The sequence below is a fragment of the Hordeum vulgare genome, chromosome 2H, assembly GCF_904849725.1.
Source record: "Hordeum vulgare subsp. vulgare chromosome 2H, MorexV3_pseudomolecules_assembly, whole genome shotgun sequence".
NCBI lineage: Eukaryota > Viridiplantae > Streptophyta > Magnoliopsida > Poales > Poaceae > Hordeum > Hordeum vulgare.
In genome coordinates, this window is record NC_058519.1 from 617,949,435 (window position 1) to 618,021,327 (window position 71,893).

Below are 71,893 nucleotides of genomic sequence, written 5' to 3' on the forward strand. Positions count from 1 at the left end.
GCTCCGATGTGAGCATAGCATATGTGCTTATCCTTTTACAGACCATGGCGAAGCCGGAAAGCGTGGAAAAAGCGTTGGAGCAAGAGAGAGAGGAGGTGGATGGGCTAGGGTTGGGGAACACTGACGGACTTAAATAGTCGAATTAGGCTTTGAACGACAGGACGGACCGACGCCTCGTGATGTTCAAACCTCCTTATCAGAGGAGACGTTTGTTGGACTGCCGGGTTTCCGAGCGATTCCACGTGGAACCCTGACGTCAGTCCGACATGACAGACGCGCCCGGGCATTCATATCCGCACCATAATTATGTTGGATGTGAGGGATGCCGACTAGTCTCGAGACGTTTAAATCACGTTTGTGAGGGATGTCTGGATCGAATTTTTGTGATTGTTGTCGGGTCTTCCGTCCGGTTGTTTGATGCCGGTTTAGTGTGACTAGCAAAAGGGCCCGTGCGTTGCAACGGGAGAAAAAAAATCAAAATATTCAATGATCATAATCACATTTTGCTGCATCACCGAGATACACTATCATTCTCAATTCCGTGAAATCAAGAATATTTTTTAGACTCTTGAACATATTTGAAATCGTGAATAATTTTCAAATTCATGAACAATTTTACAATCTTTTGATATTTTTGAAAATCAAGAAGATTTTTGTTATTTGCAAACATCTTTTTAATTGTGAATATTTTTTTAACAATTTTCCTCCATATCACCTCTAGCGTGTCTATCTTTGGAATCATTAAGCATGGCATGTTCTTTTGCGTGTCAATTTTCTTCCGGTAATCTCCTCCATAATCATCTCACAAGTTTTCTTCCTATGGAGAGACGGATTAACTCCATACAGAATTTATGGACTGCTTATATTGATATCAAGTGATAAAGGTACATAAGTTGATGGTATTCTGTGGAAGGGAGCGTGGTGGGACAATACAATACATATATATATACTACTAATAAAGGATCAAACGAGAACTTTTCTAAATACACATAGCTATTAGACCCACAAAAAACAAACACCAATCACCACCACACAATTAGTCAACAAATTATAATCTAACGGCCTTCCACCAACCATGCACCACGACGGTGTGCAGTTACCAAATTCACCGAAGGCTGACCGTGCTCCACCTCCACCTCCTCGCCCACCCCAGCGCGCGCGGCCCGTACCCCTTCGGCGCACCAGCCCCCACACCCGCACCCACCCACCCTAAAATCACATTCCCTCCCGAGCTGACCCCCTCTCGCCGCATAGATCGAATCCGGAACCCCAATTCCCGGCCAGCCAGCCGCCATCGCCGCCACTGTCGTGATGAGCATGGTGGGGCTCGACATCGGCAACGACACGCTGGTGGCGGCGGCGGCGCGGCAGCGGGGGATCGACGTGCTGCTCAACGCCGAGTCCAACTCCAAGCGCGAGTGGCCCGCCGCCGTTGCCTTCTCCCACAACGCGCGCCTCCTCGGCGCCCACGCCGCGGGCGCTGCATCCTCCCACGCCCCTTTCTCCAGCCCCAAGCGCCTCCTCCTCCTCGCCTCCCGCCCCGCCCCCGCGACCTCCCGCGCCTCCCCTTCCACGTCGACCACCTCGGCCGCCGCATCGCGCTCTCCCCGACCCACATCCTCGCCATGCTCCTCGCCTACCTCCGCCAGCTCGGTTAGGACGACCTCGACACCCCCGTCGCCAACTGCGTGATCTCCGTGCCCTACTACCTCACGCACGCCCAGCGCCGCGCCCCCGTCGCCAACTGCAACGTCGCTCCTCCCCCACCCGCCCCACAGCCGCGCTCCCGTTCCCAGCACCGACGTAATGCCAAAAAGTAGGCTTACCAATTTCAAAGGAGCAGGTTGCGCGTGGGGCGGCCATCGCTGACGGAGGCTGCGCGCGAGCCTGTGGCGCAGCGGCGCCCGCTCCCCTATCCTCTCCGTCTGCATCAGTCTCCTCCCTAAGCACAAACTGGGCGCACACCGTCGCCTGCGAGCCCACGGCACGGCGGCGTGGAGATAAATGATGGAAGATTTATTTACCTTGCCAAATGAGAATATAGCAGGTAAATATGTACTAAATAGTTTATCATATTGACCAGAGGCTGTAGTAAAATAGTTTATCTTTTAACAAAAGTAAATAGCTTTCAATCTATAGAAAAAGGTAAGTAGGTTTAGTAACCAGCAATAATCACATTTTTGGACTCTTCTTATGAAGTGTGAGCGTGCTAAGGAGACTTAACTACTCAATCATGGGTACTTCAATCTGAGAATTTTTTGCATCCTTGTCGTTTCCTTTCTATATATCCTCTGAAATAACAATCAAGATGTACACCATGAAAATCATGCTAATCCAACTATCTGGTGTGTAGGTCATCATTGTACGACTTCCATTCTGCTCCATACAATATTCATTCTCCATGATTGAGTGGTAGTTTGTTACTGTTTCGAAGAGTCAAGGTAACTCATGTGCTCGAATCATTCTCGCTCTCACATATATGTTCATGTTATACTTTATTGATTTTTTAGGTCTATTTTACAGGTTTGGAATACAATTTCAGTTGCCTTCATTCATGGTCAAGGCTTCGGGTGAGTTATTGCACACCTCCTTTATAATATTGTAGTGATTTAGTTAATTTCAATTGCAATGCATTCAGCAACATTTATAATGGTTATTCTATGAAGTATTGAAAAATTAGACGCGATCTTTTCTTCAAGATGGTGCGGGTTAGTATTGGTGTTGCGTTTCCATCACATGGGAAAATTCATTTTAATATAATATGAACATTATATCGAGTAACCAGTATTGATGCGTAAGCCCTTAGCTGGTATTGACACAGATCGTCTGCCAATAAAAGGCATTAACATTGAACCATATCCCTATTACAACCATGTATTACATAGAGCCTAGCAGGTGTCGGATGCATTATCTGAAATTCTAAATACTTGCTTAATACTATGTGTATGACCGCTATCATCAAGATTATATTTTTCCTCTTACAGAATCCTTGTACAACACAAATATGAGAAATTTCATTTATATCTAACATGATACTTGTACTTCTGATTTTGCACACACTTTATTATATCACAGTCAACCAAGTAGTAGCATGCGAGTAAGGCTCGGGGTGGTTCCGGACAAAGAGACCTCATGTATCCTCGACCTACAGAAAGATTGGGTATGTGGCATTTTAGAAGATCCATAGTGGCGCTTATCCCCGATTTGTTGCTTTAGACTAAGGAATGGTTGTGAGTGGTTGTACAGGTAACTTTTTCGCCAATAAATGCACCACACAAGTAAGCTTTGAGATTTGGATGACACTCATTTGTTCACTTAGTTGGATGGAGCGTAGCTTTCACCTAGCTGTAGGAACTAACAAAGGCAAAGCGCAGTTATACCCTGTTGTCCTGTCACTTTTTTAATTGATTATTTCTTGATAGTCTTCGCCTTTTTTTTTGTTCTATGGAAATTCATCACCATACACATGAAAAAAATTGTATTTACACATGGAGTTATGTAGGTAACTTGAGTTATTGTACCTTTTTCCTTTAATTCTTTTTGTTTGGAATCAACATTCAGTACAAATGCTGCTGAAGTATACCAAATAGCACAACAACTTCTAAAGCATTCATCTATTTCCCGTGCTTTGTCGGATGTTCCAGCGAAACAATGACATGTAATTAATGTATATTGTTGTTCGGGAGATTGTGTATATTTGAACATTATTGTTTTCTTGCAATGAAGATTAGAAAAAAATACACGTCAAGTTTTCATCTTTGGATAACTTGTTGGACCACCGATAACATGAAATTAATAAAGATAGTGATGATCGCTTTAGTTTGTCCATGTGGTCTTGTTTTTATTTCATCCCAACAAACTTTATTATTGGTTATGAAACTTGTATAATAATAAAAAAACATGTTTAATAATTATTTGATGTCGATTAAGACGTGCGTTGCACGTGTAAATTTACTAGTGCATTTTAATTACATAACAAATAGTAAAAGCCGGAAGCCACCACAACTCATGTGTGCTGTTAAGTCTTCACCTTCTCGTAGTTTAATAATCGTATGGTAAAAAAATGATTTTAAACAGAAAACGAAAAAAGGTGGGACTCGAACTAAGGTCTTCCGGCTAGCTTAGAAAGAGAAAAACCATCATGCTACTTGCTTGTTCATGATAAAACATGCTCGTATGAGATAACATAACGCAGACGAAGAATTATGAAATCGACGGACGACAGAAGTACTTCGTGCTTTATTATTAGGGAAGATATATATCTGATCTTGCCCACACTTCAGCCACGGGCCCCGGCCACGCATCTGCGGCGCCGCTGTTGTGTGTCTGCGCCCGCTGCGGCGCTTCGAGCACATCGCCCGGGCACGCCACACACGAAGATAGCTCCTGCGGCGTCCCACTCCGCGCGGTGCCCGCCACAACTATTTTACACCGTCTCGTGCATGTCCTAGCTCCCCCCCATGTCTCGCTAGCTAGAAGCGCCCACGCGTGGCACCAACGGGCAGCAGCTCCGTAGCTCCTTTCGATCGATCGGATCGACATGACGCTGGACGCCCTGTGCGCGGCCACCGACGTCCTCGTCTACGACACCTTCAACGCGGCGGCCGCCGCGAGTGCCGCGCCGGCCGAGGACACTCTCCTCTTCGGCGACGCCGCCGGATCGGCATGGATGGCAGGGTCTGCTCCTGCTGCGGCGGCGCAGGCTGTGCCGGCGGTGCCGGTGGAGGAAGGGGAGAAGGCGCAGGGGAGGAGGAAGCGGCGGCGGCGGGCGAGGAGCTGCAAGAACCGCGAGGAGGCCGAGAGCCAGCGCATGACCCACATTGCCATTGAACGCAACCGCCGCCGCCAGATGAACGAGTACCTCGCCGTCCTCCGCTCCCTCATGCCGGAGTCCTACTCCCGCCGGGTAAGTACGCACGCACACATTGTTGCGCCTCGCCGAATCCCCGATACCTTCTCCACTCCATGCGTTGAGTTCTTGAGGTGAAGATCTTTACAGCGAGCGACATCGTGATTGGCTTCGGGAGTTCTTGTCTCTTTCATTCCGGTCCCTGACTCCCTGTCCTTGGCTACCGGAGCCAATGCGTTCCAATAATGGAAGAGCCGCATCCCTCCTCCGCGAGACATACATTCCTCGGCCACATTGCGCCATTAATGCACCTCCTCTACCTGTCATCACTTCACTCACAGTTCAAGTAAATGGCCTGCAATGTATTTTTTCCTTGGGGAAACAGAGTGTTACCGCGACCTACTACCCTGTTCTTTCAAGTTGTACTTGTTCGATCACGTGCAACAAACTTCTGTATGGATGAATGTACCTGTACTTGACTGTCGCTGGCTTTCAATTCGATCGACATGTAGGGCGACCAGGCATCCATTGTCGGCGGCGCCATCGATTTCGTGAAGGAGCTCGAGCAGCTGTTGCAGTCCCTGGAGGCGCAGAAGCGCACGCTCCTCGCCGAGCAGCAGCAGGAGCACAGGCCGTTGCCCAATCGTGACGCGATGCCATTGCCGAGCGCCACCGTCACGGCCGCGGCGACGACGAGCGGCGGCGAGGGCGAGCATGCGTCGGCGACGCGCGACACGGCGGGACCCCCGTTCGCGGGGTTCTTCACGTACCCGCAGTACGTGTGCCGCCTCCCGCCGCGGGACGACGCCGACGACCGCGCCGGGGCGGCGGACATCGAGGTGACCCTGGTGGAGACGCACGCCAGCGTCCGGGTGATGGCGCCGCGGAGGCCCGGGCAGCTTCTGAAGATGGTCGCCGGGATGGAGGCGCTCATGCTCACCGTGCTGCACCTCAACGTCACCACGCTCGGCTCGCTCGCGCTCTACTCCCTCAGCGTCAAGGTACATTTCCGTGCCGTCGCCTACAAAATATTCGTTCCTTTCTTGCCTTATTTTCTGATGAAAACTTAAGCCGTCGCCGGAATCTACATTTTCAATTTTATCCTATTTTAGCGCCAAAAAGTGAGTGCCGGAAAATGACAATACCAGTGGCCATAAAGCCTGTGAGAATGACACTGCCCCGTTTGTAAGCGAAACATCTAGAGTAATTATTATTGTTGCATGTGCCTTTTCAGAAGGACCAAAACTATGTTGGTTCTAGCACATCATCCAAAATAGCAAACCACTGTAGAAAATTCCCTACAAATTGTTTGTCCCGCTAAAACAGTAAAGCTTGAACATTTCTTGGTTGTGCCGGCTGAGATAACTTCCCCAACCCCAGACTGATCGGAATCATTTCACATTTCTTGTTGCCTGGGATGAACAAGATCATTCCACTTTCTCCGGTGTGACGCAGATCGGAATTCCGGTGGTGCTAGGCAGCCAGTATTCCTGCATTATATCAGCTCTGCTGCAGAAGGTTGGCGTGCATTGCTTGCGCTAGCTACTAGCCAGTGCCGCATCGTGGTACGTAGTACATCCGCCGCTGGCCATGGCCAGGAAGATCAGAAAGCTGGCTGGCTCTAGCCATTGGTGATTCGCCTTTTGACCAGAGAGAGATTCCGGAATCGATCCAGAGCCTTTTGCTCTGCTCTGCACTCCATAGCTGTAGCAGCTCTCTGCTCTCTGGAGCCTGGACTTGACCTGCGCCCGAATGGCTGCTGCCTGCACTATATCGAGCCATGACAGTTCAAGCTCAAAAGCACAAGCAGGGCCGCACAAATGATATTTTTTTCCCTGTTTCTCCTCCTGCTAAAGTAGGCTCGGGATGGCGCCATGGAGAATCTTTCTGGCTTCTGCCGAGCTGGGCCGTAGATCAGATCGATCGACATGGCGAGCTGAGCAGAGAGAAGAGAAAAGAGGGGGGAAAGGGAGGCTACAGAGCTCGTGTGTGGTGCCTTTCCTTGGAGCTAGCTGTTCATCATGGCAGGCAGCGGCGTCGATCGGCCAGGCCCCATCGGAGAATCTACCTTTTTTCACTTCCGACGACGGTGCAGCTGCGGCAGTGAAGTGATCGATGGTGTAGCACGCTGCTGCCGATCCCCTGTTCACCCGGCCTCCCTGTACGCTAGCTGGACTGGAACCGCCGCTTTGCCTCGCGTGCATTGGCCTGATGCCATTTAATTATGCACAGTACTGCAGTGAACTTCGCTCTCCTGATGAGTGCGATTGCTGACAAAGCTCAGGCTTCATGTTTCTGATTCATGTGTGCGCGCGTGTGTGTGGCTTGCAGGTGGAGGAAGGGTGCGGGCTGACGACGGCGGACGACATCGCGGCGGCGGTGCACCACGTGCTCTGCCTCATCGACGCCGAGGCGACGTCGCAGCGGCTGATCGCCGGCGGGCAGCCGGAGATTTTAAGTTAGCTAGGTGCACCGGACCGGGGCATGCCGGCGTGAAGTAGGAGTAATTTGTAAAGTGTAGTGGACCTCTAGGAGGCTTTAGCGAGCCGTTGGTTTGTGGTCGACGAGGCAGAGCAAAACACGGTGCCTGTACTAGTACTTGTACAATACAATAACATGCGGTACGGGTTTCACGAAATCATTAATCGGCGAATACCTCTTTCAAAGATGGGAAAATCTAAGTAGCTTAGGATGCACAGCCGCCCTTCCGTGCGGCGGCTCGGACGAGATTCCTTTCATAGACAATGCGCGCATGCGTGGACGTAAGTTGTTGTTGCATTTTTCTACAGTACGCAGTGAGGTGCTTTTCTCACATACGGACTATAGCTGGCAGTCTACAGCTGGTACAATGCTTTTTTTTTTCATCTAGCATTTGCTATGCAAAGTGTTGTAGTACTATGTATCTTTAAAACCAAAACTGCTGGATAGAATTGGTGGTGTCAGGAGGGAGCAGTGACGTAGAGAGGCAGCTGTTGTCGTGCTACTCTACTAGTAGTACTCATTTGTTTTAAAATATTTTTTTTTATTTTCAATCTCCTACAGTACACAAAATAATCGGTTGCTGGGTAGAATTTAAATGGCAAGGGCTATAAAATAATGTGACAATTAAATTTTACAACAAGTGACAAGCTTATATGAAACAACTTAGTAAAATTAAATTGACAAATACAACAAAACATCATAACAACTACATTTTAGAACAATCGACAAGCTTTTCATGAGACAACATGATAACTAGGTAGAATTAAGACTCGTATGTACAACAAAACACCACGACAATTAATTTTTATAATAACTGACAAGCATTGTGAGACAATATGACAACCAGGTAGAATAAAAATGACAAGCACGACAAAATATTTGGGGCAACTGGATTATATAACCACTGACAAGTTTTATGAGACAACATTACAACTAGGTAGAATAAAAATGACAAGCACGACAAAATATTTGGGGCAACTAGATTATATAACCACTCACAAGTTTTATGAGACAACATGACAACTAGGCAGAATTAAAAATGACAAGTACATCAAAACATTATGACAACTAGAATTATAAGCACCAACAAACTTAGTACAGGAACAACATAAAATAAAATGGCAATTAAGCTTTTTTTGTCAGACAAGTACGTGGTTGATAATATGGCAAGTAAATTTAAAAAATATGGCAAGTACGAACCGAAAAAAAAATGTTGAAACATATCAACATGGGATCTAGTTCGAAGATCTCGCTACGACAAAGTCAATGATGAAAACAGATCATCAATCGAATTAACGGTTTTGAAGATAAAACTTTTTGAATTTCAAACATTAAAAAAACTTGATGATGTCATTCCAAGCATGCATGGTGATGAGAGAAAGAATCTGTGGTAGCATATCAGTACTTAGCTAGTACTAGTGGGAAATATTACTCAAAGCACGTACATACATGCAGTCTGTATTTTTTTACCGTGCATGTGCAGGCCTATAACAGCCGCTGCATCGGAACACCATGGTGCGGCGCCGCTACCTAGTCATCCCCTTCAAAGATTACTTTAATCCAGAAGTCGCGACACTGTGCCTTTAATCCATACTTCTTTTTTCGTATATTTTTTTTTTAAACATTTTATCTTCTACACCGTGTGTCCAAATCTACTTTTTTTTAATTTCTCATGTTAAGATCTTCAAAAGTAGATCTCATGTTAAGAGATTTTGACGAACTTTTTTTCAAAAAAAAAAACAAAAAAACGCGCCTCCCGTAATAGAAAAAAAAACATATTTTTTCGCTGTTTTTTTCCTTTCCGAAAGGCACGGCCATATCTCTTATGAAGGCCAAATCATGGTGCTCACGGAAGCAAAAAACATGCCTTTCACGGAAAAAAACATAATTTTTTCCTTTCCGAGACCTATGGGCGTGCCTCCCGCGGAAGCAAAACCATGCCTCTCATGAAAAAAAAACGCGTTTTTTCCCTTTCTGAGATGCACGGCCGTGCTTCTCGCGAAGGTAAAACCATGCCTTTCCCGGAAGCAAAACCATGCTTGCCACGGAAACAAAATCGTGCCTCTCACAATAAAAAAACAGGAAACGTGTTTTTTCCAGTTTCCGAGAGGCACAACTGTGCCTCTCGCTGAGGCAAAATCATGCCTCACGCAAAAGCGAAACCATGCCGCTCGAGAGAAAACTAACAGAAAACACGTTTTTTTCGTGAAACAAATTTAAAAAAATCGGTCAAAAAGCTAAGAAAGACCGATGAAAACCGAAACACCAAAAAAAACTTAAAAGGCGAAAACGCGTGCGAAAAAATAAGAAATAAAATCCCAAAAAAGCACTCAGAATGCGATACGTGGCGACGCCTGAAAACACATCAAGTGACGACGCACGGGAGTGCTCGTTGGAAGGCTCCGGAACGAGCGCTCGTTAACTAATAACTCCGGTGGTTTCATCTCCACCTAGTCCATCCCTAAAGGAAACAACCGAAAACTTTTGTTTACCAATAGGCATGGCAATGGGGAGCGCCTATTCATGAAATTCTCTATTTCTCGCATTCTACAGCACGGAGTCCCGCTTTCGTGTAGGGGATCGAGCAATAGGGTCAGACTGTTTAACATTGCAACGCTCTCGGTTTTGACAACCTTCTAGAGGTTTTCAGTCATTTTTTCTGGTTATAGAAAACTTCTAGAACGTTCCCTAAATTGCTTTTTTATATTTGTTCTATTTCTCCTATTTCTTTCTTTATTATTTTTCTTTTCTCTCATTTTTTCCATTATATTTTTTTACATTTGTTTTTACTTCCTTTTTTATTAATTTAAAATTTGTGTATAAATCGAAAAATATTCACATTTTTTATATTTGTTCATGAATTTCAAATTTATTGATGTTTCAATATTTGTTCATATTTCAAAAAAGTTTGCCGTTTAATAAAAAATGTTCACAAGTTCATAAATTGGTCATGAATTTGAAATTTGTTCATGTTTCCAAATTTGTTCACAACTCAAAAAATGTTCTCGGTTTTGAAATTTGTTTGCAGAATCAAAAATTGTTTATAATGCTATAATTCTGTTCACAATGCAAAATTGGTCTACGTTTCAAAATCTGTTCGCAGATTTGAAATTTCTTCACAATTTTACATTTTTTATGAATTTGAAATTGATTCATTTTTCAAAATTTGTTCACACTTCAGAAAATGTTTGTGGTTTCAACACTTGCTCACAACTTGAAAAACGTTTGTTGTTTCAAAATTTGTTCGTAGATTCAAAAAATGTTCACAACTTTATAATTCTGTTTACTAATTTGAAACTTATTCATGTTTTAAAAATTTATTCACAATTCGAAAAATGTTTACGGTTTCAAAAAAAATTACAATTCAAAAAATGTTCATAATTTTATAATTTTGATCATGAATTTAACATTTATTCATGTTTTCAAATTTGTTCATGTTCTGAGAAATGTTGGCGGTTTAATGAAATATGTTAGCAATTTTATAATTTTGTTCATGAATTTGAAATTTCATCATGTTTAATAAAAATCACAATTCGAAAAATGTTCTCAGTTTCAAAATTTGTTCACAGATTCGAAAAATGTTCATAATTTTATAATTTTGTTCACAATTGGAAAAATATTCTCAGTTTCACAATTCGTGTGAAGATTCAGAAAATATATACAATTTTACAATTTTGTTTACGAATTAGAAATTAACTCATGTTTCAAAATTTGTGCACAATTCGAAAAATGTTTATGATTTCAAAAATAGATTCACAATTTTAAAAATGTTTGCTATTTAAAAAATTGAAGATTCAAAAAATGTTCGCAATTATATTTTTTTAATGTTTTATAGTTTATTTATATTTTCAAAATTTATTCACAATTTGGAAAATGTTTATGGTTTCAAAATTTGTTCACAATTCAGAAAAGTTTTCACAATTTTGTAATTTTGTTCACGAATTTGAAACATATTCTGGATTCTTCAAAAATGTTTTGTTTTTTAGAAAAATGTTTTGTTTTTTAGAAAAATGTTCTTGTTTTAAAAAAAATCAACTCACACTTTCAAAAAATGTTAAATTTTTCATAAAAATGTTCACAGATTCAAAAAGTGTTTGCTTTTTGAAATTTGTTCACGGATTCACCATTGCCTACAATTTTTAAGAAATGTTTTCAAAATCTCCACGGTACTGAGTGTTCAGTAGCTGTTGTGCGGCGGAGTGCTGAGTGGCTCGTGGTTTAATCATGAGGTTGCGGTTTCGATTCCGAGGTCTGCCATTTTCTAGAATTTTTGTTTCGCCCGACAGGAAACGAAACTTTCATCAGGTTGATGGGCCGACCCAGCATGGCGTCGCGCCTGTGCGTGCCACCGGCAAGTAGGAGGTCCTTCTATTTGGCGCCTTCAACGCCGCCGAAGGCAACTGTTAGCCTGGCGGGTTCGATTATGAGGTCTGCTGTTTTCCATATTTTTTTGTTTCGCCCGACAGGAAACGAAACTATCAGCGGGTTGATGGGTCGACCCATCATCGTGATGCCCCTGTGTGTGCGAGTGGTAACCTGCCGCAGAGAGCGGCAGATAGAAGCTCCCTCTATTCGGTACCTTCAATGCCGCCGAAGGCAGCTGGCACCTGCAACAGAGCCTAGAGGGTTCGATTGCGAGGTCTGTTGTTTTCCATAATTTTTTGTTTCGCCCGACAGGAAACAAAACTATCAGCGGGTTGATGGGCCGGCCCAGCATGGCGTCACCCCTGTGCGTGCGAGCGACTACCTGCCACAGAGAGCGGCAGGTAGGAGCTCCCTCTATTCGGCGCCTTCAACAGAGCCTGGCGGGTTTCAATTCCGAGGTTTGCTATTTTCCCGATTTTTTTTGTTTCGCCTGATAGGAAACAAAACTATCAACAGGGTGATGAGCCGGCTCAGCTTGGCGTTGCCCCTGTGCGTGCAAGCGACAACCTGCCGCAGTGAGCGGCAGGTAGGAGCTCCCCCTATACGGCGCCATCAACGCCGCCGAAGGCAGCTAGCATATGCAGCAGAGCCTGGCGGGCCGGCCCATGAACCAAAAAATTGTAGTGTTGCGTGCAAAAGTGGCTTTATGTGAAGCGAACTCACAACCTCACACTTGTATTCAAGTTTGGTCAACCGGTACACTTGCTGGCTGCTGGTGATTCATTTGAGCGTGAATTGATATAGGAACAAGGATAGCAGCGCTAAATATTGTGGAATCGCTCACTAAGATTTTTAAATTATTTAAAAACATTAATGACAAACATGAATGTACAGAAAAATGTCAACAATTTTCGAAAGTTGAGTTGCATAAAAAAGTTGGTCAGTATAAAAAAGTTTCATCTACTCAAACAAGTTCAAGAATTTAAAAACTAAAGTTCATGCCATGGGAAAAAAGTGTGCTATTTTTTATAAAAAATTCCATGACAATGAAAAATGACCATGAGTTTTAAAAAGTTCACGGATTTGAAAAAAGATCATCGGAACTGAATTGTTTTCACTGGATTTGGAAAAAGTTCATCGAAATTAAAAAAAGTTCATCGGATTAGAAACAACTTCATCGAATTTGAAAAAAAACTCCATCGAAATTCAAATATCTTCATCAAATTTTTAAGCTACTTTGTCAATTTTGAGAAAAGTTCATCCAATTTGAAAAAGAGTTCATCGAATTTTGGAAAAAGTTAATCAAATTTAAAAAGAGTTCATCTAATTTGAAAATAATTTTATGAATTTATAAAAAAATTCACGAATTTTAGAAACGCATATTAATGAAAACAAAAAGAAGAAACAAAAAAGGATAGGAAAAAACAAAACAAAAACAAACTAACAGAAAAACGAACTAACAGTCAAACAAAAAGAACCAACCCCTTGCCATCAAGTTGGTGTGGGTTTGAAACCCTGTTAACGCATGTTTTTTGGCTTGTAAGACTATTGATATGGACCGGCCCTGAGCAGGGTGCTGCAGACGCCCATTTGTAGATAGACATTAACGGGCGTCTCGAGCGTCAAATAGAATTCACCCATGGCAATCCCTAAAAAAAACAATAGGCATACCACCGCACAAGAGCTATTTCTCTCCTTAGGGCTTGTTCGGTTGATGTGAATTTGAAGGGGATTGAAGAGGATTAAATCTTTTACAAACTAAAATACCTACAAACCCCCTCCAATCCCTTCAGGGAAGGGATTAACCGAACTAGGCCTTAGTGGGTCGAAACTTCCATACCTTTTTCTTTTCCTGTTTTATGTATTTTTTCCTTTTTCTATGTATTCTCTCTTACTGGTTTTTGCTGTTGTGTATTTTCATTGTTGCTTATCCTTTTCCTTTGGTATTTTCAGTATGTTTTCCATTTTGTCAACACACGTCTATTTTTCTCAGTACGCATTGTACATACTTCTTATACAAGTCAAGAAGTGTAGCATTTCTCTGAAACATATTGAATATAATTTTCAATATGTGATGTCAAATTATATGAGTGGTACAAAACTAACCAAACATTTTTTTACAGTGTACAAGCATTTTTAGAATATCACAATGTATTTTGTGAAATGCGCGGATTGTTTTTTAACAGGACACCTACATTTTTTTTTGAATGGTACCACTGTTGGGAATAATGCTAAAATATGTTTTGCATTGTATAAAAAAATTTAAAACTGTTAAGAACATTGTTTTTTTTTCAAAACTCAGGAACATTTTCTTTGTATGTGAAATCCAAGTTTTTGAATGGTAATATTTTCTTTAATTACACGAAGATTTAATTTCACATTGCATAAACATTATAGAAAATATTACGGACAATTTGTTGAATTACATGAACATTCTTTTAGAATGTATAAACTTTGTTTGAACATGGGGTGAGCATAAGGAAAATACCTTCTCCATTTTAGAAATAGAATAAAAAGTACCCACTTTGTAAACTTATATAAAATATTTTGGATTACTAAAGAGAATGTTGGGTAGAGCGAGTAATAAACAAATAATAAAAAACGTGAGTTGGAGAACAACACTCCTCTTGCACCGGTCCCATCCATTTAGGCCTTGTTAGGTTCCTTCCGAATTGAAGGGGTTTGGAGGGGATTGAGAGGGATTAAATCCCCTGCAAGTCAAATTCCACCCCAATCCCCTCCAATCCTCTCCAATCCCCTCCTTGCTGGGATTAACCGAACAAGCCCTTAGGGGGTTCCCGAGCCCTCCTTTAGGGTCACTATAAGCAACACGTGGCCGGGCCCATACTGGTGAGCTCCCCCCCCCCCCCCGAACTAACTAATTTGTATAAAGTTGTGGGCCTTTGTGAGGCTTGTAGTGAAGTCGGTGGTTAGTGATCCATGAGATAGAGGAAAGGGGTGTGCTAGTACAACAGAATACAATAACTTAAGGTAGAGGACTTTATTCTTCTCGTAGGAAGTGTGGAACTTTTTTTCATATTTGCATTTTTTTCCTTTTGGGCAAGCGGGTACGATGATTTCATCGTGACTTGGTCCAAGCATTTCTGATAATTCCTGAATCAAAAACTTTGATTTGCTGCCAGACATGCCAGCGCGCGAAATTTTTTGTTGTGCGTACTGAGGCATAACTAGGTCTCACCTCCGTCAAAGGCACACCCGCCTTAGTGGGTTGGCCCACCTAAACGGCTTTTGCAAGTTTCTATAGACCGACCTGGTCCGGTTTTAGAATCTTCCATGCTTTAGGGCCCATGCGTTGCAACGGGGAAAAATACCACATACTTTTAATTTACAAATGGTGATCTATAATTTGAGTATTTGTAGCTACCACCCAAACAAAGATGATCTTAGCCTACAAAATCGTAGTTCAAGATTTCACATGTCTTCTATTATAATACGGCTTGTATGTAGATTTAATACGTACAAAGAAACGGTCAAGTGATCTTCAGTTACATCCCTAATTGTGATTTTGCTGCGATGTTTATCCACAATCCAAATTAGTACCGGTATGAAAGAAAGGCGGGTAATGCATTATTGATTAAGATTGCATCCTAGATAATATTTTTAAAATTGTTAACAGGTAAAATAACGTCATATTTAGATTTTACATATTTTTCTACTCAAAATCCATATATAACATGTTAAATTTGGAGTTACGGTTTAGAAGATATGAGTATTTTAAAAAACATTTAATATATACTGCGGGTTTAATCTCAAAAACATCAAGGGTTTTTTCGTAAAATAACATGACGGACTAAGAATATCTATTTTCTTTATTAATAGATATAGATTTCTTTGATACCTTTTCAGCACTTTTACTTTTTTCTATGTGTTTTTCTTACCTGTTTCCTTCTGTTTATCGTTCTCTTTTCTCCTTCCTGTCCTTTTTAACACACGTCTACATTTTCTAAAATAAATTGTGCAGATTTCTTATATATGTGTAACTCTTTTTTGATATATTTTAAATGTTATGCAAATAAATAATGTAAATTTTCTGATTAAATGTTTTTGAATGTTACATGTTGAACATTCTTTTATTGCACGTAACATTTTTGTAAATTAAATGCACATTTGTTTTTGATATGTCACTTACATTTTTCTGAACATTGCATATTTTCTAATCATATGAACATTTTTTACATCGTATAATCGTCATATAAAAATGCTCTAAATATATTTTTAAACGCGTGAATATTTCTAAAATGTCATGATCATTACTATTACTATTAATATTTTATTTAATGGCATGACTTATTTTTAATTTTGTAAACCTTTTTGAACATGCTATGATGTTATTTTCATTGAAGGAAATATTTTACAATTTTATCAAATATAAGTAATAGTAGTAAAGAAACAAAGAAAGAAACGTGTACTGGAGTGTAGTGCTTGTCAGTTGCCATGTATTTTTGAGTGTTGCGTGAAGGCAGCGCTGTGGCAAGCCAGGTCGTGCGGCGACCGGCCCAGCCACCGAACGTGTGGGTTGCGGATTGAGACGCCCGAACGTACGCGTGCAGACGGGCCTGGATGGATGCCACACAGGAAGTGCGGCAGGTACCTCCCACGTGCCACACGATATGGGGACCCTTGATGAAAAGGGTTCACGCACACTCCACCAAGCGGTCAAATTGAGCAGCATGGGGAAGAATGGAGCACATCATCGCAGAGCCGGTTGATGTTGAGATTCATGATCAGTTTGCTAGTAACCAACTAATTGCGCCAACGGAATGTATCCAAAATTGCTGGCCACCACAAAAAAAAATCAAATGGCAAATAATGACAAACTTATTTGTACCTTTCCAACGTTGTTTCCAAGGAGAGATAAGCACCGTGTAGTATCTATGTGCAGGTTGGGTGCCAATGTCATCAATTTTAAAAGAGGTTGGCCGGTTTCATTGTATTCATAAGATTAGAACCATGGTTAATTCCAAAGAAAGAGGTGAACCAGAACAACAAATATTCCAGAATTCCATTGGTACTCAGTCAAACGTCACATTAACGTTTGCCATATAAGTACCATACAAGTGCGACGTATGCTCTCGTGACTCCAAAGCCCATACAATAAGTCTCACTCCCATATTCATGCCACATACAGAGCTCTGCACAAGCGATTTACCTCATGATCTGCCATCACACCACTCTAGCATCACCGATAACGGTGCACCCACTGGATGATAAATACCTTCTAGGGGAGATCCTCCTTCGCCTACCTCCGCAACCCTCCTCTCTTCCGCGTGCCTCCCTTGTTTGCACACGCTGGCGCAACATTATCTTAGATCCTGACTTCCTCCGATGCTTCCGCAAACACCATCAGAAACCTCCTCTACTTGGCTTCTTTGCAGGGTATTACGCCTCAAGTGCAGTTTTCATCCCTACTCTGGATGCACCTGACCGCATCCCTTTCACACGCTTCCCGTTGCAGCAGAACCGCCGATACGATGAGCTCTATGTTTATGGCTCACACCACGGCCTTGTCATCCTCCTCAGCCTGTATAAGCGAGAGGCCATGGTATGGGATCCCCTCAGTGGCCATGACCATCATGTGCCCTTTCCACCTGGGTTCCGTAGTCATACCATTGGTTTTGTCAAGAATGCAGCTGTGTGGTGTGCTGCCAATGAAGATGGACATGTGCACGGTGATTGCAGTCTAAGCCCATTTAAGGTGGCTTTTGTGGGCAATGATTTTGATAACAAGCATGCAATGTGTAGTCTGTATGAGTCACAGTCCGGTGTATGTGGAAATATTTTTTCGGTGGCAGCTCCGGGTGAGATCTGTGATGATTCTGGCGTTGTAGTTGGGAATTCAGTTTATTGGCTGCTTGATGAGGGTGGCATCCTTGAGTTAGATTTGGAAAGACAAAGCCTTGGTGTGATTGAGAAGCCAACTAATGTCCATTTTACAGGCCAATCCTATTTTCAGATTATATGGACAAAGGATAGTTGCCTCGGTCTTGCAATTTTGTCAAAGTCCAAAATGCGCATGCAATTATGGGAGAGGAAATGGAAGAATGATGGTGTTGTTAGGTGGGTACTGCAGAAAACAATTCAACTAGACCAGCTCCATCCGCCGGTATCACCGAAGGATAAGAAAAGGATGTGTATAATGGGGTATGATAGCAGCAGTAACACCATCGTTTTATGGACAACTATGGGTGCCTCAGTTATACAACTTGAGACGTTGGAGCTCAGAAATATTCCTAAAAGAGAGGGTGGAAGATATTATCCCTACACAAACTTCTATACCGCAGGTAATACATTTCCTAGACATCACGTCAATAATACTTCTGTTCTGCTTACTTGTTTTCAGAATCAATCCGTTGCAATATTGTCCTTTGTACGCGTGTGTGCTTAAAAGCTTTAATATTCAAGACTAGAGAATGTAGTTTGTTCCTCTTTTTTCTTTTTTTTTTTGAACCGGGCAACCCCTTTCCATTACTCACATAACGGAAATACAATGTCCAAAGTCAAAAGGAAAACCAAAAAAGGGGTGCGAGTTCAGAGCATTCTTGAGAAACCTACACATAGGCACTCGTCATCGAGCAGCCTACCGCAGGGCGAAAACACAAGAACACCCATACCACGCACTAACCATCCAAAGAGTTTTTAGGAAACTTCAGTAAGCAAACCACACAGGTCAACGCCTGAAACCACTCCACGCAGGGAGGCCACCAAAAGCAACTGAGCATCATCAATTTACGTCCATCAGCAATCCTCCTCCGGAACCGCACAGATCCTCAGCAGATTCGATGCATTCCTCTTCAGCATCTTCGTCCCCCGCTCCAGCGCCAGTTTGTTCCTCTGCAGGCCATTATGCCACATTTTGATATATTAGTACTACTGATCGAAAATTATTCTGTCCAGTCACAAGTTAATGCATAAAACATGCTCTAGTGTTCTGCTTCGCATCCAACAGTTACATAATATTTAGGAAGGGTAAATCTAAATGATTGCTAATTTGCTGAATTCATTAGACACTAGAGACCCGATTGACTGAATTCACTACACACTAGAGGGTAAGATATGATTTTATTTTTCTTCAGGGCTACAGGAGGCATCGCGCAGCCAGAAGGGGGAGCTTTGCTTGCGGAAAGGGTGCGACCGCCATGATCCTGAACTCTATTTTGAATAACTCGTAGCTCTCCTTTTGCACACGGTTCAAATTTCGAAGAAAAAAAGATCGGGTGCGTTACCCAGGCTAGAAATGGCGTTGGAATTAAAACATACCAGATAGACGAATGAAGTCAGTATGCAAAGACGCCCAAGAAGATGAACTGCCAATGGTGTTAGCGTTGAAGACACTCGACAGGATCACATGTTGTTGGTTGCGGTCACGGGGCGAAGAGCTAGTGCTTCGGATATGTCGGCGATGCTCTCAATGGAAGATTGATTGTGTCTCTTTTTTTCTTCTCTCGTCTAGTAGTTGTAACAGATTTCCTCTTGATTCGAATGTATTCCCTCCGTTTTTATTTACTCCGCATATTAAGTTTGTTTAAAGTCAAACTTTATATATTTTCAATAAGCTTGTAAAAAAAAATCAACGTATACATCACCAAATTTATACCATTGAATTCATTATCGCATATATTTGCATATCATGTATTTTTTTTTACTGTAAATGTTCATATTATTTTCTATAAATTTGGTCAATTTGACTTCAGTCAAAACTAATATACAGAATAAATAAAAACGGAGGGAGTTTGAAGAGCAACTGCTATGTTTCCCTTGAAAAAGGAGAAAAGACAGGCGGGGCAAGTTTTGGGCACCAGCCACTAAATAAAGCTGATTAAAATACATGTAATCGTGTCATGCCGAAGAAGAGAATGGTGATCGACAATTCGAGTCAGTTTAGCTCAGTTTAGCTACCGATTACATTCATCAGGAGAGTTGGTCCACATGCATAGGGTTCTTTGATGCGTACCGCTCAGGTCTCTCCTAGTCGCCACCACCCCCGCCCCATCTCCTTCTGCCCATGTCGCAGCTGCCGAAGAAAGCCGGTAGGATCACCCAGTCAGGTAATCAGGTTGATGACGGTGGCGGGCCTGTCTCCTAGCTATGGGGAGCCCTCAGCCTGGTCGGGCCGCGTTTTCTTGGGTTGCCGGTTCTGTTCAGGAGACGCTGCTGGTGGGAGGGATCTAGCTCGGACGAAATCCCTGGCTGGTCATGGTCGGCCGCGTCGACGACAACGTCTGAGGGCACCGTTTTTCTTCATGGAGGCGTCGGTATGGACTGATCCCCTCACTTTCCCTTCTCCTAGGTCTCCCGAGCGAAAGCCTTAACTTTGTTGGGCGGCGGCGGCGCTCACGGCGTCGTTCCCTTCTTGAAGGCGTCGCTTTGGGAACCTTGGGGCTGGGTGACGCTTGTGGGTGGTGGGCGACGGCGGCGTTGCGGCCCTATCCTAGCATGGATCTACGTCTGTTGCTTGGAGATGGACTCGTGTAGGTGGGGGTCGTCGTTTGGCGTCATGGTGGCGTCGATGGCGGAGGCACCTGCCAAGGCTAGCACCTCAATCTGTTCTGAAGATGGACCAGCGGAAGATGGCGGCGGCGACACATGTGCGTGCGTCGGACCGGTTTGTGCCCCGGACCCGGTATGTGGCTCGGTCAGGGTCTCCGGCTTTAGATGTTAGGCTTAGGTGAGAGGTCTTGGTATTTGGCCCAGCTTGCACCCCTTCATCATATGGATAGATGTAGCTGCAGATGTTGCCAAGATGATGAATTCAGACATTTTGTTGTACTACTTTGTAAGGTCCTCGAGAATAATCAATAAAATGACCGCATGCATCTTCCAGATGCATAGGCCGGAGGTCATCCTCCTTCTCTAAAAAAAGCTATGGGGAGCCCTCCGGTTGGGGAGCGGCATCGACCCTAGATGGTGCGTGATATTTGTTGTGTATCCCTTGCAACGGCGCCAGGTATACTTCTTCTACCTCAAAAAGATCTCCGGCAACGGCGCCGAAAATTGTTGTGTCGACGGCACCAGGAATCCTTCAGCTACGGCTACGCCTTAAGGGACTTCCTAGGCAAGTATGCAAAGGATTTCCCCCGTGGCCTTGGAGCTTTGCGTTGGTGTTCCCTCGAAGCAGAAAGGGTGATGTAGCACAGCGACGGTAAGTATTTCCCTCAGTTTGAGAACCAAGGTATCAATCCGGCGGAAGAGTATCTCAAGATCCTGCACAAACACAAAAGCTTGCACCCAACGCTATGAAGGGGTTGTCAATCCCTTATAGATTGTTTGTCAAGTGAGAAGTGAAAGCAACAAAGTAACAAAGCAAAGTAAAAGCGGAGTTGTAAACGATGGATGTGAATAGACCCGGGGGCCGTAGTTTTACTGGTGGCTTCTCTCATAAAAGCAAGTAGACGGTGGGTGAACAAATTACTGTCGAGCAATTGATAGAACTGTGCAGAGTCGTGACGATATCTATGCAATGATTATTTCTATAGGCATCACGTCCGAAACAAGTAGACCGATACTGTCTGCATCTACTACTATTACTCCACACGTCGACCGCTATCCAGCATGCATCTAGTGTATTAAGTCCATAAGAACATAGTAACGTCTTAAGCAAGATGAGATGATGTAGAGGGGTAATCTCAAACCAATGATAAAAACCCCATCTTTTTACCCTTGATGGCAACTGCTTGGTGTGTGCCTTGCTGCCCCTACTGTCACTGGGAAAGGTCACCACATGGCAGAACCCAAAACCAAGCACTTCTCCCATTGCAAGAATCATAGATCTAGTTGACCAAACAAAACCCAAGACTCGGAGAGACTTACAAGGATATCAAATCATGCATATAATAAATCAGCAAAGACTCAAATATATATCATAGATAATCTGATCACAATTCCACAATTCATCGGATCTCGACAAACACACCGCCAAAGAAAATTACATCGGATAGATCTCCATGAAGATCATGGAGAACTTTGTATTGAAGATCCAAGAGAGAGAAGAAGCCATCTAGCTACTAACTACGGACCCGTAGGTCTGAAGTGAACTACTCACAAGTCATTGAAGGGGCGATGATGATGATGAAGAAGCCCTCCACCTCCAAAGTCCCCTCCGGCAGGGCGCCGAGAAGGGTCTCCAGATGAGATCTTGCGGAAACGGAAGCTTGCGGCGGCGGAAAAGTATTTTCGAGGCTCCCCTGATTTTTTGCGGAATATTTGGAAATATATAGGCGCAAGTCCTAGGTCAGGAGGCGGCCAGGGAAGCCACAAGCTTGCCCACCGCCGCCTCCCCCCTGGTGGCGGGGTGGGAGCTTGTGGGCTCCCTGGGGCCCACCTGGCCTGGCCCAAAGGCTCCCTGGACTTCTTCCGTTCGGGAAAAAATTATTTCGGGGTTTTTCTTCCGTTTGGACTCCGTTCCAAAATCAGATCTGGAAAGAGTCAAAAACACGGAAAAGAGTCAAAAGCACTGAATCAATAAGTTAGTCCCAAAAAAGATATAAAAAGGTACATAAAACATACAAAGAAGACAAGATAACAGCGTGAAACCATCAAAAATTATAGATACGTTTGAGACGTATCAAGCATCCCCAAGCTTAACTCCTGCTCGTCCTCGAATAGGGAAGTGATAAGAATGAATTTTTGATGCTTTCATGCTACCTAGCATAGGTGTCCTTTGTAATTCCTCTTATGTGACGTGAATGTTCAGATCCATTAGATTCAAAACAATAGTTTTCTATTGACGTGGAAACAATAATAATTCAAGCAAACTAGGAAAATAATCATGAACTTTCAAAATAACAAGGCCAAAAGAAAGTTATCCCTACAAAAGCATATAGTCTGGCTATGCTCTATCATCATTGCACAACGAATTTAAATCATGCACAACCCCGGTATTGGCCAAGTAATTGTTTCACACCTTTACTTTCTGAAACCTTTTCAACTCTCACGCAATACATGAGCGTGAGCCATGGTTATAGCACTATAGATGGTGTGGAATGTGATGGAGTTTGCAAGACAAAAAGGAGAAGAAAGTCACATTAACTAGGCATATTGATGAGCTGTGGAGATGCTCATTAATAGATATCAATGTGAATGAGTAGGGATTGCCATACAAATGATGCACTAGAGCTACAAGTATGTGCAAGCTCTTAAAGAAAACTAGTGGGTGTGCATCCAACTTGCTTGCTCACGAAGACCTAAGGCAATTTTGAGGAAGCCTATCATTGGAATATACAAGCCAAGTTATATAATGAGAATTTCCCACTAGCTATATGATGGTGACAGAACAAGAGACTCTCAATCATGAAGATCATGGTGCTCAAAATGCACAAGTGTGGAAAACGTGGTAGCATTGTCCCTTCTCTCTTTTTCTTTCATTTTTTTATATTTGGTGGGCTCTTTGGCCTCTTTTTTATGGGCTTATTTGGCCTCTTTTATTTCCTCACATGGGACAATGCTCCAATAATGATGATCATCACACTTTCAACTCAAAACTTAGAGCAATTATGACTCTATATGGAATGCCTTCGGTAGTGTACCGTGGCAACGATCTAGCATGGCATAGACATCAATGGAAACATCATGCTAGCTATCTTACAATCATGCAAAGGCAATGTAGACGTGGTGACACATATCATGGTGGTAGTTGCATGGCAATATATCTCGGAATGACTTTGAAAACACCATAGTAGGTAGGTATGGTGGCTGTTTTGAGGGAGGCTAATGGTGGGTTTTGTGCACCGGCGAAAGTTGCACGGCACTAAGAAGATAGTGATGGTGGAAGGTGAAAGTGCATCTAAACCATGGACTCAACATTAGTCATGAAGAACTCATACACTTGTTGCAAAAGTTTTATTAGTAATCGAAACAAAGCATTCAACGCGTACTCCTAGGGGGGAAGGGTTGGTAGGTATAAACCATCGCGCAATCCCGACCGCCACGCAAAGGATGACAATCAATAGACTAATCATGCTCAGATTTCATCACACAGCGGTTCACCATACGTGCATGCTACGGGAATCACTAACTTCAACACAAGTATTTCTAGATCCACAACACCTTACTAGCATGATTTCAATATTACCATAACCCCAACTCAAAACTAATTGAGATGAATCAAACTTCTCTAACTATTCAATGCACATGAAGGTGGAAGTTTTCATATCCCTTTGGATAACTACCCCTTTTGAGACTACTTTCAAAGCATAGATCAACTACCAAGCCACGCACCGATGTGCTCTAAAAGATATAAGTGAAGCACACAGAGCAAAAAGTATCTAGCTCAAAAGATATAAGTGAAGCACATGTGAGCTGAATTGTCTATCAAAAGATATAAGTGAAGCTCGACAAAATCACGGTGTGTGCATGTCTCTCTATCTAGGTGTGCAGCAAGGATGATTGTGACACAACAAAAAAAATAAAAGACTCCTACGATACAAGACGCTCCAAGCAAAAACACATAACATGTGGTGAATAAAAATATAGCCCCAAGTAACGTTACCGATGGATTGAAGACGAGAGAGGGGATGCCTTCCCGGGGCATCCCCAAGCTTAGGCTTTTACGACATCCTTGAATATCTTGGGGTGCCTTGGGCATCCCCAAGCTTGAACTCTTGCCACTCTTTATCTTTTCGTCCATAAGAACTTCACCCAAAACTTGAAAACTTCACAACACGAAACTTAAACAGAAACTCGTGATAACATTAGTACAAGAAAGCAAACCACTACTTCCTTAGGTACTGTAGCAAACTTAAATTCTACTTGTGCTGATGTTGGGTTAGTGTACTTTCAATCTTCCATGGCTAATACCCCCGATAATATCCATAGTTTCATCAAAATAAGCAACCAACACAACAAAAACAGAATCTGTTAACAGCAGACCAGTCTGTAGCAATCTGTATGTTTCGTATACCTCTGGTACTTCACAAATTCTGAAAAATTACGACAGTCTGAAAAATTTGCGTAGCAATCAGCAGCAAAAAGAATCAACTCCAAAGCTCTTACAGAAAAAAATGAAAATTCTTTTCGTGAGCAGAAAGTTTCTGTCTTTCCCAGCATGACCAAACGATCATCCTCAAGACTAATCATAACGGTTTTGCTTGGCACGAACGCAAAAAGAAACAAAAAACACAATCATAACAGAATTATGAAAGTGTGGAAAACACAAAACAGAAAGAAAAAGGATAAATTCGTTGGGTTGCCTCCCAACAAGCGCTTTTGTTTAACGCCCTTAGCTAGGCATTCAATGATGCTCTCACAAAAGACAAGAATTGAAGCACAACGAGAGCATCCTAAAGCATGTGAAAACCACATCTAAGTCTAACATACTTCCTATGCATAGGTATTTTATAGGAAAACAGATTGTCAAGACAACCAATAGTTGCCATATGCAAGGAAGAAGAAAGAGACAAGAGCAATCTTAACATCACGAGAGGTAATTTGGTAACATGAAAGTTTCTATCGAAATATTTTCCTCTCTCATAGCAATTACATGTGGGATCATATTCAAATTCAACAATATAGCTATCTCATAGGATCTTCTTTTCATGATCCACATGCATACAAAGTTGACGCTCTTCAAAAATAGTGGGATCCACATGCATACAAACTTGCAAGTAACGTATGGCTATGGATGTATGTCTTAAAAAAAAGAAACAAAAAGTTGGACCACAAAATCTGAATTTTTGGCGGAGCGACACATTGCGAAGCTATCTTTTGGTTTGTGTTTTTTAGATAGTAGCTGAATTTTACGAAGCAAGATAGTGTCAAACAAGTCTTAAAAAGGGTGAGCGTTCCGCTTAATCGAATACTTACTTCCCAGGGTGGTACGAGAGCAAACCAATCATCTCACACGGAAAACTGCACAAAGCATTATCCCACGCGAAAGAATCGCGTGGCATTCGGGAGCCCGGTCCCTCTCCTGTTTGTGTATCCATCCACATGCTAAAGGTAAAAGACAGAGAAAAGGAAGGCGAGATGTCGACTTGCTTCTTCTTCCGCCGAATCCCCGCCGGGAGTTCGAAACAAAGCCGGAAACGAAGCGCAAGCAGCGATGGTCGCCCGCCGCTCCACCACCTTTAAGCCGCATCTTCACATGTAGATTACTTTATTCCTTAGAGTTACAAGAAACACATGGAGCAATGCTCTCGGCTTCTCTATGACCGGAGGAGCAAGTACAAGTCAGGCTGCAGGTGGAAGTGGGTTTAAGTGGGACTACCTTAGCCCATCCACTTATATTGCTTTAGTGGGATCCCATTGGACATAGACAAAATTAATCGGGCTATCCCACTTAATCCATTGGGAGCCCACCTAGCCCTATTAAGCTAACCAACAGCACTAGACGAGTTGCACAACACGCACATACACTGTCGTGGGTTCGGCTGCGTGCTTGTCTTCTCCGTCGCCCGCGACGCGCTGCTCGAGCTCGGCGTACCCCCGGCGAAGCCTTCGCCGGCTCTCCGGTCACTGCCGTGCTCGCGTACCTCTCCCCGCTCCGCGCTGACTGCCTGCTCTTCGCGGGCAACGCCGACGGCACCATCGACCCTTCCGAGCGCTTCAAGGTGCAATGGTGCGTGCAGGGAGAAGCTCAATTCCATGGACCTGTTGCAGTACATGGCGCCGGTGGCCGTGGTGCTGCTGGTGCCGGCGACACTGATGATGGAGCCGGACGCGCTTGGCGCGGCGGTGGAGCTCGCCCGGGAGGACCCCAGCTTCGTGTGGATGCTGATCGGCAACTCCTCGCTGGCCTACCTGGTGAACCTGACCAACTTCCTCGTCACCAAGCACACCAGCCCTCTCACCCTCCAGGTTCGTCCTGCCAACCATGGTGCTCTGTGTGCTCATTGACACAACTCTTCAGATGAACACACACACAAGTTGATGCTCACGCGCCTTGTGCTTGGTCGGTCGTTGCAGGTCCTCAGGAACGCGTAAGGGGCGGTCGCCGTCGTAGTCTCCATCCTGATATTCAAGAACTCGGTGACCGTCATGGGGATGCTGGGCTATGGGGTGACCATCCCCCGCGTGGTCCTGTACCGCGAGGCCAAGAAGAGGAGCAAGTGAACTGCGCCGGCGTGGGGAACAAGACCTCAGAAGATATGCTGACTGTCACAATGATCTTTCGCTGAAGCTCTGGCAGAATCCTGATGGTGGGACGATGAAGACGACCAACTCATTTGTATATTTATTATTGTTCATTCATGCTCCTACTCCTTCGATCCTTCCGAGCGCTTCAAGGTCTATGGCTTCACCGACGGCGACGATCTCTTGCACTCTGTAGAACACTTCTTATGTGGGATCCCACTTGAACCCACTTAATCCATCTAATTTCTGGTGGGCTGTCCCTTAATGCCCATCAAGCAGCGGTGGGACTTAGTGGGATTGTGGTGGGAGTCCCATCTCCAGTCACACCTGCAGCCTGAAGTACAAGGCAGTATGTCTCGACGCCGACAAAACCAAGCTTTTCGTTGTCTCAACCCACTGCCCCAAAGATAAACAGCCTATGTGTATTACGATGGAGCACAAAAGTAAGTCGTATTGGTTGCACACATTCGGTTAACCTCTTTCCATTATCTAGACTAGAAGATGGACTGGAGATCGCCTAAAGAGCGCGGCTACCGAGAGGGCGGGAGCTGGTGAACGACTGATGATCGATGAGAATGGGTGTGATGCCAACTGCCTGCCAACAGGCACTACCTGATACGTATCCAGGATATCAGGTCCGTGTGCTGACTGGTGAAGCTATTTATAATAGCAAATCAACTTGTGGTTGGGACAATGGTATTTTCAGCTCATCAGTATTTAAGTTCTGATGTTTACATTATTTATGAATTTATTTCAGCATTTTTGACGATACGTTTTTCGTGGAAGGAGATGTTTCCGTCAACGACGACGCGTCTACGATGACTTCGTAATTTCAAGATGATATGCATGCTTGGTCTTTCGAATGTGCTCGTAAGGGTACGATGGGCGTATGTGCATTTATAAAAATGAATGTATACACGTATATCTATACTGCTACATAGTGTACGAGTTTTGAATTGTAACTAGAGCATCAATCCTAGCTATTGGTCTCCATTATCTAACGGTTGAGGCTTGAAGGATTCGCAGTGAACAGTAGCATGCAGCTACTTCTGCTGGGTTCTTGAACCATCGCTTCACAACTCTATCATTTTGCATTTTCAGAGTGAGACCTAAATACCAGAGTCCACATATGCATGGTCTGGTCTAGGAGGAGGAAGGAACAAACATAAGTAAACAATTTATGGGGTCCATCACATACATCTGTCTTTTTTTCTGGAAATTTCTGAATGTCACTAGGCCCGGGGAGTTGCATCATATACCAAGTTTCTAGAGGTAATAACACTAGTAGTGCCTAAACTTGCCATCGATGATCACTTTGGTGCCTGAACTTGAAAAACACATCAAATTGGTTCTATAACTTGGCTGTATGGTTCAAATACGGTTCAAATCATGTCCAGATACGTATGTATTGTTAACTAGGCATGCCAGCATGACGCAGGGCCATTTGTAGTGACGGACAAACAAACATCAAAATTGTACGACTCAATGACGACCAGGTCTCACCTGTGAGTGAACAACTGAAATTAATAAAAAATAAAGATATCTTGGTATTCGAACAAATGACATGTATGCTATCAATGACCCGCCCTAACCACATAACCAAGGTAATTTTGTTGTATACTACATACCACTCGTGTTTATTTAACTAACCCCGCGGCAGAGTTAAATGGGTTGCCATGAGTGTCACCCATTTTTCACATCTTAGTTATTTTTCTTCCTTAAAAATTACAAAAGTATTCAAACTATAATTACAATATTAACAAAATATTAAATTTAATTTAAAAATAATGAATTTAAATAATAATAAACAATTAATAAAACGTTGTCGGAATTTTTAGAAGGATTTTGATATATAATAAAATAATTTTACAATTTCCAAAAGTTCTTACATTTTGAAATGTTCATCTAATTTTCAAAATCTTCATCGTTAAAAGATATATCCACGTGATCTCTATTTGGAACTTCAGTTTTTTCCTTTTTATGTGACCCTTCCACATGTGACTTTTTTTCGTTTTTAGAAATTTTAAAACATATGTAAAATATTGTAATAGTAATCAAGATAATTCTAGAATCTTATTGTCTTAAAATATTTTTTAACTAGAAAAATGTATGCATATTTTAAAATGTGTTAATTTAAATATAAGAATATATAAAATCCTTGGGGCACACTAGGCTCTTATATATTTTTACACATATTTTAAAATTTATTTTCATTCAAAAATATATATATTGACAAACACATTTACTTTATTAAAATACATTGACACTTTTACAACTAGAAATACATTTCCTAAAAGCATGAACACTTTATATACTACATGTATATCTTGTAATTTCCAAAATAAAAAAACAACTAACATATATAAAATGGGCTGCATTAACTTTACCCCATTTAATTCCACGGTCTTGTCAGGTAGATAAATTGTGCTAGTGATGATGAATAGACAATAATTTTACCTTTTGAAAGTGGTTACGCATGTCGTTCGTGGAACACAGTCCACTGGTTTGAATCCTAGCCTAACCAATTTTTGTTTATTATAGTTGTATACTAACAGGTGGGACCCAATGGTCAATGAGACATACTCTTTGTGTCAATCTATCCGGCACTGCAAGTGGGCCCTGCGCCAAGCTGGCATGTCTAGTCAGCAATACATATGTACCTAGACATGATTTAAACTGTATTTGAACCATATTGCCAAGTTTTAAAACCAATTCGGTGTATTTTTCAAGTTCAGGCATCAAAGTGAACATCCATGACAAGTTTGGGCATCATTGGTGTTATTACCTCAAGTTTCTAGTACATAACTTATGCATGCGTACATTTCATTGTAAAGTGTTGTATATCCTTTTTTTCTTTTACAAAAATTATAAATATAATATTGTTAAGACATGCATTGCACGTGCATACATACTAAGTATATGAACGTCTGCGTCTGTACCGTGTAAAATAACCATTTATAATACTGTATCTGTATCTGCAACCTCCCGGCTCTACGCTTCTTCGCGGGAGCAGAGCACCAAATAAACCATCGACGCAGAGCTCCCATAGACAGGGCACTAAACAATTTGGCTCTGCCACATGAACCAAACCATAAGCACAGATCTGGAATACCAGAACCACCACGTGGTACAAAGGCCTGCCTAACCACGGGATTCCCGCTGCAGAAACTTCCACGCCACTATTGTCCGTAAACCCGCATTCAGCTTAGGAACAAAGGGAGACGCTGGCCGATATAAAAACGCCATTCCTTTTGCTGCAAAGCGGGTGGAGGGGATCAGGTTCCGCTTGATCTATCTCAAACCCAGATCTGACCAAGCACCGTGCTGCAAGCAACTCATCATGAGCCTCTAATAGAAAATCGTGCACTGTCGGTCTACAACTTTGTTAGGAGCAGCCTAATTGTTCATGACTGTGATCGACCACGACAAGCGTCAGCGACAGAACACACTGCAAATATACGTACTTATCTAGGCCTGTCGCCGCGATTTTCTGTACTATCAATAATAATTCAACATATAAGTAGATAGTGTCCCTGAATTTGAACTGCTGTATGCAAGAGAACAATTCCAAGCTCCTAGTAGTACTAACATTTCAGCCAAGATCTGATCCTTCGGATTCCACACACTCGCGTCTCTTTTTACAACTAATTTGCAAAGGCATAAACACACACAAAAGTTGAAGAGAAAAAGACCATTCAGGGCGGTGAAAACTTGAGCCTGTTACTGCAGTAACTGCACCCACAGCAAAACATGTCCACTGGACTGTGTGGTGGGGGAGACGAACCTACTATGTCATGAGTTGGAACTTGGAAGTGCAAAAAAACGAAAAGATCCAACGCCTGCTGAACTATCATCGCAGGAGATGTTACCCAAGCATGGATTTGGCAGTAGCATCACATGCTGCAACCAAACCAAGGGAAATCAGCGTTATCACAGGACGACGACACCTCTGAATTATGATGATGAATGATATGGTCCTCATTGGCGTCCCATCATGCGCAGAAACGGGACGGAAGCTTGTCCAGGATCGTCACGGCTGGCCACCTCGCACTGGATTGTCCGAATCGACGACTCCCCTGCCGCTCTTGCTGCTGAAGCACGACCTGCCGCCGGGCGGCAACCTCTTCATCGGCGGCACCGTGTCGTCCTGCAATGCGCGCCGGTTGCGGCCCCGTCCGCTGCTGCTGTTCTCCCCGCGGCACCGCCTCGACGTGCCGGCGCCGCCGGCAAGGAGCCCGCTCTCCCTGGCCGCGATCAGCTCGTCCTCCATGGTGGACTGCAGCACGTCGGCGATGGACATGCGGCTGTCACGGTGCAGGTTGGACCCCGTCTTCGGTTGTGGCACGCCTTCTTCTCTGATCTCCGCCGTGCCATTGCCATCCTCCTCCTCTGTTCCTTCTCTGCTGTCCTCAGCCTCCTGATCATCGCGGTCAGCTCTGACGCTGACGCCACCACTGCTCACTGCATGCTGCTGCTCTTCACACATGTTCTCCAATTCATCCATCTCAACAACCACCTGATGCTGATGAGTGCTCCGGTCGTCGTCGCCTGGAGCACAGCCCTCCGGATCCTGCGGCGCCACCTCGACGGCGACGAAGGTGATGTTGGAGCGGCAGAGTGGGCAATTGGAGTGCGACTTGAGCCAAGTGTCGATGCATTGCTGATGGAACGCATGGCTGCATTTCGGGAGGAGACGGAGGCTCTCCCCGTCGTGGAACTCGCCGAGGCAGACCGAGCAGTCGGTGGTGTGGAGGACGGGCCCCTCGCCGCGCCGGTACTTGCACACCGCGATCTTGTTGATCAGCGTCTCGTCCAGCCCGCTCGCCGGCGACACGTTCCACGACTCCTGGCTCCTGGACTGCCCGTGGCCGCCCCCACCACCGCTGCCGCCGCCCCCACCGCCGCGGGAGCCGCCGCCGGAGCCGGAGCCGGGGCCAAAGAACCTCCTCCTGAGGGAGGCGAAGGTGCCGCAGTACTTGGAGATGAAGGTGTAGTAGCTGACGAGGAGGAAGGCGGTGGCCAGCACCCCGATGATGGCGATGACGAGCGGGGAGAAGACGTGGCCGGAGGAGTCGTCCGGGCCGGGGCTGGCGAGGTCGAAAGGCGGCGGCGGGGGGAAGATGAAGTAGCACCACTGGGGGCAGTAGAGGCTGCACAGCCCCTGGGAGCAGTCCCTGGTTGGCTCGTAGGGCACCCAGGTGGGCTCCGTCCCGACGATTGCCGGCGGCGAAGACGCCATTGCCTCCTCCTCCTCCCAGCACCAAATCTTGGCACCGGCTTCAACACAGCAGGGGAGAAAGAAAAAGGCGAAGGAAGAAACGAAGACGACTGAGCTGTCAGGTGCTAGCAGAGGATCTCTGGGAGTCGCTGGGCCAAATCATTGTGGTGAGACGAGGGGAGAATGCGGGGGAGCGTCTGTGTGTGTAGGCGCTCGATCCATGGCGCTTTGTCGAGGTTGGGACTGTGATGGGGAATGGGGAGGAAGAGATCAGATGATGGGGATCTTTCGGAGGGACTGGAGAAAGAGAGATTGTCTGCAAAGCAAAGTGACGGAGAGGGGGGTGGTGGTGGACTGGACTGGACCGGTGGTTGTTGGCATCTTCTCATCAAGCTTTTGTTGTCTTTGCTGCCGCAGCTCTTCTTTTTCTTTGCCCTGCTGCCGTCCCTTTCCTCTTTCCTCCGCCACACACGCCACAAGACCAAGAGAATGTGTCCACCGGATATATGATTGTTAGATCAACAGCAAACATGAACATAATAATCTGCACCAGTGTAGGCGTAGCCCACCAACACAATCTTCTACTGATAGTTTCAAATGTGTTTTCGTTGATACTTGTGTGTGAAAGCAAAAGTCTGCCCTAATTCCAAAGCGATCTGACCAAAGAGGTTTGTTAAGGGTGGCATTCAGAGCTTTGCTAACTGTCAAAGAAGTAGCTTTCGTCAAAGCCAGGCCGCTAATCCTTCACTGTCCTTCGAGCCTCTCTCTCCCTAAACAATCCAAGCTTCTCTCTTTAAGCAACGGAGGACGATGATGACCAGCACCGGTCTGTTTGAATTTGACAGCTTTCTTCACACTTACTGCTCCCCTACAGTACAGACACCAAATCTTGTGGTTGTGTCAACTTAATCCTTTAATAGCTTGCATTCGTACGAAAGAAAATGGCTGCTTCCGTTTCTCCAAGTGGAAGGATCGTTTCAGCTAAGTCCAGATGGAAATGTGGGATGGATGTTTAAACTTCTTTCTTCAGGTAAAAGATTTCATGTGATATTTAGATCGCAAGGTCATCCTGACAAGAGATAGTCTGAAAAATGAAAATTGGCAAGGATGTACTGGACTGGTAAGGATGGATGGACGGACTGATAAGGATGATCCAGATCTCTCTACTAAAGATGGGTCAACGGTTCAATGATGATGACGACGTCTAAATCGTGGAGTAAATTGTCAAAAACTACCATATTTCGCGCAACCGTGTCCAGGAGCTACCACTTTACGATTTTGTGTGAAAAACTACCAAAATTTTCCTAATCCATTGCTAAAAACTACCAAGTGTGAAAACTGCTCTATTAACCTCTTCTAAACACCTTTCTGACATGCTGGGCCCACAAGTCAGGTTGGCCATTAACTTTGACCGTTATTACAGACAAGACCCACACGTCAGACCTTTCTTCCACCTCTCTCCACCCTCACCCTCATGTGCATTACATCGAACAGGTTACGTGCATCTCGTCGCAGAGCACAGATAGCTCGAAGGCCGCCTCGCGGCCGCGCCGCCGGGCTCGGCCGTGCTGCTGAGCAACGACCCGGTGCCTCAGGCGTCCGTCCTCCGCCGGCGAGGAGAACCTTGGAGAGCAGCACCTGGACACCGGCGTACTTGTTGTCCCAGGCACGGCGCGGGCGGGCGGGACCACGGCCTCGCGCGGGGCGCGGCGCGAGCGACGGCCACAGGGCGAGCGGGCGCTGCGCACGGCCGGCATGGTGCGCGGCCAGCCACGGGCGAGGGCGAGGGCGCGGCGCGCGGCGCGGGCGACGGCCACAGGGCGAGCGGGCGCTGCGCACGGCCGGCATGGTGCGCGGCCAGCCACGGGCGAGGGCGAGGGCGCGGCGCGCGGCGCGGGCGACGGCCACAGGGCGAGCGGGCCCGACATCCCGGGCCGCACCGCCTCCGACAACTACCCGTCCATCGTCGCCGCCGACCCCACCGGCCTCCTCCTCCTCCACGTCGACCAGGGCCGCGCCACGGGCCCGACAGTCATCCACACAACCCGCCATAAGGAGTTCGCCTGGCGCTCGTTCGTCGCGGGCTACTTCGTGCTCCACGCCACCACCGCCTCCGCGCTTCCGCTCCCCAAGCCCGAGCTCATCATGCACCCGGGCCACCTCGGCCTCATCTCCTCCCCGGGGGGTGGTGACCACTACATGGTCGTCGAGCTCCAGCCCATCCTCGGCCGTCGGGGGGGCACGCTCCTGCGCTTCTCGTCCGACGTTGGAGAGTGGGTCGGCAAGGGCATCCACATCCCGCTGCCTTTCCGGATGCTGGCCCCCAACGGCGTCGTCTCCTACTATGGGAGGCTCTGGTGGGTCGACCTCTCCTAGTGCCTCCTCACCTGCGACCCCTTCCAGGACGCGTCGGTGCTGAGGGCCGTCCCGCTACCGCCGGGCAAGGTGCTCAAGTGCAGGGAGGGCTGGGGATTCCTCGACAAGTACCACAGGGCGAGCGGGCGCTGCGCACGGCCGGCACGGGCGACGGCCAGCCACGGGCGAGGGCGCGGCGCGGGCGACGGCCAGCCACGGGCGAGGGCGCCGCACGGGCGACGGCCAGCCACGGGCGAGGGCGCGGGGCGCGGCGCGGGCGACGACCACAGGGCGAGCGGGCGTTGCGCACGGCCGGCACGGGTGACGGCCACAGGGCAAGCGGGCGCTGCGCAGAAGGTGAGGACCACCGCCAGCATCAGGACCTAGATTACCGGGCACCTGACATGTGGGCCCGCCTTGCCCGGAAAACGGTTAAACGAGCTAAAACGGGCAGTTAAAACTTTGGGTAGTTTTTTACTACGGATTAGGAAAATTTTGGTAGTTTTTGGGACAAAATCGTATTGTGGTAGCTCCTGGACACGGTTGCGCGAAATGTGGTAGTTTTTGGCAATTTACTTCTAAATCGTGTGCATGTGGTATACGATTTAGGTCTGCTGCATCGGTTATGGGTTCCGATACGTTATGCGGATGAATCGGCGACGAGTGAGAGCACTCCACATTATCGAGTTTTATAGATGTGAGTGATGACTTCACGTAACTTGATGCAAGTTCTTATTAGACCTATGTTAAATAACAAATAAAGATGCCCGTATGCATCGATTGATGCAAAGACAGGGGTTTAACCTTCTTTTCAAAAAAAAAAAACTACACTGTACCGTGCATAAGCAGAAAGAACAGTGAAGCTCAATATTCTTGTTGACTTCCGATGAGTTTCAATTCATTAACTAGCGTTCACATTTCCTTTTGTTGAACTTCACTTCTAATGCAAAGACCAGAGAAGAGAATCAATACCCCCTCCATTGTTATATACAAGCCCACTTCATTTTTCATGTCAAGCTTTGACTTGTAATTTTGGTCAACAAAATAAGGGATATAACTCATAAAAAATAGATTATTGAAAAGTTCTTGCAAATGTGCATCCAATGGCATACTTTTTTATGATATATAACTCACATTTTGTTGGTAAAATTAATGGTCAAAGCTAGACATAAAAATATGAAGTGGCCTTGTATTAGTAGATGGAGGGAGTATTATGATGATGGCCGCAACACGTAGGGAGACCTACGGCGGATATTACATCAAAATGATAGAGACATAGTAGGTTTGTAACAAAGTAAGTGAAACTAAAAGAAAAATATTAAGTTGCAGTTTGAGAATCATTCCCCAAAGCTGATCAGCAAGCTAAGAAATATTACCGTAAATTGAATCCAAAATTAGGAAACTACCTCATGGCCTAGCATATTTCTTTCTTTTTTTCATTGGTTTCGTGTCTGAAAGCTAAAGTCTGCTCTAATTCCAAAGTTATCTGGTCAAAGAGATTTCAGGGAACATTTAAAGCTTTGCTAACTGTCAAAGAGGTAACTTTCATCAAAGCCAAGCTGCTAAACCTTCACTATCCCTGAAGTCTCTCCCTAAACAATCCAAGCTTCTCTTTTAAGCAATGGAAGACAATGATTACCAGCACCACTATTTGACAGCTTTCTTCATACTTACTGCTACCCTACGGACACCAAATCTTCTTGTGGTTGTGTCAATTTAAGCCTTTAATAGCTTGCATTGGTACGAAAGAAACTGCCATCTTCTATTTCTTCTAACGAAAGGGCACTGCCAACTAAGTTCAGATGGAAATTTGGAGCATACAACTACTGTTGACGGCCTCACCCTATAAGCAGGCAGCCCAAGCCTAAATGCCCGCATGAATCGGAGGACAGTAATTATGTTCTAATAGACAGGAAAATCATAACAGCAGACAAGGTTTTACAGTAGCAAATTTAAGTTCTACTCAAGCGGTACCAACTTGCCTAATATCCGCTAAAATCTTTCGTCCTTCTCTTCAACATAGCTAATCTCAGCTAAAATCTTTCAGTCTTCTCTTCAACACATCCAATGACTTCTTTCGGGCACTCTGCACCACGTTTCTACTTGAAAGGCTCCCAAACAAGCTGCTGTCAGGAGCATCCCGAAACTTGTCACAGATGATGGCCACCTTCTTGTGGTCCAAGGACGCATAACTCTTCTCCCTGATTACAGCATTCATGAAGCTCTCGGCGTGGTTGCTCAGCAATAGATTAGTCAGCTGCCTAATCTCAACCAGGCAATCTTTGAAACTTGTTTCCTTTTTAAGGACCGACAACCCAGTGGTGTGAAATCTGTCTTCAGCAAACTCTTCCAACATTTTCAGGTCAATGTCGATACCAACAACCGCATTGACACTCAACCTTTTCACCCTGTCGCTGAGAAGAACTGTTATTATGGAGTCTGAGATGTGGCTGAGTGAACCAGAAATGACCTTGAAGAGGGCCTCTCTCGGCAGAATCGGCTGTGCAGTCGATACCACCATGTCAAGGTAGATGAGAACTTCATTCATGTAATCATTTGCATGTTCTGGGGTTTCCTCTGTTGTCCAATCGATGCTGGTCAACAGCAGCATAAATTCATCAATTCTGGAATTGGCCAATGTTATTAATCCATTAAACGCTGCATTTTGGGAGGCTTTGAGCACAGCTCTAGCGGTCAAACCAGAATGGGGTTTCCCAAGCAGCCGTTTAGGAAGTCCACAAAGTTGGGTAGCATGCAAGAGGAACATGTCACATGACCGCTCAAGAAAGGCAATATTTCCTGCAATCTGTACCAGCTGCGCAATTTCCAAACTACCATTATGTATCAAGGTAAGAAGACCATCATTTAGTACCTCAATCAAAAGCTTGTCTAGGTATCTTTTCACCACATCATAGGAGTTGGCCACTACACCATATGACAAGTAGCTTACCAAATCCTCAATGAAGGAACGGATAATACGGCAAGCACCAGGAACTGATGAGGAAAATGGCGCAACATATGGCAAATCTGGCACTGTGTGAATGGGCTCAAGTTGACATGCTGCGACATTCATGTTGTAGTCATTTTCCTTCTCTATAACCATCCTTTCATACGAGTCCTTAACAAAGATGCCTTGTATCTGCTTCCGACAATCCGAGACAAGCAGCTCATGATATCTGTCCCTGTTTTTGTCAAGAACTTCAAGCAAAGATGTGATTTGATATCCATACTTCTTCATAGTTGCAGCCAGAAGAGAGACATAATCTTTCACAAGGAGGTGGTGATTAGCAGCATCCATGTGTGCGAACTGTTCCTCTAGAAAAGAGGTGACCTTAGAAATAGATGCTTCCCACATTGTGTCAACCTGGCTCTCAGATAGAAGTCCCTCTGCAGTTCGAAGAACACGGTTTTCAACAATGAAAAATCCAGCAACCTGAGCAAGGAAGTGCTGGTGGGACTCGAGGAAGGGTTGTGCTGTAGAAATTTGCATGTCCAAGTTAAGCTGCATGAGCCTGTTACTGTAGTAATATTCTCGAAACTTTTCCCCAAGGCCAAGGGACACATGAATATTGTATGCTCGGTATACTGGTGTCAGATCATATTCTAGTGCTGATTCTTCATCTATGTACTCCAGATCCAAGGCATAAGCATGCTCATCAAACCCAACACGACTACATTCTTCTGCTTCCCTCTGCCAGGCACGCATTCGCTCATCTTTCTGACGATCCAAAGAGGCCTGGCGTATCGAGGACTGTCCAATCTCCATTGCAAACTTTCTGATATACACGAGCCACTCATTAAACTCACCGGAAACTTTCTTCTCAATGTACAGCTTCATCATTGGTATCTTTTTCTGAACAACCTTTCTAAGAAGATTCAGAGGGATATTTTGCAGGTAGTCCTTCTCAATCAGCTCCAGAGTCTTCAACACAGTGTGGAACTTGCCTTGGGCAATGTCCCTGTTGCACGCCTGACACAGGCTGGTGACCTGCAGACAGATCTTTAATGTTGCAAGCGCTTCCCCAACATTCTTATTCGCCGCATACAACTCGAGAAGCTCATCAAGCTTCAGAAGCAGGGCACTAGCAACCTCCTGTAAGCGCAGATTCTCACCCGACAGCGCGCCCTTGAGCTCATCAGCATCAACCAACACCCCGCGTAGCTCATCGACCGCGAGGATGAATTCCTCATAGTGAAGCCTACAGAGCTCCTCGATCTCAACCTCCTTCCTCTTGGCGATACTCCTAAGGTTGTGGAATAGAGCCTCAGGCCTTCCGGACTCGAAAGCATGCCGCACAATGGGGCCCAAATCCTCGTTATTGGAGACGAAGCCAACCAGGGCCTTACCGATACCAGCATCCCCATTCTCCACTGGGTTCCTCTTCTTGGTCTGCGCGGTCATGGTTCAACTGCAAAACAAAATGGAAAACGGTCATTTCTCATCCAGATTTTTGTGAAGATTTGACGCTACAAATGCCGGGCATGTGAACGACGGAGAAGTAGACAAAAAATAGAAATCCATAAAATGATTTCCTTGGAGAAGCCAAAAATAACAACACTTCTTTTAAATTTCCTGAAAACAAATGGCTATTAACAAGGCACCGAAATACATGGTGGATGCCTTGACGCCTCAGGATGCAGGCAGACGCAGATGTAAATGATTAAAATATATCTGTTATCTGCTAACCATAAATGTATTCCAGATTGAGTTGAGGAGAAAATGATGAGAATGTGCTGTAGATTTATTGTGACCGTCTGGTTTGTCATTTCTGGGATGTATTTTCAAGAGCAACTGAAATATGGTTGAAAAATATTAATAGCAACCTGGGCACACCGCGCTGAGGCCTACCAGTTGTTGAATGTAATTCCCTATTTACTATGTTTATACGAGCGATTGGATATGATACAATTCACGTGAGGCTGGGCTTCTGTGTTTAGAATAATTATTCACAGCGAAATCTGAAGGCGTATAGCAGCTAGCGTACACATCAGAATGCGAAGCTACCGGCGCTGCTAATCCTGAGATTAGCGCTGTCCTGATTGACGGCCCGAACGGGGACCGGGGTCGGCGGGGAAAGGCCTCGAGGAAGAGGGATCTGGTCGGATTCGATTGAATCGCGGCCAAGAAAAGCGGGCTAGAGAGAAAAGTAAAGGCAGTAACCCGAACAAAGCAGAGCAAAGCTAGGGCTTCCTTACCCAAGGAGAAGAAGCCGCGCCTCGCCTGGGCGTCGGTCCGGCGGAGGGGGACGCCTGAGGCCCGCCGGCTGCTGCTTGGAGGGTCGCTCCGGTGGTGGGAGGAGGGAGGAATGGAGCTGGGCGGCTTGGGCGATGCGGGATTCGGCGGCGACGGGTTTAGGAGTAGGACGGACGAAGCAAAGGGAGGGAGGGGGCCGGCGGCAGACGGCAGTGGAGGACAGGCACGGGTGACAGCCAGTTTTTTTTTTTTTCTCTCCCTCTTCAAAAACCCCAAAAATCGGCAGCTTCGCTAAATCCGCGGCGCCGGCCTCCGTCTCCGTTGGACGCCGCTCGGCTGGCTGGCAGCCCAGTTTTTTTTTTTTTTTTTTTAATCTTGAGAGCGCCAGAACTTTATCACTTTCCTTCTATCTGAATTGTCCCAGAAAATAAAATAAAAACTTCCTTCTATCTGAGTTAATTGACAAATGGCGTCGCGGATGATCCGGGGATCGACAAATGGCGGTCAATTTGGAAGTTCTAACGAACTTTTACTTGTACAACGGGCATCTTCATTAGCTTCCCTTCCTTCTGCTTGGATATCAGTTGCTCGTCACCGCTCATTTTAGAGACAACCTCTTAAATGATCATTGGCTTTCGATCCAAGGCTCAATTGGTTAGTATTTCAGATAAACGACTTTGTGTTCTGAAGGGGTCATCGTAGAATTGATATCATGAGCAAGGCAAAGGGCCTTCCTCCATGATATTTTCACATGTAACGAGCCGGTTATGCCCTCCACCGCTAGGGTTGCGCGTGCCTAAGAAATTAGGCTTATCCGGTCATTATGTAATTGTTGTTGCACTTCTTAAATTCGCATCCGATGTTGTTGTGTCAACATTGACCTCAAGCTCGTGAATGAAGTTTGATGTGAACCGGAAGACAGTTCAGGTGCGTTCAGATTCTCTAACATAAGTCAAAGGATCTACACCCAGCCTAGGTGGGAGCAAGCCTGGACCGTTCATGTGGGTACTAATCGGTAATGGGGACAAGGACTTCGAAAGGGATGCTCGTCTGGGTCAATGGCGGAGTGCAACAGAATCAGCGGCTGAAATACTAGATGGAGAGGGCATTGGGTGGCGGAAGCAAGATGCATGAGGAATGGGACGGGGATGAGATGGATGGCACTGCGGTGGATGGGAAGCAAGGGTGTGGCGGTTGTATAGGATTTGCTCGAGTTTATGTCTACTTAGCATGGGAAGTTTTTGTTGGGGAACGTCGCATGGGAAACAAAAAATTTCCTACGCGCACGAAGACCTATCATGGTGATGTTCATCTACGAGAGGGGATGAGCGATCTACGTACCCTTGTAGATCGTACAGCAGAAGCGATTAGAGATCGCGGTTGATGTAGTGGAACGTCCTCACGTCCCTCGATCCGCCCCGCGAACAATCCCGCGATCAGTCCCACGATCTAGTACCGAACGGACGGCACCTCCGCGTTCAGCACACGTACAGCTCGACGATGATCTCGGCCTTCTTGATCCAGCAAGAGAGACGGAGAGGTAGAAGAGTTCTCCGGCAGCGTGACGGCGCTCCGGAGGTTGGTGATGATCTTGTCTCAGCAGGGCTCCGCCCGAGCTCCGCAGAAACGCGATCTAGAGGAAAAACTATGGAGGTATGTGGTCGGGCAGCCGTGAGAAAGTCGTCTCAAATCAGCCCTAAAACCTCCGTATATATAGGTGGGAGGGAGGGGAGGAGGCAGCCTCAAAACCTAAAGGTTTGGCCGAAATTGGAGGTGGAGGAGTCCTACTCCAATCCTACTTGGAGTAGGATTCCACCTTCCCACTTGGAAACTCTTTCCACCTTGTGTTTTTTCCTTCTCAAACCTTATGGGCCTTAGTGGGAACTTATTCCAGCCCACTAGGGGCTGGTTTATCTCTTCCCATAGCCCATGAGACCCCTTGGGGCGTGACACCCCTCCCGATGGTCCCCGGCACCCCTCCCGGCACTCCCGGTACACTACCGATGAGCCCGAAACTTTTCCGGTAATGCACGAAAACCTTCCGGTAACCAAATGAGGTCATCCTATATATCAATCTTCGTTTCCGGACCATTCCGGAAACCCTCGTGACGTCCGTGATCTCATCCGGGACTCCGAACAACATTCGGTAACCAACCATATAACTCAAATACGCATAAAACAACGTCGAACCTTAAGTGTGCAGACCCTGCGGGTTCGAGAACTATGTAGACATGACCCGAGAGACTCCTCGGTCAATATCCAATAGCGGGACCTGGATGCCCATATTGGATCCTACATATTCTACGAAGATCTTATCGTTTGAACCTCAGTGCCAAGGATTCGTATAATCCCGTATGTCATTCCCTTTGTCCTTCGGTATGTTACTTGCCTGAGATTCGATCGTCAGTATCCGTATACCTATTTCAACCTCGTTTACCGGCAAGTCTCTTTACTCGTTCCGTAATACAAGATCCCGCAACTTACACTAAGTTACATTGCTTGCAAGGCTTATGTGTGATGTTGTATTACCGAGTGGGCCCCGAGATACCTCTCCGTCACACGGAGTGACAAATCCCAGTCTTGATCCATACTAACTCAACTAACACCTTCGGAGATACCTGTAGAGCATCTTTATAGTCACCCAGTTACGTTGCGACGTTTGATACACACAAAGCATTCCTCCGGTGTCAGTGAGTTATATGATCTCATGGTCATAGGAATAAATACTTGACACGCAGAAAACAGTAGCAACAAAATGACACGATCAACATGCTACGTCTATTAGTTTGGGTCTAGTCCATCACATGATTCTCCTAATGATGTGATCCCGTTATCAAGTGACAACACTTGCCTATGGCCAGGAAACTTTGACCATCTTTGATCAACGAGCTAGTCAACTAGAGGCTTACTAGGGACAGTGTTTTGTCTATGTATCCACACAAGTATTGTGTTTCCAATCAATACAATTATAGCATGGATAATAAACGATTATCATGAACTAAGAAATATAATAATAACTAATTTATTATTGCCTCTAGGGCATATTTCCAACAGTCTCCCACTTGCACTAGAGTCAATAATCTAGTTCACATCACCATGTGATTCCAACGAATCCAACACCCATATAGTTATGGGGTCTGATCACGTCTTGCTCGTGAGAGAGGTTTTAGTCAACGGTTCTGAAACTTTCAGATCCGTGCGTTCTTTACAAATCTTTATGTCATCTTATAGATGCTGCTACTACGTGCTATTCGGAAATACTCCAAATATCTACTCTACTATACGAATCCGTTTCACTACTCATAGTTATACGGATTAGTGTCAAAGCTTGCATCGACGTAACCCTTTACGACGAACTCTTTAACCACCTCCATAATCGAGAAAAATTCCTTAGTCCATTAGTTACTAAGGATAAATTTCGACCGCTGCTAGTGATTCAATCATGGATCACTCTCTGTACCTCTCAACATACTTTGAGTCAAGGCACACTTCAGGTGCGGTACACAGGATGGCATACTTTAGATTCTACGGCTAAGGCATAGAAGACGACCTTCGTCTATTCTCTTTATTCTGCCGTGGTCGGGTTTTGAGTCTTACTCAAATTCACACCTCACAACGCAACCAAGAACTCCTTCTTTGCTGGTCTATTTTGAACTCTTTCAAAAACTTGTCAAGGCATGCATCTTGTTGAAACTTCTATTAAGCGCTTTCGATCTATCTCCATAGATCTTTGATGCTCAACGTTCAAGTAGCGTAATCCAGGTACTCCTTTGAAAACTTCTTTCAAACAACCTTGTATGCTTTACAGAAATTCTACATTACTTCTGATCCACAATATGTCAACCACATATACCTATCAGAAATTCTATAGTGCTCCCACTCACTTCTTTGGAAATACAAGTTTCTCATAAACCTTGTACAAACCCAAAATCTTTGATCATCTCATCAAAGTGTATATTCCAACTCCGAGATGCTTGCACCAGTCCATTGAAGGATCACTGGAGCTTGCATACTTGTTAGTATCTTTAGGATCGTCAAAACCTTCTGGTTGTATCACATACAATGTTTGCTCAAGGAAACCGTCGAGAAAACAATGTTTTGACATCCTACGTGCAATATTTCATAAATAATGCATCAACAACTAACATAATTCCAACAGACCTTTAGCATCGCTACGAGTGAGAAAGTCTCATCATAGTCAACTGTTTGATCTTGTCGAAAACATCTTTGCGACAAGTCGAGCTTTTCTTAATAGTGACTTATCACCATCATCGTCTGTCTTCTTTTAAAGATCCATCTTTACTCAATAGTCTTATGACCATCAAGTAGTTCTTTCAAAGTCTACACTTTGTTTTATACATGGATCCTCTCTCGGATTTCATGGCTTCCAGCCATTTGTCAGAATCTGGGCCCACCATCGCTTTCTCCATAACTCGTAGGTTCACTGTTGCTCAACAACATGACCTCCAAGACAGGGTTACCGTACCACTCTGTAGTAGTATGCGACCTTGTCAACCTACGAGGCTTGTAGTAACTTGATCCGATGCTTGATGATCACCATCATCTGCTTCCACTTCAATTGGTGTAGGTGCCACAGGAAAAACTTCCCGCGCCCTGCTACACACTGGTTGAAGTGATGGTTCAATAACCTCATCAAGTTCTACTACCCTCCCACTCAATTCTTTCGAGAGAAACCTTTCCTCGAGAAAGGATCCGTTTCTAGAAACAAACACTTTGCTTTCGGATCTGAGATAGGAGATGTACCCAACTGTTTTGGATATCCTATGAAGATGCATTTATCCGCTTTGGGTTCGAGCTTATCAGACTGAAACTTTTTCACATAAGTGTCGAAGCCCCAAACTTTCAAGAAACGACAGTTTAGATTTCTCTAAACCTTAGTCTATACTGTGTCATCTCAACGGAAATACGCGGTGCCCTATTTAAAGTGAGTGCGGTTGTCTCTAATGCATAACCCATAAACGATAGTGGTAATTCGATAAGAGACATCATAGTATGCACCATACCAAATAGTGCGTGGCTATGACGTTCAGACACATCATCACACTATGATGTTCCAGGTGGCATGAACTGCGAAACAATTTCCACATTGTCTTAACTGCGTACCAAAACTCATAACTCAGATATTCATTTCCATGATCATATCGTAGACAGTTTATCCTCTTGTTACGACGAACTTCACTCTGAAACGGAATTGAACTTTTCAACATTTCAGACTTGTGATTCATTAAGTAAATACTCCTGTATCTACTCAAATCGTCAGTGAAGTAAGAACATAATGATATCCACTACGTGCCTCAGCACCCATTGGACTGCATACATCAAAATGTATCACTTTCAACAAGTTACTATCTTATTTCATCTCAATGAAAACAAGGCCTTGCTCATGTGGTATGATTTGCATGTCACTAGTGATTCGAAATCAGGTGAGTACAAAGATCCATCAGCATGGAGCCTCTTCATGCAATTTATACTAACATGACTTAAGCGGCAGTGCCACAAGTAAGTGGTACTATCATCATCAAATCGTATCTTTTGGCACCAATATCATGAACATGTGTAACACTACGATCGAGATTCAATAAACCATTGAAGGTGATTATTCAAGAAAATAGAGTAACCATTATTCTCTTTAAATGAATAATCGTATTGCAATAAACACGATCCAATCATGTTCATGTTTAACGCAAGCACGAAATAACAATTATTTAGGTTTAACACCAATCCCGATGATAGAGGGAGCGTGCGACGTTTGATCATATCAATCTTGGAAACACTTCCAACACGTATCGTCACCTCACCTTTAGCTAGTCTCCGTTTATGCCGTAGCTTTCATTTCGCGTCACTAATCACTTAGCAACTGAACCGGTATCCAATACCCTCGTGCTACTAGGAGTACTAGTAAAGTACACATCAACATCATGTATATCAAATACACTTCTTTCGACTTTTGCCAGCCATCTTATCTACCAAGTATCTTGAGTTGCTCCGCTTCAGTGATTGTTCCCCTCATTACGGAAGCACTTAGTCTCGGGTTTGGGTTTAATATTGGGTCTCTTCATTAGTGCAGCAACTGTTTTGCCGTTTCACGAAGTATCCCTTCTAGCCCTTGCCTTTCTTGAAACTTAGTGGTTTTACAAACCATCAACTATTGACGCTCCTTCTTGATTTCTACTTTCGCAGTGTCAAACATCACGAATCGCTCAAGGATCATTGTATCTATCCTCAATATGTTATAGTTCATCACGAAGCTCTCACAGCTTGGTGGCAGTGTCTTTTGGAGAACCATCACCATCTCATCTGGAAGATTAACTCCCACTTGATTCAAGTGATTGTCGTACTCAAACAATCTGAGCACACGCTCATCGATTGAGCTTTTCTCTTTTACTTTGTGGACAAAGAATCTTGTTGGAGGTCTCGTACCTCTTAACAAGGGCACAAGCATGAAATCACAATTTCATCTCTTTAGAACATCACTTATGTTCCGTGACGTTTTACAACGTTTTCGGCGCCTTGCTTCTAAGCCATTAAGTATCTTGCACTGAACTATTGTGTAGTAATCAGAAACGTGTATGTCGGATGTTCACAGCATCCACAGACGACGCTCGAGGTGCAGCACACCGAGTGGTGCATTAAGGACATAAGCCTTCTGTGCAGCAACGAGGACAATCCTCGGTTTTACAGACTCAGTCTGCAAAGTTTGCTACTATCAACTTTCAACTAAATTTTCTCTAGGAACATATAAAAACAGTAGAGCTATAGCGCAAGCTACATCGTAATTCGCAAATACCATTAGACTATGTTCATGACAATTAGTTCAATTAATCATATTACTTAAGAACTCCCACTCAAAAAGTACATCTCTCTAGTCATTTGAGTGGTACATGATCCAAATCCACTATCTCAAGTCCGATCATCACGTGAGTCGAGAATAGTTTCAGTGGTAAGCATCTCTATGCTAATCATATCAACTATACAATTCATGCTCGACCTTTCGGTCTCATGTGTTCCGAGGCCATGTCTGCACATGCTAGGCTCGTCAAGCTTAACCCGAGTGTTCCGCGTGCGCAACTGTTTTGCACCCGTTGTATGTGAACGTTGAGTCTATCACACCCGATCATCACGTGGTGTCTCGAAACGAAGAACTGTAGCAACGGTGCACAGTCGGGGAGAACACAATTTCGTCTTGAAATTTTAGTGAGAGATCACCTCATAATGCTACCGTCGTTCTAAGCAAAATAAGGTGCATAAAAGGATTAACATCACATGCAATTCATAAGTGACATGATATGGCCATCATCACGTGCTTCTTGATCTCCATCACCAAAACACCGGCACGATCTTCTTGTCACCGGCGTCACACCATGATTTCCATCATCATGATCTCCATCAACGTGTCGCCATCGGGGTTGTCGTGCTACTCATGCTATTACTACTAAAGCTACGTCCTAGCAAAATAGTAAACGCATCTGCAAGCACAAACGTTAGTTATAAAGACAACCCTATGGCTCCTGCCGGTTGCCGTACCATCGACGTGCAAGTCGATATTTCTATTACAACATGATCATCTCATACATCCAATATATCACATCACATCGTTGGCCATATCACATCACAAGCATACCCTGCAAAAACAAGTTAGACGTCCTCTAATTTTGTTGTTGCAAGTTTTACGTGGTGACCGGGGTATCTAGTAGGATCGCATCTTACTTACGCAAACACCACAACGGAGATATATGAGTTGCTATTTAACCTCATCCAAGGACCTCCGTGGTCAAATCCGATTCAACTAAAGTTGGAGAAACCGTCACTTGCCAGTCATCTTTGAGCAAAGGGGGTTACTCGTAACGATGAAACCAGTCTCTCGTAAGCGTACGAGTAATGTCGGTCCAAGCCGCTTCAATCCAACAATACCGCGGAATCAAGAAAAGACTAAGGAGGGCAGCAAAACGCACATCACCACCCACAAAACCTTTTGTGTTCTACTCGAGAAGACATCTACGCATGAACCTAGCTCATGATGCCACTGTTGGGGAACGTCGTATGGGAAACAAAAAATTTCCTACGCGCACGAAGACCTATCATGGTGATGTTCATCTACGAGAGGGGATGAGCGATCTACGTACCCTTGTAGATCGTACAGCGGAAGCGATTAGAGATCGCGGTTGATGTAGTGGAACGTCCTCACGTCCCTCGATCCGCCCCGCGAACAATCCCGCGATCAGTCCCACGATCTAGTACCGAACGGACGGCACCTCCGCGTTCAGCACACGTACAGCTCGACGATGATCTCGGCCTTCTTGATCCAGCAAGAGAGACGGAGAGGTAGAAGAGTTCTCCGGCAGCGTGACGGCGCTCCGGAGGTTGGTGATGATCTTGTCTCAGCAGGGCTCCGCCCGAGCTCCGCAGAAACGCGATCTAGAGGAAAAACTATGGAGGTATGTGGTCGGGCAGCCGTGAGAAAGTCGTCTCAAATCAGCCCTAAAACCTCCGTATATATAGGTGGGAGGGAGGGGAGGAGGCAGCCTCAAAACCTAAAGGTTTGGCCGAAATTGGAGGTGGAGGAGTCCTACTCCAATCCTACTTGGAGTAGGATTCCACCTTCCCACTTGGAAACTCTTTCCACCTTGTGTTTTTTCCTTCTCAAACCTTATGGGCCTTAGTGGGAACTTATTCCAGCCCACTAGGGGCTGGTTTATCTCTTCCCATAGCCCATGAGACCCCTTGGGGCGTGACACCCCTCCCGATGGTCCCCGGCACCCCTCCCGGCACTCCCGGTACACTACCGATGAGCCCGAAACTTTTCCGGTAATGCACGAAAACCTTCCGGTAACCAAATGAGGTCATCCTATATATCAATCTTCGTTTCCGGACCATTCCGGAAACCCTCGTGACGTCCGTGATCTCATCCGGGACTCCGAACAACATTCGGTAACCAACCATATAACTCAAATACGCATAAAACAACGTCGAACCTTAAGTGTGCAGACCCTGCGGGTTCGAGAACTATGTAGACATGACCCGAGAGACTCCTCGGTCAATATCCAATAGCGGGACCTGGATGCCCATATTGGATCCTACATATTCTACGAAGATCTTATCGTTTGAACCTCAGTGCCAAGGATTCGTATAATCCCGTATGTCATTCCCTTTGTCCTTCGGTATGTTACTTGCCCGAGATTCGATCGTCAGTATCCGTATACCTATTTCAACCTCGTTTACCGGCAAGTCTCTTTACTCGTTCCGTAATACAAGATCCCGCAACTTACACTAAGTTACATTGCTTGCAAGGCTTATGTGTGATGTTGTATTACCGAGTGGGCCCCGAGATACCTCTCCGTCACACGGAGTGACAAATCCCAGTCTTGATCCATACTAACTCAACTAACACCTTCGGAGATACCTGTAGAGCATCTTTATAGTCATCCAGTTACGTTGCGACGTTTGATACACACAAAGCATTCCTCCGGTGTCAGTGAGTTATATGATCTCATGGTCATAGGAATAAATACTTGACACGCAGAAAACAGTAGCAACAAAATGACACGATCAACATGCTACGTCTATTAGTTTGGGTCTAGTCCATCACATGATTCTCCTAATGATGTGATCCCGTTATCAAGTGACAACACTTGCCTATGGCCAGGAAACTTTGACCATCTTTGATCAACGAGCTAGTCAACTAGAGGCTTACTAGGGACAGTGTTTTGTCTATGTATCCACACAAGTATTGTGTTTCCAATCAATACAATTATTGCATGGATAATAAACGATTATCATGAACTAAGAAATATAATAATAACTAATTTATTATTGCCTCTAGGGCATATTTCCAACAGTCTCCCACTTGCACTAGAGTCAATAATCTAGTTCACATCACCATGTGATTCCAACGAATCCAACACCCATATAGTTATGGGGTCTGATCACGTCTTGCTCGTGAGAGAGGTTTTAGTCAACGGTTCTGAAACTTTCAGATCCGTGCGTTCTTTACAAATCTTTATGTCATCTTATAGATGCTGCTACTACGTGCTATTCGGAAATACTCCAAATATCTACTCTACTATACGAATCCGTTTCACTACTCATAGTTATACGGATTAGTGTCAAAGCTTGCATCGACGTAACCCTTTACGACGAACTCTTTAACCACCTCCATAATCGAGAAAAATTCCTTAGTCCATTAGTTACTAAGGATAAATTTCGACCGCTGCTAGTGATTCAATCATGGATCACTCTCTGTACCTCTCAACATACTTTGAGTCAAGGCACACTTCAGGTGCGGTACACAGGATGGCATACTTTAGATTCTACGGCTAAGGCATAGAAGACGACCTTCGTCTATTCTCTTTATTCTGCCGTGGTCGGGTTTTGAGTCTTACTCAAATTCACACCTCACAACGCAACCAAGAACTCCTTCTTTGCTGGTCTATTTTGAACTCTTTCAAAAACTTGTCAAGGCATGCATCTTGTTGAAACTTCTATTAAGCGCTTTCGATCTATCTCCATAGATCTTTGATGCTCAACGTTCAAGTAGCGTAATCCAGGTACTCCTTTGAAAACTTCTTTCAAACAACCTTGTATGCTTTACAGAAATTCTACATTACTTCTGATCCACAATATGTCAACCACATATACCTATCAGAAATTCTATAGTGCTCCCACTCACTTCTTTGGAAATACAAGTTTCTCATAAACCTTGTACAAACCCAAAATCTTTGATCATCTCATCAAAGTGTATATTCCAACTCCGAGATGCTTGCACCAGTCCATTGAAGGATCACTGGAGCTTGCATACTTGTTAGTATCTTTAGGATCGTCAAAACCTTCTGGTTGTATCACATACAATGTTTGCTCAAGGAAACCGTCGAGAAAACAATGTTTTGACATCCTACGTGCAATATTTCATAAATAATGCATCAACAACTAACATAATTCCAACAGACCTTTAGCATCGCTACGAGTGAGAAAGTCTCATCATAGTCAACTGTTTGATCTTGTCGAAAACATCTTTGCGACAAGTCGAGCTTTTCTTAATAGTGACTTATCACCATCATCGTCTGTCTTCTTTTAAAGATCCATCTTTACTCAATAGTCTTATGACCATCAAGTAGTTCTTTCAAAGTCTACACTTTGTTTTATACATGGATCCTCTCTCGGATTTCATGGCTTCCAGCCATTTGTCAGAATCTGGGCCCACCATCGCTTTCTCCATAACTCGTAGGTTCACTGTTGCTCAACAACATGACCTCCAAGACAGGGTTACCGTACCACTCTGTAGTAGTATGCGACCTTGTCAACCTACGAGGCTTGTAGTAACTTGATCCGATGCTTGATGATCACCATCATCTGCTTCCACTTCAATTGGTGTAGGTGCCACAGGAAAAACTTCCCGCGCCCTGCTACACACTGGTTGAAGTGATGGTTCAATAACCTCATCAAGTTCTACTACCCTCCCACTCAATTCTTTCGAGAGAAACCTTTCCTCGAGAAAGGATCCGTTTCTAGAAACAAACACTTTGCTTTCGGATCTGAGATAGGAGATGTACCCAACTGTTTTGGATATCCTATGAAGATGCATTTATCCGCTTTGGGTTCGAGCTTATCAGACTGAAACTTTTTCACATAAGTGTCGAAGCCCCAAACTTTCAAGAAACGACAGTTTAGATTTCTCTAAACCTTAGTCTATACTGTGTCATCTCAACGGAAATACGCGGTGCCCTATTTAAAGTGAGTGCGGTTGTCTCTAATGCATAACCCATAAACGATAGTGGTAATTCGATAAGAGACATCATAGTATGCACCATACCAAATAGTGCGTGGCTATGACGTTCAGACACATCATCACACTATGATGTTCCAGGTGGCATGAACTGCGAAACAATTTCCACATTGTCTTAACTGCGTACCAAAACTCATAACTCAGATATTCATTTCCATGATCATATCGTAGACAGTTTATCCTCTTGTTACGACGAACTTCACTCTGAAACGGAATTGAACTTTTCAACATTTCAGACTTGTGATTCATTAAGTAAATACTCCTGTATCTACTCAAATCGTCAGTGAAGTAAGAACATAATGATATCCACTACGTGCCTCAGCACCCATTGGACTGCATACATCAAAATGTATCACTTTCAACAAGTTACTATCTTATTTCATCTCAATGAAAACAAGGCCTTGCTCATGTGGTATGATTTGCATGTCACTAGTGATTCGAAATCAGGTGAGTACAAAGATCCATCAGCATGGAGCCTCTTCATGCAATTTATACTAACATGACTTAAGCGGCAGTGCCACAAGTAAGTGGTACTATCATCATCAAATCGTATCTTTTGGCACCAATATCATGAACATGTGTAACACTACGATCGAGATTCAATAAACCATTGAAGGTGATTATTCAAGAAAATAGAGTAACCATTATTCTCTTTAAATGAATAATCGTATTGCAATAAACACGATCCAATCATGTTCATGTTTAACGCAAGCACGAAATAACAATTATTTAGGTTTAACACCAATCCCGATGATAGAGGGAGCGTGCGACGTTTGATCATATCAATCTTGGAAACACTTCCAACACGTATCGTCACCTCACCTTTAGCTAGTCTCCGTTTATGCCGTAGCTTTCATTTCGCGTCACTAATCACTTAGCAACTGAACCGGTATCCAATACCCTCGTGCTACTAGGAGTACTAGTAAAGTACACATCAACATCATGTATATCAAATACACTTCTTTCGACTTTTGCCAGCCATCTTATCTACCAAGTATCTTGAGTTGCTCCGCTTCAGTGATTGTTCCCCTCATTACGGAAGCACTTAGTCTCGGGTTTGGGTTTAATATTGGGTCTCTTCATTAGTGCAGCAACTGTTTTGCCGTTTCACGAAGTATCCCTTCTAGCCCTTGCCTTTCTTGAAACTTAGTGGTTTTACAAACCATCAACTATTGACGCTCCTTCTTGATTTCTACTTTCGCAGTGTCAAACATCACGAATCGCTCAAGGATCATTGTATCTATCCTCAATATGTTATAGTTCATCACGAAGCTCTCACAGCTTGGTGGCAGTGTCTTTTGGAGAACCATCACCATCTCATCTGGAAGATTAACTCCCACTTGATTCAAGTGATTGTCGTACTCAAACAATCTGAGCACACGCTCATCGATTGAGCTTTTCTCTTTTACTTTGTGGACAAAGAATCTTGTTGGAGGTCTCGTACCTCTTAACAAGGGCACAAGCATGAAATCACAATTTCATCTCTTTAGAACATCACTTATGTTCCGTGACGTTTTACAACGTTTTCGGCGCCTTGCTTCTAAGCCATTAAGTATCTTGCACTGAACTATTGTGTAGTAATCAGAAACGTGTATGTCGGATGTTCACAGCATCCACAGACGACGCTCGAGGTGCAGCACACCGAGTGGTGCATTAAGGACATAAGCCTTCTGTGCAGCAACGAGGACAATCCTCGGTTTTACAGACTCAGTCTGCAAAGTTTGCTACTATCAACTTTCAACTAAATTTTCTCTAGGAACATATAAAAACAGTAGAGCTATAGCGCAAGCTACATCGTAATTCGCAAATACCATTAGACTATGTTCATGACAATTAGTTCAATTAATCATATTACTTAAGAACTCCCACTCAAAAAGTACATCTCTCTAGTCATTTGAGTGGTACATGATCCAAATCCACTATCTCAAGTCCGATCATCACGTGAGTCGAGAATAGTTTCAGTGGTAAGCATCTCTATGCTAATCATATCAACTATACAATTCATGCTCGACCTTTCGGTCTCATGTGTTCCGAGGCCATGTCTGCACATGCTAGGCTCGTCAAGCTTAACCCGAGTGTTCCGCGTGCGCAACTGTTTTGCACCCGTTGTATGTGAACGTTGAGTCTATCACACCCGATCATCACGTGGTGTCTCGAAACGAAGAACTGTAGCAACGGTGCACAGTCGGGGAGAACACAATTTCGTCTTGAAATTTTAGTGAGAGATCACCTCATAATGCTACCGTCGTTCTAAGCAAAATAAGGTGCATAAAAGGATTAACATCACATGCAATTCATAAGTGACATGATATGGCCATCATCACGTGCTTCTTGATCTCCATCACCAAAACACCGGCACGATCTTCTTGTCACCGGCGTCACACCATGATTTCCATCATCATGATCTCCATCAACGTGTCGCCATCGGGGTTGTCGTGCTACTCATGCTATTACTACTAAAGCTACGTCCTAGCAAAATAGTAAACGCATCTGCAAGCACAAACGTTAGTTATAAAGACAACCCTATGGCTCCTGCCGGTTGCCGTACCATCGACGTGCAAGTCGATATTTCTATTACAACATGATCATCTCATACATCCAATATATCACATCACATCGTTGGCCATATCACATCACAAGCATACCCTGCAAAAACAAGTTAGACGTCCTCTAATTTTGTTGTTGCAAGTTTTACGTGGTGACCGGGGTATCTAGTAGGATCGCATCTTACTTACGCAAACACCACAACGGAGATATATGAGTTGCTATTTAACCTCATCCAAGGACCTCCGTGGTCAAATCTGTTTTTAGTCTCATTTTTTATTTTCATTTTTTTGTTCCATTTTTTAGTTTAAATAATTTAGAACTTTGAAAAACTTTTGCAATTTACAAAACTGGGAATTTTGAAATAAAAGTTTGAAGAAAATATAAAATGTTTGTGAATTCAAATAATGCTCAAGGTTTTTATAAAAATATTCGCATATTCAGAAAAATGTTCATAATTTGAGAACAATGTTGGTGAAAACAATAAGAGTCCATGATTTTGAAAAAAAGTTTGTGTGTTATTTTTTTAGTGCAATTGAAAAAAATGTTTGCTAATTCAAAAAATGTTCATGCATTTCAAGAAATGTCCTAAAAATTTAAAGACATAATATGATCAGCATTATTGGAGACTATAATTGTTTTCTCCCGTTGCAACGCACATGTCCTTTTGCTATAATAATAAAGCGCGGAGTGCTTATGTCGTCCGTCGCTGGCGTTTTTCAAAAAAAAACCTCTATTTCTTCGAAATCAACCAGCAGTCCTATAATAAGTGAAAAAAAGTTTCATCATCTGGGTCGTGGCGTCCTTCCTCGCTCCTCCACCTCCCCCGCCAGCCGGAGCCCCGCCGCCGGGAGTCGCCGGATCCCGCGCCTCTCGCGCCCAGCCGAGCTTCCGAGCTCGCCGTCGTGCCGCGCCGCCATCGGCCGGATTCCGTCGGCAGATCGACCGCCCCGAGCTGCCCCGAGCTCGCCTCCCGTGGGGCCCCGTCGGCCCCATCGCGAGCTGGATCTCGCCGGGTCCGGGTCGGAGGACCCCATCCGCGCCTCCTCAGCCGGTCGTGCCCGCCTCGTTGTCAGCCACCGGAGCCGCGCCGGGCGCCGACGCTTCCCCACTCGCCGCGCATCGCCCTGGCTCCCGTCGTCCCGAGCGCGACCGCTTCAGATCGGGATCCTACCCGTTGACCGCAAGGTGGGCCGGCCCAGTGGAGCTACTCCCTTCGCCAGCCAGCACGCAGCCCCGGCCTGCCAGGCCGCCGCACCGGCCCGTGAGTAGGTTGAGAGGGAAAGTAGGATTAGATTGCGGTACTGTGTACTCTAGAAAGGAAAAAGATTGGCTGGTGGTCTTTTTTCAAAAAACAAAACATTATTATCACTCAATAAATTTGATAATTATTACTAAAAAAGTAATCCAATTTTTATGTAAGCATTACATTATATTTTAAAACTTTAAAAGAAACTCCTTCCGTCCAAAAATAGATGTCTTACATTTAACATTATAATTGACTTTTATTAAAATTAATGCCGCATAATGGTAAAACAAGTAGGTTTTGCACTTTTTTCTAGCCTGGTGCAACGCACGGGCATTTGTACAAGTATAGATTCACTCATTTTGCTTTGTATGTAGCCTCCTAGTAGAATCTCTAAAAGGTCTTATAGTTTGAAACGGAGGGAGTACAATGTAGGGACCTCCTATATAGTAACATACACGCTGGGAAGGAAGACATCGTGCAGCCCCTCACGCCCTCAGCCGCGACTCTGGTCTGGCCCAGCTGTGAGCCTTTTTTCGTTTTTTCTGTTTTTAATTTTATATTCTTTTGCTTCTTTAGAAAATTTCGAAATTTCAAAACAAGTTTAGAATTACAATAAATGTTCACTAATGCACAACAATTGTTCATGAATTCATAAAAATGTTCGTAATTCTTAAAAATTAACAGTTTTAGAATTTTGCTTGAATGTTTTAAAATTTGATAAAAAATATTTTTGACGTATGAATTTGAATTTTTATAAACATTTGTTTACATGAAAAACAAAAAATATATCCAATGAACAATTTTCTTAAGTTTATTAAAAATAATTAGTTCGTGAAGATTTTAATAATTTTATCAACACTTTTTCACTGATTAAATTTTTTTAACTCCATACACATTTTGAATATAATGAAGATTTTTTGATTTTTGATGAACAAATTTTGAGTTTGAGGAGATTTTTGGACCTCAATGATTTTTCTTGAATACGATGAATATATTGGAAAAATCATTATTTTTTAATATAACGAATGTTTTGTTATTCCGATGAACAAATTTTGAATTTTTAACATATATTCACCAATTTTAAAAAATGTTTGAATTTCTGAAAATGCTCGTGAATTTGAAGAAAAAAGGAAAAGGAAATGAAATTAGAAAAAGAAAAAAACGAAAATTAAAAGAGAAAGGAGAAACACGAAAAAGAAGAAAAAAGGAAACCCTTTCCAAAACCAGAAATGGAAGGTGCCCAAATGTTTCATAGCGGGGAGCGGGGGTGTGCGCACAGTCGCTACCCAGCGACCCGCGCGCCAAATAGGATACGCCTACAATGAAACCCGAAAAAACACCTAAAATGACTCCCTTGGTGATGGCTACAATACTTATCCAAACCACTAGCCTCACGACTAAGGCAAGGACTTTTCTTAGCAAAGAATGGCTTTCCCCTTCCGATTTCTATTAATAAAAATCAAGTTCAACTTACAACCAACGAACTACTACTACCAAAAACTAACTACTACTTCTTCCGTTTCTAAATATAAGTCTTTTTTAAAGATTTCATTAAAAAACTATATACGAAACAAAATGACTGAATTTACATTTTAAAATATATATATATACATTTTTATGTAATTCCCTAGAGAAATATTTAAAAAGACTTATATTTAAGAATGAAGGGAGTACAAACAAAAGACAAAAACCAGCGAGGATATTGAACCAACTGGCATCTGTCTAATATTCATCCCCTCACCTGACGCAGCAGGAGGTAAGGAGTGAGCCTGCCAATCATCGTCATCCATCTACAACGTAAGTCTTAAGAACAAGAAAATAGCCAAGGTTTTAACATCACTAGGAACAAGAGAAACTGAGGCAAGGACTAGACGCTCATTGCGTCTAACAGCACGCTGTTTACTATAGCAGCAAGATTACTGTAGCAATAAACAGAAATAGTATTTTTTGGAATTTCAAAAATAAATTGAAAAAACCAAACAATTTTAAAGTTCCAAACATTTTTTTGAAATTCCTTGGTAAAGAAATGTCCATAGTACTCAAAACAATTGTTCACTCGGATGGTGCCATCTGCCATGTTCGTACCATGATGTTCACACGGATAGCACGACTGGTTAGTGTAATTCTTCACTAGACGACTTAGTCGAAGGGGTATTCATGGTTTAGGTATGCCATGCACTGAATGGATCATTGGAATCACTAGAAGAATCAGATGTAAGGAACTACAGAAATATTAAGGCAAGATGTTATGAGATATGCGGCCCTATTGTTCAAATACTTTAAAGTCGATGCCAAACAGAAATTGAGGGGGGGTAATGGAGATTTTGCTAGTCAACAAGTGAAATTCCCCGTAGGTCCTAATTCTCCTGGACATATAGTAGCCAAGGCTTCGTTACCGTCCGCAACCCAATTGATAATTTAACAGTAAGATTAACACACTTCGTATCAACGTATCCTTATTGCAACCTTCTTACATCATTTCAACACGTAGACTCCAAGAATGAAACACTTTCTATTCACATGTCACAATCAAATGGTGGCTTAAATATACCATACCTGCATGAAGCTCACTCATTACTACATATCCGAATAGCACTAACCAGCCAACTCATCGTGTTAATGATGTGTGAGTGGCTCATCCATGCCTTGGGGTCAGTGATGAAAGTTCTTTCATAGACATGCCAAATTGACCAGTCAGTGATATTCGTCACCGCAGCTGAGCATGTCGGTTAGTGTTAACTATCCTACTAGTCACAACATGTAGCCTAACAATGACTAGCTCTAGACATGTGGCCGGTCAATGACGTATATATTGCAATTGGCAGTTTGGGGCTGCACCGGTGGACTGCTAGCAGGGCAGCCCCGAGCTGCACATCATTACAAACCACATTATCAAACACAAATGATTAAAATATTCCATTACCTATATAATTTTTTACAATTAATTTGATGGCACACACATACATTGCATTCGTTATCCTCAGATACAAACATTTGCATATAATAATCTTCGCATTGGTACAACATTGTGTATTCTTTGTTGACTTTGACGTTCTTGTTGTTGCACTATTGAGTACATCCTTGTTTTTTTATATAAATGGTAGTTGTTCCACTTTAATATATGGACAAAACAAAAAATACAACATGTTGCATTTCACAGCCAGGCCCGTCGATGAAGGCGGCCAAAGTGGTCGACCGCACAGGGCCCCCAAAATCATGGGGCCCCGATCAGGGAAAAAAAATCAGAGAAGGACCTCATATGTTTAACCGCCCAAGTCCCTCTGCGTACGAGTCTGACGTCCTGAATCTGTGCACAAGCCTCCTACAGCCTTGAGCCCTAGGGATGCACCCCTCCCCTAGTTTTCCCCGCCTCCGCCCCAACCCCATCCATGAGCAATGCACAATCGCGTCGCCCCTACCCTCCCATCCCGTCCGACAAGTCAAAGACTCATGGTATGCTGCACTCGGTCGTCCGTCGTTGCTCTTCCCAATCCAGCCGGCATGCTAGATGTTCATCAGCGCTAGGCACTAGCCCCATGCCCCACCTCGCCATCCCTGCAAGGACTCCCTTGCTTATGTTGGATAGCCCTAGCTGTTGCTGAGCGCTCCCTTATGCCCATGACTGGATTCGTATAGGAAGCCAAGAAACACCAACACTGATGGAAAATTTGTTGGTAATTTCTTGAACAGAGACAGGCCTGTCAATGAAGGCGGCCAAAGTGGCCGACCGCACAGGGCCCCCAAAATTGCGGGGTCCTGATCAAGGAAAAAAAATCAGAGAAGGACCTCATCCGTTCAACCGCGCAAGTCCCTCTGCGTAAGAGTCTGATGCCCTGAATCTCTGCACAAGTCTCCTACAACCTTGAGCCCTAGGGCCGCACCCCTCCCCTAGTTTTCCCCGCCTCCGCCCTAACCCATCCATGAGCAACGCACAATCGCGCTGACCTTACCCTCCCACCCCGTCCGACAAGTCAAAGACTCAATGGTATGCAACACTAGGTCGTCCGTTGTTGCTCTTCCCAATCCAGCCGGCATGCTAGATGTTCAGCAGCGCTAGGCACTAGCCCCACGCCCCAACCTCGCCATTCTTGCAAGGACTCCCTTGCCTATGCCGGATAGGCCCAGCTGTTGTACTGCTGCTGCCGAGCACTCCCTTATGCCCATGACTGGATTAGTCTAGGAAGCCAAGAAACACCAACACTGCTGGAAAATTTGTTGGTAATTTCTTGGACAGAGACAAGGCCCGTCGATGAAGGCGGCCAAAGTGGCCGACCGCACAGGGCCCCCAAAATCGTGGGGGCCCCAATGAGGGGGGGGGGAAAATCAAAGAAGGGCCTCATCCGTTCAACCGTGCAAGTCCCTCTGCGTACGAGTCTGACGCACTGAATCTCTGCACAAGCCTCCTACAACCTTGAGCCCTAGGGCCGCACCCTCCCCTAGTTTTCCCTACCTCCGCCCAACCCCATCCATGAGCAATGCACAATCGCGCCGCCCCTACCCTCCCATCCCGTTCGGCAAGTCGAAGATTCAATGATATGTTGCACTCGGTCGTCCGTCGTTTCTCTTCCCAATCCAGCCGGCATGCTAGACGTTCAACAACGCTAGGCACTAGCCCCATGCCCCCACCTCACCGTTCCTACAAGGACTCCCTTGCGTATGCCGGATAGGCCCAGCTGATGTACTGCTGCTGCCGGGTGCTCCCTTATGCCCATGACTGGATTCGTCTAGGAAGCCAAGAAACACCAACACTGCTGCAAAATTTGTTGGTAATTTCTTGGACAAAGACGGACAAATAATAGCAGCAGATGCAGTTGAACTGATATAAGTTATGTGTGTTTATTTCTAAATTGATGTTGTGCATGTAAATTTCTAAATTGTTGGTTTTGAACATTGAACAAAAATTAAATTGAAAAAGAATCATTTATTGATTGAACTCAGATTACCGCATTTTTTTCATTTTCATTTCATGTTATAGAAAAACAAGATGAAGATATATTTTCTATCGAGGCCGCAACAGGAGTGTCTTCACATATAGGAGTCACGGACAAAGCAACCTATTCATCTGGTGCTTTTTCGTATCGCCATATTAGTATTTTTCATACGTTATCTATTTTGTTCGATCTTTTAACATTGAGTTTTAGTTCTATTTATATTGTGTTATTCAAGTAAATATATTTTGTATGCTTTTACATAGTGTATTTCTTTGGTAGGCATGAAGTTTTCATGTAATAGCTCTTTACTTATATGATTCCAAAAAAACAGGGTTGCATTTTATATTTTGCCCTGGGCCCTCAAATTCCCAGAGACGGCCCTGTTCACAGCTAGATATCTTCTCAACTGTAAAGCAACATGGAGAATTTATTTAAAATAATAATAAACAATACTTAGATATATCAGTTGATGAGAGTTTGTAATAACTATACAATATCCCGTTTACCCCATTCTTATGCGATTTCGAGTCAATGGTTGGTGCGGTTGTATTAACTAATGACATGAAGACTTCATATTTTTGTACATTGTAGCGAAAATGGAGAAATGTCACTTCTTTCACACTATACAAGACACTTTTGTACACAAGGAGTGATTTGTATAGTATAAGAAATATCACAATAGCGATGAGGTAAATATCGTCCTCCTCTATCCAAGAAAGAGCAAAATATACTCAGCTAAACAAAATAAAATACAAGACTCAACAATCGATCAACTAGTCTATCAAAGCAACCCACCCAACACTATTAAATACTTGTAAGTGTAATACGATGTATAGCATTATTCATATTGCAAACAATATATCCACATTCATACGAAAAACATTTGAATATGTGTCAGAATGACATAGCAATTGAAACATTCTTCCTTTTTTAACTCTTAGTACAATGAAATAATGACATAGCAATTGGAACAATGTTATTTTTTAAATTATTAGCACAATGACATTATCATATATCAATTGCAATACAATCTTTTGTATAACTCTTAACACAATGACAAATTAACATGTAGATATGAATATAGTAATGTTACATAAATATATTTAGGCATTGTAGTACGATCCATAGGACATTTCTTATTGCAAATAATATTTGTCATTCATAAAAAAACTAGTTTATACATTAACACAAAACGTACAAATGTACTTGAACTCACCGTCGTGGTTGTTGGCGTAAAATTTAGCCCCTCGGCCCGGAATTACTTGCCAAAGAAATGTATGCATCTAGACAAATTTTAATTCTCGATATATTCACTTTTATTCATTTCTATGACAAGTAATTTCGAACGAGTGGTGGAGGGGGGTAGGTTGTTGGTGTTTTTATTTCTAGGTGAAGATAAAGAACATCTTCGAGGGGAATAAGAACGCAGAGGGTTCCCATATCCCAAAGCACTTGAGGAGCGATGGAGCTGCTCTGACGCAAAGCAGAATGAGAGCTACCACAAGCAAACCGCTTGTGACATGCATCCCACGAAGTGTAGGTGAGAAGCATTCATGAACTATCATCGGCTTATCACCGACTTCGAGTGGATGCCGAACAACACCGGCACGGGTTTTTTTGATTTCGTCCATACCCCCACGTACAAGGAGATCACCCATGAGTTCCTCGCCAGCTTCCTTCGGTTTTTTATTCTGTTTGTTTGTTACTTCAATTTCTGTTTTGTTTGTTTGTTTCTTCTGGTTCGTTGTTCTTCCTTATTATCTTCTTTTGAGTATTGGAAGGAACTTATTCATTTTGTGTTTTTCTTATGTATATATGTATTTTAAAATATTCTACAAATATATAATTTGAAAATATTTTTACTTTATTTATATGGTAATAATGTTCATCAGGTACTTTAAAAAAGTTTGTTATCTGAATTCATGTTGTATTCTAACAAAAATCACCGTGTATTAAAAATGATCATCGTGTACTAAAAATTATTCAGAACCTGACGAAAGATGGGCACAACAGGACTACTTCATATGAAGCTACCCAAGCAAGATCAGAAGTGCAACCTGCTCGACCCAGCTAGTCAGAGAGGCTCCACGCGTCGTCCAAACGATATGCCGAGAAGGAGTGGGTCCAATACTAAGATGGGGCCAACGTGTAAGCAAACCATGATTTAGATGGATCCTTTGAATTGTACTTCCATTAGTGATCTAAAAGATTTTATATTAGTTTGTAGAGGGGGGGCCCTTGCGACCTGTCAGGGCTGTGGAGGGCCCGGATACCAACAAAAGTCAAGATCTTCATATGGCAGGTGGCTAGACAGTGGATCCCCAGTGGGGACCAGGTTCTTAAACGCCATGGACCGGGTGATGGCAAGTGTGTCTGGTGCCAGGATCCCGAAGACTGTGATCATATTATCTTTTGATGTTTGATGTCCCATTTCGTCTGGACCGTTATCCGCAAGGTGACTAGGTCCACTTGGAATCCAAGTGGGTTTTCCTCATTATATAGATTGGCCTCGGCCACGACTGGGAGGGATCGGCGGCTGGCCTGGGTAGGCTTCAGCGCTCTGGCCTGGCCCCTGTGGACCACTCGAAACAAAGCATTGATTGAGAGATCCTTTATTCGACATTCGGCTGATCTTCTATACAAAATGGTATCTCTATTGCAGATGTGGAAGCCGTTGGCTCGAGACGGAGATCGAGGGCTCGTGGAGGGTCTCGTCTCAAGACTTCGGGCAAAATGTGTTGAGGTGGATGGGTCCACTTGGAATCCAAGTGGGTTTTCCTCATTATATAGATTGGCCTCGGCCACGACTGGGAGGGATCGGCGGCTGGCCCGAGTAGGCTTCGGCGCTCTGGCGTGAGCCCTGTGGACCACTCGAAACAAAGCACTGATTGAGGGATCCTTTACTCGACATCCGACTGATCTTGTATACAAAATGGTATCTCTATTGCAAATGTGGAAGCTGTTGGCTCGGGCCGGAGATCGAGGGCTCGTGGAGGGTCTCGTCTCAAGACTTCAGGCAAAATGTGTTGAGCTTCGCAAAGCTCTCTGTGACGTCCGGCTGGCCGTCGGTGCATTCTCTTGGCCTTTCAGTGTTGCGCTCCTGCGTTACTGCCTACGGTCTTGTACCCCTTCTTTTTTTAGCTTTGTTGAACTGTTGTTTATTGTTCTTGTAAGGGCCTCGGTCTAAGGCCGGGCAAGATCCTCTTTTCTAGAAAAAAGTTTATAGAGGGAGTAGAACCCAAAAATGGCGAACCACTGACGTTTCCAAGTTGTAATTCCATATCTGAGAGGTTAGTTTGAGCTAGAAAGCTAGATAGTTCATGTTGTTATTACGACGCATTAGGAGGTTTGTAACATCACCCTTTTAGGATCGTGCAGTACACAATAATCATACATGGTTCATTCATGACGGATTGTCCCTAGTATTCCAGGCGACAACCACATGAGTCGCGGGTGCGTTCATGCGCATATAAAAAACTACACACACATGCACGCCATCGTCATTTTGATCCGGCGCAACCACTATGTAGCCGGTACATATGGTGCATCATCGTTATCGATGGGCATCACCTTGGGCACATGGACTGGAAGAACGTCGATGTCCTGTGCCCAGGGGCTGCCCTCCTCCACGACAACGACGCCGTCGACCGTCCTCAGCGCCTTTCACACCATGTTGTTGCATTTGAACCCACAACCAAACAGCAACCTGCCACACCATGTTGTTGGACTTTTTATAGGGTGTGTTTGGTTCCTTGCATAGCCTCACGCTGCATCGTATCCATCATCCTGGTTGAGTCTAGCCTGGCTAAGCTGCTGCAAAAAAGAGGTAAGATGTATGTACGGTTGTGTGCATGTTGTGGGACCGGTCAGTGTGAGATGTTGTTTGCTAGGTTGTATGAGAAATCAACCTTGTACTTCCTTAAAGCACGACGACGACTGAATTCTTTCAAAGCAAGCCGATAGTGAGCTCCTGCACCACCAGCACAGCATGACGCCGCCGCGGCGGTCGTGACAAGCCGGCACATGAGCGCCTCCCCATCTGCAGTACCCCCTGTGTCGGCGAGCGGAGGAGCACGAACGTCCGACGACGGGGTCACAACAGACGATGGAGGTCGGACCGGTGGAGAAAGAGGGAGCTCGGATGGCGGGGTTGAGGTGGACGAGGGAGCTCCCGACGGGTGCGACAATTGATTGTGTTTGATCCAACCTGACGCGTGAGGAGAGGAAAGAGAGATAAGGGAAGTTACAGTGGCACTTTCAAAGTAATTCTGCAAAACATTAGGGCCAATCTCGCGTACCGTTTTGTTTTAAGTCAACACGCGAGTGCAGGTGTGGGGCCGCATCAGCAAAACGGTCGATACTTGCGTTCCTCTCAGCCTGGCTGAGAGGCCTTGTTTTGCATCAGCCGGGCCAGGCTGAGGAGGCCGCACATGACACCAAACAGGCCGAATGTTGCATGCCGCATGCGAGACAGGTGCGAACCAGGCATCCAAACATGCCCATAGCATACAAACGACAATCACATAGTGTAAATTTCACACATATTGCATAGTATTTGCGCGCATACATTTACACTCACCAAACGTTCCAAAAGTACCTACAAAATAAAAAATAACAAGGAAAAACAAAAAATAAATGGACAAACACATACAAACAGAAGAACAAAGAAAAAGGAGTGAGGGGAATGATTGGGCGGTAATGGGCTTTAGCCCAGTAGCAAATCAACTAACCCAAACAAAACAGGCCAAACTAGCACATACAAACCCCTCAAAAAAAAAACTACCACATACAATAACCCAGGGGAAAAGGTGAGCACGAATCTCAATGCAGAAATCAACAGCCAAAAAATCGACTGGCCCAAAAATATTTTTCCAGGTGACTTACCTATAACTAAAGCGTCAATAAAATGGTGGAACTGGGAGGAGACCCCTTTTGTTCAAAAAAATATGGCATATGTGCTTCCTATCCCTGAAATTTAATACCCTTAGGAGACAGAAAGAAAAATCTTAGGGCCTTGTTTGGTACTAGTGTATTTTAGGGAATTTGTGGGGATTATCCCGGTCAAACCCCCTCAATCCCCACACATCTGTGTATTTGACATGTTTCATCCCCACATTTCCCCTCAAATCCCCAAATTATAGTGCATTTTTCTCAATACCCAATACACTACCCCTACCTAGTGTATTGGGGATAAATGAGGATTTGAAGGGATTGGGTGAAGGTTGGGGTTTCACCCAATCCCTTGGGGGATTATCCCCACCAGTCTCCTCAAAAACACTAGTACCAAACAAGGGCTAGCTGTGGCTTTTGTAAAAGCATGATCCAGTAGTTACTTCATATCTGGATTTCATTTTCATTGACATGCCTTCAGTTTTCCAATTCCATGTTGATGTCATTGGTTGCTGGTGTTTCTCTTTTTAGACAATGGAAGAATTATATTGCTCCCGGCCAATGCATCAGGGATGCACACATCCGAAGTTGCCTGTTTTTGTTTTCCTCTTTTGAGACCCGGGGAACTGGTTCTCAGTTTCTAATCAAATCAGGAGGGTTTCTCCTTCTAGACAAAAAAATAAAAAGCAAAACTAACGGATGAATATTGAGTGCAGTTTGAGAATGCCTCATTGCCGAAAGCTGATCAGCAAGCTAAGAAATGTTACAGTAAACTGGATCCAAAATCAGGAAACTACAAGTATCTCGGAACGACACAGTTCATGGTCACAATGGAGTACAAATAAGTACTGGTCACTACAATAAGCACATGACTCGTATTGAATACTGAAGCCAGCTACCCATGGACGATGTTTCACCTTGATTACAGCTAATGCCCTTTGTTTCCATTTTTCTTAACAGCATCATGGCAGAAACCTTTGCTGCAGTCTTCGATTACAATTATCACCTCTATTTTGTATCTACAAGAAAAAGGCACCATTTCTGAATTTGTGGCAAATACTATGACCAAATGAAATGATAAATAAATTAGTTATGCAACTAGTAGTATAAAAAAGCTTCTACCTGTACAATGAGTTTCCGCATCTGCACTTTTATCAATAAGGCTACTGCAACTTTCTCCCAGCACAGTACTATTAGACTACTCCTGTTTATCTTCACCTTCAACCTCACCACTCTCACCAACCACCACACCTTCTGCCTGATCATCAACCTTCACTCCTTCAACTTCACCATCAGCCTTCACAGTTTCTTTATCCTCCCGCCATCTTAGAATAACAGGCCTTTCCATAAGTTCCTATCAAACAAAGAAATAGAAACTTAAACACCATACTATGCTCTTGTAGTTTAACATCTCCTCCATTTTATTTTATAAGAAGTATGAAAGGAAATAAGCCAGGAGAGTGGTCTTGTCAGTTATCATATAACATTGCGGTAAGAAAAATTGGTTACTGAAGCAAGAGTGATGTTTTTCGTAAATAGATATCTGGCAAAGCATATCACTGCTGCTCCAGAGCAAATTTATCCTCCAGTGTACAACTTCAAGAATTCATCACAATTTTGAAAAGAACAATACACTCAAGTAAGCCAAAGCAGCCATACTAATCGCTCGTAAAAAATAAATCCATAAGACCAGCAAAGATTTCTGAACTGTAGATAACAAAATCTTGGCATCAAGCATGACAGTTTAAACATCACCACAGAGTTAACTTCTGAATGATCGATTCAGTCCTTGGCTAAATTGTAATACTGATAGGTAAGTGTTTCTCAAAATTTTACCTTTCCATTGAGTTCGCTGAGGGCAGCCTCTGCTTCCTCTTTTGTTCCAAAAGAAACAAAACCATACCCAGCTGATTTTCTATCATCAAAGACTATATTTGCAGAAACTGGGTTAAACTGTGAGAAGAACTCCTTCAGATCGGCAGACCTTGCTTTCCATGCAAGATTGGAAACATAAAGCTTGTACTTAGCGACAATGGTGTCCGGAGATGATGGTGGAGCAGGTTTTCTGAAGCTCTTCGAAAATTCCACCTTGATGACCCTTCCATTGATATCCTACAAATCATTGTGATGCAGAATTTAGCATAGGAGATTGATGAAAAAAAAGATCCCAAAGCTAAGATATACTCGTGGTATTTCTTTTTCCGGGAACACCAGTATCTTATTTTGTGGGAACCTCAAGATGTCAGTATTTTAATGATAAGCTCAGCTGACCTCAATTGCACACCGGACAGCAGACTGATATGGTGTGCTAAATTCAAAGATGAAGTAAGATTGCTGGAAACTTTTCTGTCTGTGTGAAACAATATTCACAAAGTTGCTAAAATTATTTAGCTCATCCAAGTATTTTAAGGTATCTACTCAATAAGAACATTACAATTAATAATATAGTACTCCCTTCGTCCGGAATTACTTGTCGCACAAATGTATAAAAATGGATGTATCTAGAACTAAAATACATCTAGATACATTCATTTCTATGACAAGTATTTCCAGATGGAGGGAGTATAATTTAATCATCAAATGCGAACATGTCCACACATATTTCTCGAATTGTATGTTGTAGCCCCATCACCCTTGACCCTTGAGGAATTTACGGTGATTTTTTAGGTGCAAGGATGTGAGATAGCAAGCACTGAACACACTGAACAAAGGTTGAAGCCATCTTCCACTTGACATGTGAAAACAACATTTAGCTCATTTTTCACAAGGCAGCATTCATCCAGGTTGTGTACTGATGCGCATATGGGAAAAAAGACAGAGACGTCTAGAGACTCACGTGGCCGTCGAACTTCTCCACTACGGCGGCGGCCTCTTCGGCGGTGGCCATGGTGACGAACGCGAACCCCCTCTTCCTCCCGTCCTTCATCTTGATAACCTTCGCGGAACAAACAAAAGCAGGCCGCGTCAGAGAACGCGCGCATGCAGGCGCGGCAACACAGGATTCAAAAAGCTCTGCTGTGGCATCGTGCGGTCACCTCGACGTCCTTGACGACGCCGCACTCGGCGAAGAGCTTCTCCGTCTCCGCCGCGGAGAAGGTAAACGGCATGTTGCCCACGAAGAGCTTCCGCCGCGTCTCCCCCAGCTCCTCGTCCCCCTCCGCCGCGGGCTCGGCGGCCTGCGCGTCCGGCGGCGAGGAGGCCGCGACGGCGGCGGCCGGGAGGCAGAGGCGGAGGCCGGGGTAGGGGCGGCGAGGGGAGTGGAGGAGCGGGGCGTACTGGGAAATGCGGCCCTGAATGCGGGGGAGCGAGAGGGCCGCCGCGGCGGGGGCGGGGTGGGGGCTGCGCGCGAGGGAGAGCGCCATTGGAGGAGGCTGCGACGCCGACGCGGGTGGTTTCTGTCCCGGGGATTGGGATTGGAGGGGGCGGAGGGAGGGGGACTGGAAATTTTCCGCCTGGTTTTGTGTTTCGGATAAGCGAGCGCGGCTGGCGGGATAAGGGACGACGGCGACAGTTCGTTTGTTTGTGGTCGCGGCCGCGCTTGCATCGTGGTCTTCATCGGGCCTGCTTACAAAAGATAATTTCCCGCCCCATGTTGGCTAGCTTTATTATTGCTTCTTTGGAAGAGTAACTACTTAGCAAGCACTCCCTCGTAAGCATTCCAACCATCATTTCCATGCATCCTTACTTGGCATTTTCTTAGTCGTTGTCATGTGTCGTGCTTTCAGCGTTTCCTTCAACAACAAAAAAAATATTTTTCCACATGCGTTTTTGCCTTTTTTGGATAGTTTTTTTCGGATATTTTTGTTGTTTCGGTTTTTCATTGGTCTTTCGTAATTTTTGGACCAAAATAACAACAATTTTTTTCACGAAAAAACCATTTTTCTTTTTTTACATGAAAAAACACGTTTATTTTTCGAGAGGCACGGTCGTGCCCTTTAAAAAGAAAAAAATGTTTTTTTTGTTTTTTTGTGAGGCACGATTTTCCTTCCGCGAAAGGCTCGGTTGTGCGTGAGAGGCGCGTCCGTGCCTTTTCCGAAAGGAGAAAATGTGTTTTCTGATTTTTTGTGAGAGACGTGGTTTTGTTTTTGCGAAAGGCATGGTTTTGCCTTCGCGAAAGGCACGCCCGTGCCTCTCCCGAAAAGGAAAAAACACGTATTCTGCTCTCTCTTTTTTTCCGCAAGAGGCACGGTTTTCCTTCCGCGAGAGGCACGGTTTTCCTTCCACGAGAGGCACGGTTTTGCCTTCGCGAGAGGCACGACCCGTGTCCCTCGGAAAGGAAAATAACGCGTTTTCTTTTTTTTTTCTATCGCGTGAGGCACGGTTTTTTCGTCCGATTTTTTCTTTCGGGTTTTTTCGTGAAAAAAAAACTCGTCAAAACCTATCAACATGGGATCTAGTTTTAAAGATCTCGACGCGCGAAAGCCAACAATGAAAATGACTTTAGGAGATAAAACGTTTTAAAAACATGGATCTACGAAAAAACGGGAAAACTCTCACGTTGCGACAAGTGACACGCATGCAGTGTGCCACTTATCGCAACCTGTGGAGGTTGGAGTAATCGTTGGAAGGTGTACTCACTAACTAGTGATTTCGCTTCTTTGGTCATAAAACCCACGAAATCGAGAGCTCTTACCTGCGGGACCTCCTCTTGAACGCATTCTGCGTCCAATATGGTACCTTCGCACAGCGACAGGGCACAGGGTACCTTCGCACAGGCAAGCCCACAGGCGACTAGGCTGGCCTAGGTAACCAGCTCGTTTTTTTTTCTTTTTGCTTATTTATTTTTCTCTTTTTGTCTTATTCTCTATATTCTTTTGTGTTTCTCTTTCTCTTTCTCCCAAAAGGTTTTATGTTTCGAAAAAAATTTAGTTTCTGAAACTTAATCCGCTGTTGTACTTATAGATAAAAGTTATAAATGGATTTTTTTTTAATTTCTGAAGAATTTCCAAAAATACAACAAATTGGAAAACAGGAGCATTTTAAAGCATATAACATTTTTGTAAACAGTACATTTTTAGATATATGTAAACAATTTTTGAACGGGAACAATTTTTCAACTTATGTGTACCTTTTGAAACATGAACTTTTTTCGAACTTGCGTACGTTTTTTAAAAAGGTAAACATATTTTAGAAAAAGAACTAGATTTTCAAATAATAAATACTATTATATTTGGTGAACAAAATTTGAAAAACTTTTCAATTGGTGAACAAAAATTATAAAAGAGAAACATTTTACGTAAAACAAGAACATTTTTTTATAAAAGTGTGAAAACGAGAACATTTTTTAAAAAATTCGACCAATTACACTTTTTGAAACACACACATTTGTTGAACTAACGAACACTTTCGAAAAAGGCAAACATTTTTTTAGAAAAAAATAGTTTAAAGATCCCAAACATTTTCAAATAATGAACAATTTCAATTGGTGAAAAAAATGGAACAAGTAAAAGAGAGACATTTTTCACATAACAGTAGCACTTTTTATAAAAATGTGAAAACAAGAACATTTTTTGAAAACTGTGACAAATTTATGAAAAAGGGAACATTTTTTCAACTTATGTACACTTTTGGAAACATTAACATTTTTAGAACTTACATACGTTTTTCAATGATAAATTTATTTTAGAAAATGAAGAACATTTTTAAAATTCCTGAATTTTTTAAGAAATGGAGAACAAAATTCGAAAAACTTTTCAATTGGTGATCAAAATTCTAAAAAAGAGAAACATTTTACACTTATGTACACTTTTTGGAAAGGCATATATATTTTGAAAAAGAGGAACAAATTTTAAAATTCCAAAAAAAATTCAAATCATGAACATTTTTAGAATTGGTCAACAAAATTGGAACAAAGTTTCAATTTTTGAACAAATTTAAGAGTTATATTTTTTGTAAAAATCTGGACACAACAACATTTTTTGAAAATTGCGACCAATTTGTGAAAAAATATTTTTTCTGAAATATGTAATGAAATTTTGACCTGGAAACAATTATTCAACTTATGTACACTTTTCTAAACACAAACATTTTTTGAAGTTACGTACATTTCTTGAAAAGGAAAACATATTTAGAAAATGAAGAGCAGTTTTTAAATTTCATGACCATTTTATATCATGAAAAATTGGAGAATTGGTGAAAAAAAATTGAAAAAGTTTTCAACTTGTGAACAAAAATGATAAAAGAGAAACATTTTTGTAAAACTGAAACATGTTTTATAAAAATATGCAAGCAAGAACATTTTTTGAAAACTCTGAACCATTATGAAAAAAACATTTATTTGAAACTTAGAACATTTTTATAAAAGCAACAATATTTTCTGAATTTCAAAAACGAATTTCACACATGAACTTAGTTTAAGAAAATGAACATGAAAAAAAATGAAACAGAAACAGAAAAAAGAAAAAAAAAAAGTAAAAACGAAAAAAAAAAAGACAAAGTAAAAAGCAAAAATCGAAAAAGCCTGCAGAGGAAGATAGGCACAAAAATCGTTAAATATGGTTTTTACTTATCTGCCGCATTCTGCGGCTGGGAGTTGCTCGAACGCACAGGATGATCGGTCGGCTGTGCGAGCCAATTGTTTTTCTGTTTTTCCACTTCTACTTATTTATTTATTTTCTGTTTTCTGTTTTTGTTTTTTTATGAAAACAAACAAATGTTAAATTTCCCAATTATTTTTCCAAAAAAATGAAGAATTTTTAAAATGGAGAACAAATTTCAAATCCAGAAGAATTTTTTAAAGCATAAACATTTTCTAAATATTGAGAATAAATTTTAAAACCAAGAGAAATTTTCAATTTTTTAAAAGTATGAACCTTTTTTGAATCTTGAGAATAATTTTTTTTAAATGGAGAACAATTTTTTAAAAATACTGAACAGTTTTTTAAAGGACAAACATTTTTTGAATCTTGAGAGTTATTTTGCAAATGGGAA

General features: G+C 43.6%; 5 protein-coding genes across 5 annotated transcripts; 1 reads left to right on the top strand and 4 right to left on the bottom strand.

Annotated features, from left to right (window-relative positions):
* Window positions 1–4,299: 4,299 nt before the first annotated feature.
* Window positions 4,300–7,487, top strand: LOC123430851 (transcription factor bHLH94-like). Its single transcript, XM_045114688.1, has 3 exons — window positions 4,300–4,906; window positions 5,362–5,850; window positions 7,181–7,487. Exons 1-3 carry the CDS (start codon window positions 4,541–4,543, stop codon window positions 7,310–7,312), a joined length of 987 nt encoding a protein of 328 aa, XP_044970623.1. The 5' UTR covers window positions 4,300–4,540; the 3' UTR covers window positions 7,313–7,487.
* Window positions 7,488–30,299: 22,812 nt separating this feature from the next.
* Window positions 30,300–32,419, bottom strand: LOC123430852 (E3 ubiquitin-protein ligase Os04g0590900-like). The gene has a single exon (XM_045114689.1). It carries the CDS (start codon window positions 32,019–32,021, stop codon window positions 30,813–30,815), a length of 1,209 nt encoding a protein of 402 aa, XP_044970624.1. The 5' UTR covers window positions 32,022–32,419; the 3' UTR covers window positions 30,300–30,812.
* Window positions 32,420–33,473: 1,054 nt separating this feature from the next.
* Window positions 33,474–34,539, bottom strand: LOC123430853. The gene is made up of 2 exons (XM_045114690.1): window positions 33,887–34,539; window positions 33,474–33,831 (listed from the first exon to the last, which is right to left on the bottom strand). Exons 1-2 carry the CDS (start codon window positions 34,050–34,052, stop codon window positions 33,482–33,484), a joined length of 516 nt encoding a protein of 171 aa, XP_044970625.1. The 5' UTR covers window positions 34,053–34,539; the 3' UTR covers window positions 33,474–33,481.
* A 1,711-nt stretch (window positions 34,540–36,250) lies between these two features.
* On the bottom strand, window positions 36,251–38,763 carry LOC123427880 (exocyst complex component SEC15A-like). The gene has a single exon (XM_045112019.1). The coding sequence runs from the start codon at window positions 38,755–38,757 to the stop codon at window positions 36,385–36,387; it is 2,373 nt and encodes a 790-aa protein (XP_044967954.1). The 5' UTR covers window positions 38,758–38,763; the 3' UTR covers window positions 36,251–36,384.
* A 26,906-nt stretch (window positions 38,764–65,669) lies between these two features.
* LOC123427881 (29 kDa ribonucleoprotein A, chloroplastic) lies at window positions 65,670–68,423 on the bottom strand. The gene is made up of 5 exons (XM_045112020.1): window positions 67,999–68,423; window positions 67,800–67,898; window positions 66,800–67,075; window positions 66,086–66,317; window positions 65,670–65,982 (listed from the first exon to the last, which is right to left on the bottom strand). Exons 1-4 carry the CDS (start codon window positions 68,323–68,325, stop codon window positions 66,162–66,164), a joined length of 858 nt encoding a protein of 285 aa, XP_044967955.1. The 5' UTR covers window positions 68,326–68,423; the 3' UTR covers window positions 65,670–65,982; window positions 66,086–66,161.
* Window positions 68,424–71,893: the final 3,470 nt, after the last annotated feature.

What these genes read in the sequence shown, in the direction of transcription:
- LOC123427881 (XM_045112020.1), bottom strand. Translation starts at nt 68,325, where the DNA reads ATGGCGCTCTCCCTCGCGCGCAGCCCCCACCCCGCCCCCGCCGCGGCG. An exon ending in TGGAGAAGTTCGACGGCCAC is followed by an intron (nt 67,076 to 67,799) that starts GTGAGTCTCTAG and finishes AATGATTTGTAG; the next exon opens with GATATCAATGGAAGGGTCAT. An exon ending in TCAGCGAACTCAATGGAAAG is followed by an intron (nt 66,318 to 66,799) that starts GTAAAATTTTGA and finishes TTTGTTTGATAG; the next exon opens with GAACTTATGGAAAGGCCTGT.
- LOC123427880 (XM_045112019.1), bottom strand. Translation starts at nt 38,757, where the DNA reads ATGACCGCGCAGACCAAGAAGAGGAACCCAGTGGAGAATGGGGATGCT.
- LOC123430852 (XM_045114689.1), bottom strand. Translation starts at nt 32,021, where the DNA reads ATGGCGTCTTCGCCGCCGGCAATCGTCGGGACGGAGCCCACCTGGGTG.
- LOC123430851 (XM_045114688.1), top strand. Translation starts at nt 4,541, where the DNA reads ATGACGCTGGACGCCCTGTGCGCGGCCACCGACGTCCTCGTCTACGAC. An exon ending in CGGAGTCCTACTCCCGCCGG is followed by an intron (nt 4,907 to 5,361) that starts GTAAGTACGCAC and finishes ATCGACATGTAG; the next exon opens with GGCGACCAGGCATCCATTGT. An exon ending in TCTACTCCCTCAGCGTCAAG is followed by an intron (nt 5,851 to 7,180) that starts GTACATTTCCGT and finishes TGTGGCTTGCAG; the next exon opens with GTGGAGGAAGGGTGCGGGCT.
- LOC123430853 (XM_045114690.1), bottom strand. Translation starts at nt 34,052, where the DNA reads ATGGCGGGTTGTGTGGATGACTGTCGGGCCCGTGGCGCGGCCCTGGTC. An exon ending in GGCCGTCGCCCGCGCCGCGC is followed by an intron (nt 33,832 to 33,886) that starts GCCGCGCCCTCG and finishes GGCCGTGCGCAG; the next exon opens with CGCCCGCTCGCCCTGTGGCC.